We start from the raw sequence: 56,577 nt of genomic DNA on the forward strand, positions 1-56,577 counted from the left end.
ACGCAGTCTTGGTTGGAAACGAACGTTTCGGACTTCATCAGAGCTGAAGACTGGCCGTCGTCTAGTCCCGATCTTAATCCGCTGGATTATGATTTATGGTCAGTTTTAGAGAGTATGGCTTGCTCTAAACGCCATGATAATATGGAGTCCCTAAAACAATCCGTACGATTGGCAGCGAAAAATTTTCCCATGGAAAGAGTCCGTGCTTCTATTGATAACTGGCCTCAACGTTTAAAGGACTGTATTGCAGCCAATGGAGACCACTTCGAATAAGCTTTTTATACTTTAAATTGTTTTATATTTATGTATTAAACTAACACACTGTAAAAGTAATAAATGTTATTTGCAATAGATTTTTTATTATTTTTTATTGTAACAGTATTTATGGCCAGACTAAATATATACAACTATATATCTTATATTATATATCAATAAGATCGGGTCTGTTCGAACTCATAACTTTTCGTTGTCGAGTTTTTAATTTGATAAATTTGTCTCCATCCCGAATAGCAGAGTAGGTAGGTAACTATGTATTAAAAACATTAGAAAATTGATGAAAATAATTGATAAAAGAAAAAACATTTTCCCATACAAAATGTCCATGGATTTCGTAACTGTCAAACATTTAATCAACAACAAATCACATAATTAAAAAACATGTAAAAAACAAAAAAAATGTCTAATCAATGTCAAATCATTACATACTAGTCCATCAACCCTGTTAGATTCTACGAATACCTATATGTCGAATAGAATGAGGTTATGGGTGTAAATAAAAGGGAAGACGTGATTTCAATGTATGTAATTTTACATGAAATACAAACCACTAAATCGTGGCTTGGAAGGAAGGTATGCAAATGAATTTTACTAATGAGAAGTAAGTCATAATTATTTCACAACTTTTAATTATGAACTCACAAGAATTACCTAGTTAAACATTTTTAAATGCAAACCGACATAGATTGTACTCACAATGTTTCCTTTCCGAGAGCTGGAGCAAAAGTGCCGGTGTGATTTTTTTTTTTTCCTACCTAAGCTGATAGCCCTAGCGGCTATGTCAGCGTAACCCTAACTTTAGTAGGTGAGCTCACGGGGCTCAAACCTGACGATGTTGCTAACACGAACCCTAGCAAGAGCCGTGCTTCGCGGAATCTACCACCGGATCGGAAACGCGACCCACTGAGAAGATCCGGCGAGAAACTCAGTGGGCTGTGTCTGAGAGTTAATTTACTCGTCGAGCCCTTCGTCGCAAGCGACGGGTTCGACGAGAACGGTGACCGGTGCTTGAAGTACCTAAAAGCACCGTTAGTGGATCAGGAGGATCCGAGATGACGTGTTTTGGGCGACGTCGACTGCTTTCCATTCTGTCCGCAGGATCGGGAATGTAGTTACCGGCGGCCACGATGAGAGGGTTCTCGTGTCGTGCCGCTTTATCGAAGTGGAGTGCCGGTGTGACGCAGGTCACTCCCTTTTTATACCATTTGTTCAACACCATAACATTTAGAGTTACCCACAATATTTTTACAAAATAATTATTAAGGTAATCGATGCAGTTTTACTTTGTTAAATTGATTTGATTTTATTACAATTGATTTTAAAATATTAGCACTAAAATAATCTATCAGCGAAAGTAATTCATGTCTTAGAATTGACCAATGACAATAAATGTGACTACCACCATTTTAACAAAAATGGAAGTAGTTAAAGGAATTCGGCCTCGTAGTAAAACAACGCCTAATTATTAACGACATTGACATTGCGACATTGTTCACAAATCAACAAATAGTCATTAAATAATTTAAACAATAATTTTATAATGAATAAACTTGAATAAACTTAAAATAGAGTTTCTAAAAATCGTTGCGGCGACATATATATTATACCATTTAAAAATAAATTGCTGTTCGTTTGTCTCGCTAAAACTCAAGAATGACTGAACCGATTTGCCTAATTTTGATCTTGAAATATTTATGGATATTCAGGGAAAGTTTAATCGTTGAGAAACATAAATAATAATTAAAGGAAAATACTAAAAACGGCAATTTAATTCGATAATCCAATGCAAAGTGTTTCTAGCTGTGAAACATTTGAATTCTTTTGTTAATTGATTGTCAAATATTTATCTATACTTAATATTATAAAGATGAAAGATTTGTTTGTTTGTTTGTATTGAATAGGCTTCGAAACTATTGAACCGATTTGAAAAACTCTTTCACTATTTGCAAACTATCCCCGAGTGACATAGGCTATATACTTTTTTTTTTTTTAATTAGGGATCCTTACTAAAAATCCAATAATGTAACCCAAGGTGTAAAAAAATTACCTAAAATATTATTTACGTCGCGTGCGCTGCGAAAACTATTGATGATAGAATAAAATAATGTACCATGACTTTGTAGAACACATTATTACTTACAAAAAGTGTCGCGACAGCATATATGTCTAACTACTATAGTTACGCCACAGTAAGTGTTGTTTTATTTTTAAAAACGAAACAACATCAAATATCGCTTACCGGGAAGCTCTGACTCAATAAACTCAAAGGCTTTTGTTTTGTATGTAGGTATAACCTTTTTACGAAAATTACAAAAATAATAATATAAAAAAAAAATATGTATCATTTAAATGAAAATAAAAATTCTTTAAAATAATAATAATCAAGCTATCTTTATAATTTTTTTTAGTTACGCAAATAGAAGGGTTGATTTGTGTGTATTATAATTATTTAGTATGAAATGTTGGTTAAGACCCGAGTGAAGCCGGAGCGTGCCGCTAGTAGGTACTATATACAGCAAAAGTGAATCGTCAATTCCAAACTTATATAGGTACCTACATATTTTCCATATTTTATATTTTCTTCAAACTTCAAAACCTTTTTTTTTAAAACAGTATCTGCTGTTTCAGAAATCATAAAAGTGCAAAGGTATCATCAGTTGATTGTCGAAAAAAGAAAATAAAGAAGTAATTTTCTAAATAATAATAATAACAAATCCATCATTAATTTGTCAGTACGCGAAAGCTATATTCACTGGCAAGGAGAAGGCGACCTGCGTTACGTCCGAGTTCCGAGCTTGCTTGCTTACTTGCTCCGGGGCACATGGAAAAACGTTCCTAATTTCATTACTGTCAGCAAAGATCTGACCGCAAAACGAAGGAGCCCTAGCGTTGGCTTCATCAGGCATAGCTGCAACATTGGCAGAACGTGGAGGAACTGCACATTCTTGAATTTACCACTAAAGATCAACGAAGCATCAGTTTGTAACATCGCCAAAATAAATGTACGATGCGAGGTCACTGGAGCCACTGGACAGAACGTTAAAAGTTATTTTTTGGTGGAGCCATGATTCTGTTAACAGGTTCAGGTGATATTCGTCAGATTCTTCCATAATTCCCCGATCAACTGTTGCTGACGAACTATAGGCATTTGTGGCGGCACGTAAATACACTCCAATTAACAACTAATATGCGCGTGTTTCTTCAATAAGATCAAACTGCGACTTTGTTGTCGAAGGAGTTATTAGATATTGGAAATGGTAGGGTCGCAGTTGATATTTGGAACGGATGATTTACACTACCCACAGATTTTTGTCACTTTACCGACTTAAAAAGAGCTTATTCGGCGTGTTTTTACGGACATAGAACAACAATTCAGAAACCATAATTGGCAGTTTTAGTTTCCCGACCTATTCGCTGATAGCTTAAGAGGCTATATTCCAGCTAAATTGGTAGAGTGAACGAACAATATTGGCGGCCAAAAACAAAGACGGCGATGATCTCAATCCGACCTCTTGTGAGTCCGCGCGAGTGGGTACCACCACCACCCTGTCTATTTCTGCCATAAAGCGGTAATGCGTTTCAGTCTGAAGGGTAGGGCAGCCGTTGTAACTATACTGAGATCTTAGAACTTATATCTCAAGGTGGGTGGCGCATTTACGTTGTAGATGTCTATGGGCTCCAGTAACCACTTAACACCAGGTGGGCTGTGAGCTGGTCCATCCATCTACTAAGCAATAATAAATTCCGGTCAAAGAGATTACAACGAAAATGAAACGTTTTGACAATGCTCATTTTATTTTATTATGAGATTATTCGTCCTGGATTATTTACAACATTAATTTCATAACGAACACAAAAAGTAATAATTACCTATAATGATAGCACCTTATTTAAAACAAACCATGTAATATTGCACAAAATAAAACATTGATACATGGATGAGTAGAGCGCCATCTCTCGCAGCGGCGGCGCAGCCCGTGCGGGCGCGTGCGGGCGCGTGGCGGGCGCGTGCCGGTCGCGTCGTGCGGGAGATGGCGCTGCGCGGGCCCTATTTCTTCGAAGATACGGCCGATTTAGGTACGGAACCTTTTTCTTTATAATTTGTATAAGCCATTGATACTATTGTGGAATTTATAAAATCAAGGTGTATTAAATTATAATCCAATTTCATGAAACACAAATTAGTTTGTATCAATTTTAACCAACCGTTCCGATGCAGCGACGGTTCGTGTCGGGTTCTTCTTAAATTGATTCTAATTAAATATTCAACGTCCGAGTCGCCGATAACATCGTAAATTTTCGTAATGTAAAGACCATCTTATCGCAGCGATAAGGCGAAGTTCCAGAGACTAGCGTCGGTGATGCGAATTATTCACGGTTACGTATCGTTAATACAATTTAAATTTCTCACATCAACAACACGCGGGCAATTATATCTTTGGAAGTGAGCATTAGAATTAGTGTCGTTTAGGTATCGAGAGCGGGCGGCGGCGAATGCGCGTGGTAGGGCGGCGGATTGTCCCACGGGTTGTAGCCCAGCACCGACAGCATCGGCGCCAGCTGAGGCATGTCGGCCCGCACGTCGGCCGGCAAGGCGCCCACCCACTTGTCCAGCGCGTCGCGGTTCACTGCGCGCACCACCTGGTCCGACGACCGCTCCACACTGGAACCAAGCGACAACAAGCCTCACACCTCAGCCTCTGATGGACCGTCCAGGCTCGACGTTACCCGTCGCCGTACTCACTTGGATAGCGCAACTCCGTTCGGCTGATTGATGTACTGCTCGTGGTGCAGCACCGCCTCGTCCCAGGGCAGTTCCAGGAAGTCAAGCACCTGTCGCATCGTCTCCCGCGGCCACAACACGAGCGACTCATAGCGCACCATAAGACATTTGTCTGATCCCATCGTCTTGCACTGTTGGTACATCAGTTCCACGGCATGGTTCCACTTTGTGAGACATTGCCGGTAGCTCGTCAGGTCGAATCCAGTAATGGTCACCTGCAAGGCAACACAATACGAGGGTCATCAAAAATTCAATCTAAATGTGAACTGCAATCCTGTTTCTAGGCGTCTAGGGCGTCTCACCTTCCTTGTGATGATGGAGTGCACGGTGGCGCGCCCATCTCGAACCATGAACAGGAACTTCGCGTTCGGGAAGAGCTCCAGCACGTACGTACCCATCTTGAGCACGAGCGGATCTTTGTTGCAGAGCCGCGGTGCCGGGTCGCCGTGCCGCACGATCACCTCGAGACAGAAGGCCGCGATGGCGTTATTGAGCACGGCGCGGGAGACTCCGGCCTGCTCGAGACGCACGCTTTCTTTCTGAGAGCGGGCCCAGTGCTCGCGCATCTGCAGGATGCGAGGCACCACGCGCGTCTCCTGGCCGCAGCGCACGTCCGGATGTGCGTCCAGCATGGCCCGCATCAGCGTGGTGCCGGAGCGCGGTACGCCGCCGATGAAGATGAGCGGCAAGTCGCGTCCGGCGACTGGCGCCTGTCGGTCGCTCGAGCGTGGCGGGGCGGCGCCCCAGGCCCACAGCAGCAGCGCGGCGAGCCCCAGCGCCGCCGCGACCCGAGCCCGCGCGCCGCGCCACATCGCCCGCACTGCCCGCCTGCACAGACATATATACACCGTGCTTTCGCTCAATCTTCACACCTCACCGAACTAAGGAATTCGCTTAGATAAATTACCCCTATTCTAGTAATATTGTTTAATTAACACTGATGCACTTTAGAAAATTTAAAAGTAATTGAGTTCACTTTATAAATAATAAAATATGTATACTATATTTTTCCATTCATGTTAAACTCACAATAAAAAGAAGTAAACATTATATCTATTTTTTATAGGCAAAGACAAAACTGTAAGTATCATTTTCTCACCCCTTTGTCAACTTTTATCTTTTTTGTCGAGTAGCCACTAACGCGCTTCAATGTTAACAATTAAAATAAAATACAAATATATTGTCATAGTTTGCAAAAAGGAAAATGCAGTGAATATTATTTTCTCCTGTTCCTCCAAGGATTTTTTTATTGAGTAGTTCTAGGGATACTTATATAAATATATAAAAAAATGTGAGCCGTCACGGGACGCCTGGCAGATGTGAAACATCGACTTTATTTTGTAAAAGTAATATACAAAAAGAACAGACTGTGATAGGAACTAAATATGTCATAATGATAAAATAAAATATTACGAAAAAATAATTTGTTTTCAAGTAAAACACAGGTTATGTGTACTGTAGTAAACAACACTGTATACACTACGGAGTATACACTATAGGTATCCGAGCTCAGTGTAGCGAGAGAGATGGCTTAACGCCGGATCGAGTGGGAGAGAATCGCACAGTCGATTGCGCATGGCGACGCGTCGCCACGCCATGTGTCGCCACGCCAGAAATCGGTTTTACGTGCGGCTATAGATGTTTCAAATCAAAATGTTTTTATGTTAATAACAAAACATAATAGCAAATGCAATACATAATATGTATTGAAATCTTATAACGTCACGTGACAATGATCACCTTTAATTCATTCCAGGAACATTGGTTTAATTTAAAAAGAAAATTAATTTAAAAAAACCATACTTGTTAGGAGCGGTGCACCTTTACCCTACTGATATGAACACTACCTAGGATAATTAATGATTAATTGATGACTTATTAACTACTTAATTATTTATGAAAATGCACAAGTGTGGACAATTTTATCAACATCTCTGGACAGTAATGGGCTTTATTACTATGGACTATAGGGACTATAAATTAAACAAAAAAATAGTTTTGCATATTATAAAATTATATGTACCTACATTGAAAAATGGGTTCAAACCAACCCAAATAACTTCAAATAAGACTCAAATCGTAACTAGAACACCATCCTAGAAAAAAAAGTTAAATTATTCACACCTTGTACTTATAACTTCCCCTTTTTTTCAATCACACTTAATGAATTTAAGGGCCTGTTGTAGATGAATACACTGCACCACTTATTACCCTTGTGCAGTGATGTGATGTAGGTGTGTAAACTAGGAATTTATTGGCATGCATTGGCATACTTTTCTTATTTCAATAATCATTAAGAATCATATTAATTCTGTACAGCTATTTAGGCATCGTTTTTTTACCATAACAACTATTGACTATATGACTATTTTGAAACCCAAAAATACAAAGACTAGAAGACTGAAGAAGAAAGAATTATTATTATATGATGCTCTATTGAAATACACCACTGCTTCACAAATTCACACCTATGTTTTATTGGGTGTGGCCCAGAGGTCATCTCCCTCGCACTTCGGCCTACTATCACAGTGTTCAAGTTCAGTCTAGTTACAGTTTGTTTATTATGTATGGCAAATTTTTTTACAAGGTCAAATCTTTTGTTTACTTCCCTGATGAATAATAATCTATGTTTCTATGCATTATTTCATTTATTCACGGTGCTGTCACTATACTACTTGCTTTTCCAATTGTATAGTTTTATTATAAGTTGTATTATTGCACCTCCTTTGTATACTTAACATTATTTTCTTTTGACATATATGCAGTGTTACATTTGGACATATTTTTCTTTTCCTTAGATTTAAAAAACTATAATAGTTTCAAAAACATTTAAATAATGTCTATAGGTTACAGCAACTACTTGACACCAGATGGGCTTTAAGCTCAATCACCTATATACGCAATTTAAAAAACTAAACTTTGATTTCACTCTATTATGCCTTTTTATATTTACTTCTATTGAAGTACATACAGTACCATAATCTAAGATCATTCAACATTGTTTAATGTACAGTTATTCACATAGCTATTCACACAAAAGACTACTTTTCTCACCTATAATAAAGGACTATTACCATCATGTTCAATGCATTGCATCTATTAATGATCACTACCTACTTTCTTCTACTTCACAGTGGTAAGTATATTTTCTTAAAACCAAAGAATAATGAAAACAGAATGATAGACTTTCTTGGGATAAGAAAATATTTACATTTACTATATTGCATGGAAAACTTCTCATTTAGATTGTTTGTGTTTGTGTTACAGTTTGTGAGCCCACACTGCAAACACAGACAACTGACCAACCACTGTCAATTGAAATTGAACCTGTCCACTTTTAGATGTTACAGCATATGATGATACAGCATAAAAAACATTGGAAAATGTAATCATAATATAATATAATTAATTATATAAATAGTCTGTTGAGCATCTGGATTCCGGAGGGACCAATTGTCATTTGAATTGTTTTAATTATTCAACAGGTGAAAGGGTATAGAAAATATAATATAATTAATTATATATCGCAAACATTCAAAGACATTTCTCAGAAACTATTTTCAAGTACACACTTCTTATAATAAAAACCGTATTGTCAGAAATTCAAAGCGAAGAGTAAGTGAATAAGAATTTGACCCATTTAACTTACGATTACTAGTAGAAAAGCAGTCCTGTTATGTAAAAACCGTATCTGTAACAATTGGCAACCAACAACAACTGAGCAATGAGCTACAGACTACAAATTTCATGGAAAATTTGGTTTTTCAATTAAGTACACTTTAAGTCTATTAGTAACTTATTTGTATTCATCGGGCAAAGCGGCGATCTCAAGAAAGATCATACATTGTGATAAGTGAATTAAAACAAATCACCAATGAGATCAAGCAATAAGTAGTGGGAACATTTTACAAATTTTAAAAAACGTCAATTAACTCACCTACATTTACTGGAAATGCTTAAATATATATTGGTAGTTTTGTTGGTGCGAATTCTATTCGTAGAAAATGTTAGGTTTTTCTTTAATTCTTATACGTATGTATGTACGGCAAATGTTATCAGTAAACAATAAATTTCGAAAAACAATGATAAGCAATTTTTTTTTTAATTGTTAATTTGATGCCGAAAATCTATACTTATTCTAATTTAGCTTTCAAAGTTTGATTCCTTTAGGTAAATCACGACAAACAACACTATTACCATTACTTTTGTTTTTGTGAATAAAGTTGATGTTGTGTTGAGTGTTGAGTGATTGTGTGTCAACCACAGACTACTCAGAGGCGTGTTTCTTTTATCTTTTTGAAAATTTAATAGCTTGGTAGTAAAACTTTTAAGCCAGGAGTTATATTTTTTTTCTTTTATTTAGGATGAAAAATGATACGAAGCATAATGAGATTATGTTGATTAATAGGCTTATTACACTTGGCTGATTTCAGACGACTGAAATCAGTCGCTACTGAATTCAGTTAAGTGTAACAGCATTCAGTAAGTTAGTCTACTGAATTCAGTAGCAAGGATGGTTTCTGACTGACTGAATCATTTAGAAGCGTAATTAGAAACGCATTTAGGAAGGTGTAATCGCATTTAGTTACTGAATGGTTTCATTCAGTCGTCCCATAGCTCTCCGTGCGTAAGGACGTTTTCGTTTGTTTTTTACTTCCGAATAAAAAGTATTAATTTCGGTCGCCTTGATTTAATGTGCCAGACATTTATAAATAGGCCGACATGTTTCAGGGATAGTTTTTGTCATCAGGGGTTGGGATATTGAAGAATAAAATTTTATATCTTGATACGAATTTCCTGTTGCAAGAAATCATAATGTTACAACCAATTTTTCTTTTGGACTTATACTATCGTAGGATTAGATATGTAATATGTAGTTATATAATAGATATATAATAGACTATCGTAGGATAGTATCCTGCTTTTGAATAAACGGTGCCACAAGATTTAATATTAGGTCAAAGGAGATCGAATCCATTTATAGATAATTTTTGAAGTCAGCTGGTTCTAAATCACTCATAATGTTCATATTTGCTAACATTCCACACAACAATAAATATTTCTTCACCGATATTCTTGTTTTTATTTTTTTTATTCTGAGAAATTGAAACAAAAAACAAGAACAAAATAAAACAAAAAAGAACAAAAAATTTGTTGTTGTCTAGACAATACTGGGGCCATCCTCTTACGCACACGACACGTCTTACTTCGTCGCGTTTAAACTAACAATTGATTCAGTAACTGAATTTAGAACAATGTAATCAGAAGCTTCTAAAGTTGCTTCTGAATTCAGTCGACTAAATTCAGCCAAATGTAATAAGCTTTTAATTTGAGATTTTAATCAATCGGGTTGAAATTATATGAAACGAGGGGAGATGCGAAGAAAGAAGTAGCAGTCAAATAGTAGTTTTTTATTGAGACTTTTTCAATGGATTTTTTTGGAAGAACCCGGGAAGCTTTATTTCCAACGGCTTTATTTCATTTTTCCACATTTTTGTAGGTACTTTCACAAATGTTAAATAGTTAATAAAACACTAATATTCTGATTACCAATCACATTTAAAGCTGAAGGAAGACTAAATTCAAAAAGAAAATAAAGCAATTTACTTAGACCTGTAGCAAGCAAGCCGTAACTATGTATTCGGTATCGAATAACGGGCAGTCCATCTAATACCGAACACCAAAACATCACTCGGGAATAGATTTCGTTACTCGCATTTTATTTTACAGTAAATTCATGGGAAATTCAGTAGTTTTGCGTCAAATGGATATTAAATTACAGTTTATAGCAACCCAAGCGCCTACCGCGCCGGCAGGAGCCCTGATCGCACGCTGAGACTATTCAATCTGCGAATCAGGGGCTCTCGTTGTCGGGTCCCAGCGTGACTCAAACGACTGCCTTTTCGGACGCCGCAGTTCACCCGCACCCACCGAAGCGTACACACGACGTACGCGCGCGCCTCGTTCGATACTCGCTGCCATTCCTTTTCGAACTGGTTTGTGGGAACCTCTGCAGTATTCAATACCCGGTGCTTCAACTGGACAACATAAAAAGTTATAGTTTTAAGTAATTGACCTATTACATCCAACTAAATATAGATTAATATTTACACAAGCCTGGTTCAGAATGCTCAAAAATGCACGTTTGGTAGGTGGCCTGGCGCGCTGCTTACATTCTAGTGCGCCACGGCACGACTACGGTCCCGCGGACCTGTGGCTCTACGGTATCGTGGTCCGTCCGTGGGACTGCCGTGATGATTTGACATGCTGCCATAGCGTGCCAGCTGGTATCAAATCGTCGACTGTTGTCTGGACGACCCGTTGGCTGAGCATCCTCAGGAGGATGTAGTGCTAACTGTGGGATCCCTTCCTACTTACCTTACCTTGACCCGAGTTTCATCTCAGGCGGAGATGGAACGTCGGGAGAGATATAACGATAGATAGTGTTTAGTCTTGATCCCCATGTGCCAGGTATGTAAATTGGATCCCCCAACGAAAAAACAACCAGGTGTTTATCTTTTTTTTCCCTACCTAATCGTTGGTAGCCGAAGGGGCTACTCCAACTTCGCACGGACTGTTAGGTGAGCTCACGGGCTCAACATGAAAGAATTGCTAACACTAGCCCTACCAAATCCACTACCGGATCGAAATCGCGACCCACTGAGAAGATCCGGTGAGAAACTCAGTGGGTTGTGTCTATGGGTTAGTTCGCACGTCGAACTCTTCGTCTCGGAGTCGACGAGTTGACGAGGACGGTGACCGGTGCTTAAAGAGCCTAAGAGCACCGAGAGTGGATTCAGGGGATCCCACAGGACATGTTTTGGGCGAAGGTGACTTTGCTTTTCCCACTGCCTAGGTCGGATATGTAGTTCGCAGTGGCCACGATAAGAGGATTATCGAGCCGCGCTGCTTTTCCAAAGTAGTGTTCTGACGCTTCTCTAATAAACTTACGTAGGTATCAGTTCTAAATTTAAGTTATCGTGAAGATCTACACTCCTCGCATACCACGGCGCTCCAACGGCTATCCTGCAAAAACGGGATTGGATAACCTAGAGAGAATTAATGTGTGTACGGGCCACGTGAGCGTGTGTATCGTATACTTAAGTTTTCCACACAGTTCCAAGGACGCGACGTCAATGCCATACCGTACGCAATACGCTAAACGTCTTAATGCGTTGTTTTATGTGAGTCGATATAAAAAGTAACGAGTAATGGAACGATAAAATCGTAACGAATACTGAATGGTAGAGTAAATAAAGAAGTCTATGTCACGATACGCAGTTTATTATTATCTATGGTTTACACCTCTACATTCAACAGCTTCGCTCCTCGCGTTCCCGCCAAATATTCCCAAGCTTGTGTCGACTTTTCGTTATTACAGATTACGGGTAAAACGGGGTGATTAGAGACAAATCCCAACTTCATGAACAAAATTTTAAGGTAGTTTTTGATGTATATAATGCTATATCAGGATCAAAATGATTGAGTCTTGGGGGTGGGTATATTTGTTATCCAATTTAAAATTATGCAATAAACATTCCCGTTTAAGCAAAAACAGAAAAAATAAGTGGTACCCCTATTCGCCTGGAAATTGGGGTTAGGGGAAACGAAATTAATGCCAATAGAGAAATTTGCTAGGGCTAGCACACTTGGTTTTAATTTATTTATTTAGTTGCACCAACAAAGTGATCGACACACCAAATTAACCTTAACATATATGAGTCGACTAGTATCAAAGCCGGCAATGTGACTTTTGGACAATTATTGGTAAATCAGAAAAACGAATTATTGACTTTGTATTCCATTGGCAGCCACAAAACTCTTCTGAACGACATCTTAGATAAATAACAGGTTAAGTATTAACCTTTATTTAATGCAGGTTTTGAACCGTATTCTTTGAAGGAGACGATTATATTCAAATCAATCTGTATTGACATACCAATAACATTTTTTTTTCCAAATGCACAGATTGCCACCTTTGATAATAGACCACTCATATGTCGGCGCAAATATGACTATTTACCTACCTGTCGCCGCAAATATGACTATTTACCTACCTATTATAAAAATAATAATGATTTAATGTGATAATCGGATAATCTGGTCATCAACTAATTACTCTGGGTTTGTTAAACAGTCCCTTTTATTGTAATTCCAATACTTGTAAAAACTTGTAAACACGCTGACGTGTGCCAAGCCCTATAAATACGGCCGTACTATCTAGCGCTCATTCATTCAGCTCAAGCAGCTCACAAAGTTCTCGTGAAGTTTTGTTTCGGAAGCCCAAACATGAGTCATCGTCAACAAAGCAATAACCGTGACGTCAGCAATGCTGACGTCATACTTTTTAAAAACGTTCCTTTTGTATCTCCCCCGACATATATAATATATATATATGTATGTCGTGGATAACGACTTTTAGTTGTCGTGGATAACGACTTTTAGTTGTCGTGGATAACGACTTTTAGTTGTCGTGGATAACGACTTTTAGTAATATTAAGACGGTGGTTTTGATTATTATTTTAAATGATGAAATGTTGTTTTGATAAATATCACAAAATGAAGGGTAGACTCCGTAACGCCACAGTATAAAATGGCGGTACGTGGACAGAGTCGTGGCATTCCGTGTCAGACAGTAATTCCGTCCGTCTCAGTCAGTGAGTCTCTGTCAGTCAGTCAGTCGGTCAGTCGATCTGTCAGTATGTGCAACGAAACTGTCGGTTTATCCTGTCATTGTGAAAGTTGTGTGTGTTGAGTTTCAATAATTATTATTCAAAAGGTTTTATTGACTTTTTATAAACTGAGTTCAACCAAATACGAGTGATGACTGAAACTACCGTTCAGCCATCCCTGACGTGTGCCAACATATATATATAAAGATTTATGTTACGCTAAATTTACACTCTTGGGAAATGTACACTTTTACCTGTAAATGTGCACATTTGCCAGAAAGTTAAGGTATATATATAAGGTAAGTAAAAGGTATATGTGTACTGAATATAATGTATATGTACATTTCCCGGCAAATATGTACTCTTGCCTTCACGTTTTGGTAAATATATACTCTTACCTTCATGTTTTAAGAAAAGTTGGAATACAAATAAATTAATAATGTTGTTGCAGTAAAAAAATATTTATTTAAATAAACATAACACGAAAGGCTTTAATGGGGTCTTTTCGTCGCCCATACCACAATGTCTGAAGACAAAGGTCTATAATCAGTGCGTCCTATCTGTGCTTACCTACGGAGCCGAAACGTGGACACTGACTGTGCGACTAGTCCACCAACTAAAAGTTACTCAGCGAGCTATGGAGCGAGCTATGCTTGGTTTGTCATTGCGAGACCGAATACGCAATGAGGTCATTCGGGCAAAAACCAAAGTGATTGATATAGCTCGCAGAGTTAGTAAGCTGAAGTGGCAGAGGGCTGGTCACATATGTCGCACCGATAACCGTTGGGGTAGACGTGTTCTGGAGTGGAGACCGCAAACCGGCAAACGTAGTGTAGGACGCCCTCCTGCTAGATGGAGCAACGACCTGCGCAAGGCAGCTGGCAGTAACTGGATGCGTATACCCGGAGATTGGGTTCAGTGGCAAGCTTTGAGGGAGGCCTGGTCCAGCAGTTGACTGCCGCAGGCTGATGATGAAAAGACTTTAATAACGAAAATTATTTTAATTAAAAAATGTAGACAAACAAAACATACTTTTCTTTGCATATTATATAATATTTCGTAGGTTAGGTTTGGTTGTAGTGGTTACATTACTAGGTTACATTATTAGCACTTGCCATTTCTTATTTTGTATGCCATGCTCACATTTACCAAAACGACATGGTCATTGTGAATTCAATGTACATTTTCCTTCTTTGAAATTGTAAATGTTAGTTGAATGGACATTACCCAAACGAGGAGGCAAATGTGCACATTTACCGGAAAATGTGTACATTTGCCGCAATATCTACTTTTACCGTAACATATATATTTTTTATCTGGGCTGAGAGATTAGGCCGGAGGCGGGAATACGCCTGTACGTCCCGGACCCTGTAGGTAGCGGCCTCCCCCCGGTGAAGGTCAAGGGGCGACCTGAGGGGGTGAGGCCGCGCGGCGCGCTACCAGCACTCTAGCGCGCTGCCGTGGAGTGAATAGAGCGACCGGTCGACGGTGTATCGCGTCCCGACCCGGCAGGCTGGTTCTGGTCCAGCGGGGTATTCCGGGACACCAGCGGCACCGTCTGGGCGGCCCGACGGGCTGCCGTACCGAGACGGCCGACGTTTCAGAGCCTTCGATTCGCCTCGAAGGCTCCGTCGGCTGGGCGTCCTTGGGGTGAGCCGCGCCGTCTGGTTGTAGTGTTGACCGCGGTAGCCCCCCTACCTCATCCGGGTTCTGACCTCTGAGGGGATCGGACGTCGGGTGTAAGAGTGCAGGGGAGTCGTTTAGTGGGTGGGCCCTAAAATCCTTGGGCCCGCGGTCTGCTCACAACACCATGCAGATGCAGATCGTTGAGTCTCACATACCCCGCGCGCCCCTCTTGCGCGAGGACCTCATAGGAGGTTCGGCCCTCTACCCGAAAAAAAAAGGTGTGTCGGTTATTCCATGGATTAAATTGAACAGAAATATACTAACCATTAGTTTCCTCCGATTAAAAAGAGAGTCAAGATTAAAGTGGCGAATTATGTCTCCATAGCTGGGTAACTTTCTAACCAGTTTGCAGTTGTAAGACAAGTTCCTTAAAAATCGTTTCTCGACACTTTTCAGTTGTTTCTTGTATATCTCATAATAAGGATTCCACACAATGCAGCAATACTCTAAGATACTACGTACGAGAGCATTATATATATATATACATATTATTATTATTCTACATAAATTTTAACTGATAATAATATAAACACTGCATTAATAATTAAATAAAAGTTCTCTACAAAAACATCATGAATAAACTAGATTCTTACCAACACGTAACAACCCTACCAACATGTACCTATAAATATTTTTTATTTTCACAGCCCACCTGGTGTTAAGTGGTTCATAGACATCTACAATGTAAATGCGCCACCCACCTTGAGATATAAGTTTTAAGGTCTCAGTATAGTTACAACGACTGCCCCACCCTTCAAACCGAAACGCATTACTGCTTCACGGCAGAAATAGGCAGGGTGGTGGTACCTACCCGCGTGGACTCACAATAGGGCCTACCTACCTACAGTAATTACGCAAATTATAATTTTGTGGGTTTCATTTTTATTACACGATGTTATTCTTTCACCGTGGAAGTCAATCGTGAACGTTTGTTGAGTACGTATTTCCTTAGAGATATATATAAAAAGATTATAATAATAATAATATATTTTTTTTAAAAATTGTATTTTTAATATATATTTTTTAAAATATTATGTAACTAATAAGATTTTAAATAAATATAAATAAATAATAATAATTATTATTATTATTTATTTATTTCTCTCTTAAAGGTATAGTACAAATACAAATGGAAATTATCCTTATAATTTATTTTGTAAGCCTTTGAAAGAGCTGATATATAATAATATATAAATATATATATTGTAATACTTAAGTCATTCCCATTCAACTTATTCTCATCCCAATTGACCCTTTTTTCGTTGTTATTTATACCTGAACCGTCCCTATTAAACCCGAAGACAACTGATAACAACTGAGACTTATCCTTAATATATATAATGGCCCAAACACTAAATAACGTTTATAAATCACAGTCGTCTTCTATTATTATCAAATAAATAAAAGCTAGTAAAGTTTCTAGCACTAAAATAATTAGCACCACAAAAGTTAATTTGAAATGCGATTTTTTAAAAGCCAGCAGCTATTGTCATGCATATTCAGTTCAGTTCAGTTGCTTTGTGAACGTTCAACATTACATTACAAAAAATGGAAGATTTTGCAACGAATATGAAACTAATATTGAGCGTCGAAAGATTATCCTGGTTTTTTCCCCCATTCACCTCTCAATCCCTAATCAGCCCGTTTTAGGGTACTTCCTAATTTTTTTTGTATGATAATCGGCTTCTTTTTGCTTGCTGTACTATACTCTGGAAATTAGTAATAATGCAGTAATAATTCACTAGTAGACTTTTTGACGGCTACACGATAAGCGAAATGGAATAAATTGTTTTATTTTGGAAATTTTATGCTTTTTCTTTTTATTAAATATGCATTAGTAGTGACTCATCCATAATAGCCGGCTAGCATCTATGAAAGTGCACAAGTGAGATAAAATAAAAATAAAACACAAGTGTTAGTAAATTGTCATCATTTATCCGGCACTTAATTTTATCTCATCTGATTTCATCTCGTTTTATACCATAATTTTTTTACGAATTAAAACAATTCAATCTAAGTAATTGTCACTTCCGATCGAATTATTTTATAAACATATGTGTTTGTAATTATTGTGTTGATTGCAGATTTTATGAACCCGACACTAACAACAATATGTACGTAAGAAGTAAAATTTGAAACAAAAAAAAGATGACCTATTTTGTGATAAAACTTAAAACCGAGTGCTATAATAAAATGCATGTTAAATGCAAATGCGATAAATTCACTGAAAAAAATAGCTACTGAATTTGTAATAAAACTGAGATAGACTAAAAAGTCCATTATTAATTTATTTTGGTTACTGGACTTTTTATTAAAATGCAAATATTAGATTCAATTTGAGTAAGTTGGATGTAGTGATATCAATTTACTCTTTACATTACCTATACCAAAGACCGAAGTAATATTAACGATCTATGGACTCTCAATTCTCAAATATTATCTATGGAATAATCTATGGTCTCTATGGTTGAGGTTGAGTGACACCAAAATATATTAATTAATGTCGATCCATAATACATACTTTTTACTAAATAAAACATAAATCTAGTAAACCTATCAACCTGATCACAATTAATATTAATATTTGTGTGTGATATAGATTCAGTGAAGTGATACGAAAGGATTAGGTTTACGCCTGAGAAATGACGCGGATGTGTAAAATATATTCTCAATATGGCCGCCAAATTGTGTTCTTAATTCCCGGTTGTTTACAGCGGCTCAAAGAACAATTACTTTTTAAGTAAATTTATGATATTGAACGAAATTAAGTGATGAACAGGTGTTTTTCATTTATACCTGAAGTGTGAATTAAGAATTTTGTGACTAGATAATAAAAAATCAACAGTTTTGAAACAAAAAAATTTATATTTGTAAGATTAATAAATTTTGAATCGCGATGTCACAATATGAACGCCCACGATGATTTTACTGCGGCTCCGAACTTCGGTGCAGCCCCACAACTCATGGTATGTTCTCCTCTTAACATATTATATTTTATGAGTTAACTCTAGTATCGCAGATCGTAAGACTGCTACAACTTAACACACAATGTCTTTGTAAGTACAAGCTTCTTGAAGATAAACTAACAATACTGATGCTCTTATTTTATTTGTGTGTGGTTTATCTTGGAAGTAACAAAATCCAAATACAAATCAAAACTTATTGTTCGATTGAATTATTCACTGTATTTTTTACGAAAAATAAACTTAACAATTAATTACATGCCTTGAAGGATATTATTATTAACATGAAAATTACTTTTTAAGTACTATACACAAAAAAAGGTTTCTAACCTAAAAACTAGTAAAATAAAAACAGTGATTCGATAAAATATTTTGTTACTGTGGATTATAACAATAGGTGATTTGTAGCTAGAATATCACTGTCAATCTTTTAAAGTGACTAAAATGCTGGTTGATGTCAATGTTAGTAGTGAATTAGGGGACTTTGGAAATTATTTTTAATGTAATATTTTGAAAGCTTTGAGATTTCTAAGGTTGAGTGGTTGGTACTTCGCTTAAATTCTATCCCATATTTTATGTGCAGAGGGGTTTTAGAATAGTTTTATATAAATTGGCAGCTTATTATCCCATGATAGTTTTGATTTCTTACTCAGGACCCTACTTTGCTACTCTTGCAAAATTGTTTGTTTCATTTTAGTTTTGAGTGGTGTTTCCAAGTGAAGCAGCATTCTAAATGTATCCCAAGATACCTACTACACAAACTGGGATTGAAGAAGAGCCTCTCTAATATAACATGCAATAATTTGGAAGCATTTGCTTTTATTGTTTAAGTTTACATCCAGCAACCAGTTTGTTTTGAAGGCATATCGATACAGTGACTGAATCATTGGTGCAAAATTTATCATCAGAGTAGGATGTAATAGTAGTTTTGTTTGATTGAAGGAAATTAGATGTGAGTAATGAGTAGAACAGAACTAGCCCAAGAGGGCTAGTTCTGTTCTACTGTAATTATGACCAGAGTACCTTCTTAGGTACTAAGAACCTAAGAAGTACCTAAGAAGGTACTCTGGTCATAATTAACTGCAGATCAAAAACTGCTTGTCATACTTAAAATATTTGCTTGGAAAAATAGTTTTAAAATTGAAAAGTATTTTGTATGCATACAGATTTTATGTTGGAGAAAACTTCTTTACATTTTTTTTTCCTACTTAAGCTGGTAGCCTTGATAGGCTATTCCAGCGTAACCTTAACTAGTAGGTGAGCTCACGGGGCTCAAACCTGACGACGTTGCTAACACGAACCCTAGCAAGAGCCGTGCTTCGCAGAATCTACCACCGGACCGGAAACGCGACCCACTGAGAAGATCCGGCGAGAAACTCAGTGGGCTGTGTCTGAGGGTTAATTTACTCGTCGAGCCCTTCGTCGCAAGCGACGGGTTCGACGAGAACGGTGACCGGTGCTTGAAGTACCTAAAAGCACCGTTAGTGGATCGGGAGGATCCGAAATGACGTGTTTTGGGCGACGTCGACTGCTTTCCATTCTTTCCGCAGGATCGGGAATGTAGTTTCCGGCGGCCACGATGAGAGGGTTCTCGTGTCGTGCCGCTTTATCGAAGTGGCGCATCGACGCCGACTGCATATACTTACTGGTGGACTCTAAGTCCAGGTCGTCATGGAGGTCGACGTTCCTGACGAACCACGGGGCTCCGACGGCTATCCTGCAAAAACGGGATTGAATGATATGGAATGATTTTAAGTGAGTGCGGGCCGCGTGAGCGAACACTACACTTGCATAGGTCATGACGGGGCGTATGCAAGTTTTGTAGAGTGTCACCTTATTTCTAAGGGACATTTTACTTCGCCTGCATATCATCGGGTAGAGACGTCCTAGTTTGAAGGCGACACGGTCGCGTACCGTCTTTATATGGGGGCGGAATGTAATCCTTCTGTCAAGGGTGACGCCTAAATATTTGACCTTCGGGGCCCACGGTATGGGCTGGTCGTACATCGTGATTGGGCGAATGGTGGAGGCGGAGGTGTCGACGCGCCTAGACGGGACAGGGATGCTCAACGTGGTGTTCGGAGGGCGACCCCTTTTGAAGAGCACCGCTGTGCTTTTCGTGGGGTTAATGTCGATGCGCCACTTCCGGAACCACTGTCCCATGATGGTAGCTGCGGTCTGAAGTCGCCGATGAAGCAACGCCTTCTTCCTACACGAGTAGTAGATGGCCGTGTCATCGGCGAAGAGGGCCAGATGGGTCTCCGGAGATCGGGGTGTATCATTGATATACGAACTGAACAGTAACGGGGAGAGGGCGGAGCCTTGCGGGACTCCGGCTGTGACGTGCTTCTTTATATAAAAAGTAGGCAAATGGTTATTGAGTGTCCAGAAATTCAGCAGAGCAGTTTCCTTTGTTTTGTAGTGATTCTTTGATCTTATGGCAGTAGCTATTTCTTTGTTCCATTGTAAAAGCTGAGTTAAATTATTATAAAAAGTACAACAATAGTATGAACTATGTTGTACTTTAAAATTGAGACTTAGAACTCAGGTCTAGAGGTGGATGGTTCTACTTATGTTGTTGATATCTATAGACTACAGTAACCACTTAACACCAGTTTGGCTCAGGACTTGACAATAAAAAAATACTATTTTCACTGTGTATGCATTTTGTATGTACTTAAGGAAGACATAAATAATTTTTTTTATTTACTAGGTGGTGAAATCAGCATAAAATTAAGCTAAGCATGTTCAAATTAATGTTCCCTGGATCTAAAGTTTGTAATTAAAATACTTGTACAGTCTACAGTATTATGTTGTGTTTTCTATTATAACTATATTATTACTTTCATTGTTTAGAATAGTTTATGTGGTCACAAACAACTAAAATGCTATTTATCAATATTTCAATATTGTCAAAAAATAGACTTTTACGTTTCATTTCACACTTAATAAACTATCAGTATCCAGATACTGCAAAAGGATTTTTACTTAATGATTTCTATGACTCGTGAAAACTAGAAAATCTTAAATAGTTTATAATGGTCAGTGTGCTTTGTGGATATTTCACCAGGGTCTGGAACCTGTCAACCAAATGGAACATTTGTTATGATATCATTGCTAAGTGAATTATTTGCATAATCCAAAATGTTAGAAAAAGTAATAAAGCTTTACATCACATTTATTAGTAAGGGATTAACCTGATCTGAAGAGTGTTAAAATCTTTAATACTTCAGGAAAGACTTCTACATTCTACTTAATACCTACTTACCTTTGCCCGTGTTATAAATTAAGCTCTTAACGCTTAGCTAAACTATAACTCTTAAAGCTTATGTAAATAGTATTGTCCCGTAATCATTTCATAGTTAGTAAAGGAACAAAATATATATATATATATATATATGTATTTCAATAAAAAGTTCAATTTCAATAAAAAAATCAACAATATACAGGTTAATGAATAATTTCATAGATTTTGAGTTCTAATGATTTAAAACTAAATAGAAATACATCAATGGTAGTTTATTATTAATGTAATTTATGAAATAACAGAAACAAATTTAAAGTTGATGTATTTATATTGATTTGGCATGTTTATATATTATTACATTTGTAGTGCTAAATGTGTGAAATATTACAGGGTGTGGAGCGCGTCGGCAGCTGCATGCGCGCTATTAATGGCGGCGTGGGAGCGGGCGCGGCCGAATCCGATCAACATGTCGCAGATGAACCGCCGCGCAAGAGAGCGCGAGTTGCCGCTCCCGCCATCACCAGCCCGCACGACCTGCGCCACGCCCTCCTCGACGCGCAGCTGCTGCGTCTGCGCACTCTCCGCGACGCCTTCACCGAGCAGCTTAGCGAGCTCTACTTTCTGCAGGCAGGCGGTAACATGATGGACTATGCGGCGTGGCGGCGGCAACCGCCTGCCCCCGCTCTGCTCGCCTTTCTGGAGTCGCGCCGACCCGCACCACCTCCTTCGGATTTACCACCTGCACCCATTGCCGCGCCTCCTATCACGCCTGCCGACGAAGTAGTAGAAAAGGCTAAACAAGAGGCGTACGTGGCGCGACGCGTGGCCGAGCTCGCTCGCGCCGGCCTCTGGTCCGAGCGGCGACTTCCGCGCGTGCTGGAACCGCCTCGTCCCAAGACTCACTGGGACTATCTACTCGAAGAAATGGCGTGGCTTGCCCAAGACTTCGCTCAAGAAAGAAAATGGAAGAAACAGGCCGCTAGAAAGGTTGAACACTGTTTGTCCATCTTTAATAAATAGCGAGTTAAGTTACGACAAAATCTTTAGTACTAGTGCAAGCGGCGACAGTCATTGTATAAAACGGTTTCAGTGCGCTCGAGCTGTCCAAAAATATTTTCAAGATAAAGCTCTGGCGGCGCAAAAAGCAGAGAAGGCTCAAGAAATGCAATTGAAAAAAATTGCTGCATTTGCTGCTAAAGAAATAAGAACTTTCTGGTCCAATGTTGAAAAGGTATGTAAAATAAAAAAATATGTAATTAACAAAGTTTCGTGTCTTACAATGTGACCAATGATAATCAAAATGAATATATAATTTGACTATTTTATTAGTTGGTAGAGTGGAAGCGAGTGCGACGAGTGGAGCGAGCACGAAAAGAAGCTTTGGACGAGCAGCTGAGCTACATCGTCGACCGCACCGAGCGGTACTCGCGCCAGCTCGCGGCCAACCTCGCCTCCGCGCCCGCCTCCGAGCCCGCCTCCGCGCCGCCCTCCGACCCGCCCTCCGACGACGAGTTCACGCCGCGCGGCGCCTCCGACGACGACGAGGAGACCATCGCCGCCGCAGAGCGGGAGGCCGGAGACGACGACGCCGCGCATCGCGCCGAGCTCGAGGCGCTGCAGCGGGAATCCAACCTCGAGCTCGACGCCCTGCTCCCCCCGGGATACCTCCCCGAGCGCTCGCCCCCGCCCTCCGACTACGCGCCCGACGACGACTCTGCCGACGACGAGACCACCATCGCGGAACAAGAACGCAAAGAGCGAGCTCTGGACGCCGCCGACGAATTGGACGAGTTGAAAGCCGACGCCGATCTCGACCTCGACGAATTGCGTCGTAGGTACTCTCGTCCACCGGAAAACGAAATCGATCTTTCCGATTCCGCCCCGGGAGAGCTGTCCGACGATGAAAACACCACACAGACAGACACCGAATCGGAGGCGGATTCGATGTCGAGTTCCGAGCCCCTCGAGAGTCTCGTTCGCGCAGAACAAACTGCCGGAGATTCGGAGCGGCGCGTGGAGGAGGCGGCTTCCCTGGCGGCCACGCTGCAGCCCACCGGCACCACGCTGTCCGAGACGGCGGTGGGCACGGCCGTCCCGCGGCTGCTGCGCCACGCCCTGCGCGAGTACCAGCACGTGGGCCTGCACTGGCTCGCCACCATGCACGCGCGGGGCCTCAACGGCATCCTCGCCGACGAGATGGGGCTCGGCAAGACCGTGCAGACCATAGCCTTGCTGGCGCACCTCGCGCTCGACCGCCACGACTGGGGCCCGCACCTCGTGGTCGCGCCCACTTCCGTCGTCCTCAACTGGGAGATGGAGTTCAAGAAATGGTGCCCCGCTTTTAAGATACTCACTTACTATGGTACTATAAAAGAACGTAAACAAAAACGTGTCGGCTGGACGAAAGCTAATTCTTTCCATGTCTGCATAACTTCCTACAAACTCGTTGTGCAAGATCATCAAAGTTTCCGCCGGAAGAAGTGGAAATATTTAGTGTTAGATGAAGCTCAAAATATTAAGAACTTTAAATCTCAAAGGTGGCAGTTACTACTCAATTTTCAAACCGAAAGGTAAGTTTCTTTATTTCCTATTTAATCATGTAGAAGTGTTTTATCCATAATGCATGATCTCCCTCCATTGTGATTGTCGCTAATTCTATCAAAAACCTCAATTGCTTGAGAGTTTATGTACTATTCTGATGTGTCAAAATTCATCCAGTAGTGCTTGCATGAGAGTTGCAAGCATTCCCATTTTTATATTATTAAGGTTGCTGTAGGCCACAATGCGCATTTAGGTAATGATTGATGATATAAATTTATAATTAACTAGCGACCCGCCCTCTCTACGCTTCGGGATTATTATTGATTTTATTGAATTTTCTCTCTCCATCTTTCATAATATCGCACACTCAGTTTACAGTCATAACTATTCAATATCAAATGATATAGTGTAAAAGACAAAGTTTATCTACTTAAAATCGCATCAGATGTGATGAAAGTATTTATTTTCATATGAGGATAAATTTTTTGACTAGCAAATGTGCATTAGAAATAGATAATCTTTTATTGCCTTTATGGTTCACCATTTGGCGATAATGGCTTAACCATAAAAGAAAAATATATTTAAGCTGTCGCGAGCTTTTTTTGTAGGACTTTTTATTTTATTTTATTAGAGGTGTGGAAGAGCTCACAGCCCACCTGATGTTAAGTGGTTACTGGAGCCCATAGACATCTACAACGTAAATGCGCCACACACCTTGAGATATAGTTCTAAAGTCTCAGTATAGTCACAACGGCTGCCCCACCCTTCAAACCGAAACGCATTACTGCTTCACGGCAGAAATAGGCGGGGCGGTGGTATCTACTTGTGCGGACTCGCAAGAGGTCCTATCACCAGTAATAAAGAACTATTTAAGATAAACATTTCCATAATATATTATAGACATCTAACTCTTAACGGTTTGGAGCGCACGTCAGAATAGCTCGTAGATGAAAATTTTTTTCCTACCTACCTACTGTGTTAGGACCTCATGTGAGTCCGCACAAGTAGGTACCACCACCCCGCCTATTTCTGCCGTGAAGCAGTAATGCGTTTCGGTTTGAAGGGTGGGGCAGTCATTGTAACTATATTGAGACCTTAGAACTTATATCTCAAGGTGGATAGCGCATTTACGTTGTAGATGTCTATGGGCTCCAGTAACCACTTAACATCAGGTGGGTTGTGAGCTTGTACGTCCACTCATTTAAGCATTAAAAAAAAACAAAAAAAACTTATCGTTATATTTATAGCCTATAATAAGTTATTCTGATGTATAAGCTATATTACTGTATGTGAATTAATATATAAAAACTAGCTGACCCGCCAAACGTTGTTTTGCCATTTAAAAGATTTCTAAGGAATGTATAGTGTAGAAAAAAACGATCTTATTGTAAGTGTGTAAGGATGTGGTAAATGAGTGAAAGAGGCATGTAGCGCTGTGAACTATGAAGGAATATAATAATAATAACAAAACCTCATTCAACCACATAATGCCTCATTATAACAAAAAAAAGATGTGTGGTGTCGTGTGACACCGGATAGGAACGAAGTTCGTTATTATAAAAATATTAATTTTAAGTTCTATTCGAGGTATAAAGAAAATAAAACTGGAGGTTTCGCAACAATCCACGATCATTCTGCAACGTGCGAACTTATTGTGGTACACTTCATTCATTTGCATAAGAGTTAGTGTATTACGCAAACGAACGCTCTGAGATCGTGGTCAATGAATGATAAAAAAATATGTTATTTTTTGTACGTTGTTATAAAGTTAAGTCGTACACTGTGTGCATTACTAATAAAAATCTTACGTTACGGACGTTTTTTCCCGGTTAGGGTACCCCTCCGCATCGTCCCATAAGGAACGTCATTCCAAAAAAATAATTAAGGTTAGGGGTGGACAGCCCTTATCACTTAGGGGTATGAAAAATAGATAGTAGCCGATTCTCCGATCTACTGAACATGCATATAAAATTTCATAAAAATCGGTCGAACCGTTTCAGAGGAGTATGGTAACTTTTTATATATTAGATTTAATTAACAAATAAAAAATAAGGGATGATCGTAGAGGGGTAAAAATTTAGGGTTGTATGTATTTTTGTATGCTGTATCATAAAAAAATAAAAACAAAAAATGTTGTCTAAAAAATAAATAAATAAATTTAGGGGTGGACCAACCTTAACATTTAGGGGGATGAAAAATAGATGTTGTCCGATTCTCTACCCTGGCCGATCTGCACGCTAAGATTCACAAAAATCGGTCGAGCCGTTTCGGAGGAGTTCAATCACGCACACCGTGACACGACAATTATGAATGTTATAAATATTATAAATATTAGTAGGATATGTTATTACATTTTTATAATATGCAGCAAGAGAGAGAGAGAGAGAGAAAGCAATATTATAAGATATTATTATATTGTTCTCACAAGTTGTGAAGTGTATTCTCACTTTAGATAAAAAAAATTAAAGTTATTACAAAAATCTGCTTTTAGTACCAAAATCGACACTTTCAATATAATTAATTAGGTAGATCTAAATACTTTTACACGCTTCTCGACTAAGATAAAATATACCCTCTCAATAAAAGCCATTACACATTTTTTTGAAAGTAACTGTTTTTGTCATTGGACTTTTATTGTCATTTTTCACGTGGCACCTAGAACTGCTCCACCTCTGCCACTCCTGCGACCTTCGCTTATCTCGTATCTGCGTTGTTCTGCTATACGCTCCTTCAAACTCTTGTGTGTTCTGTCATGACGATGAGTGAATCGTTGACAAGACACTTTCAACAGTCACAATGTCAAAAAGTTTAAATGAGAATAAAAGTTTGTTGATCAAACAGGCGGCTGCTGTTGACGGGGACGCCGCTGCAGAACAGTCTACTGGAGCTGTGGTCACTGATGCACTTCCTGATGCCGGACGTCTTCGCCTCGCACTCGGAGTTCCGCGAGTGGTTCGCCGAAGTGGGAGCCATGGCCGAGGGCGCGCGCTACGACGAGGCGCTGGTCCGCAGACTGCACGCCGTGCTGCGCCCCTTCCTGCTGCGCCGCCTCAAGCGCGACGTGGAGCGCCAGATGCCGCGCAAATACGAGCACGTGCTGCTCTGTCGCCTGGCCAAGCGCCAGCGCTTCCTCTATGACGACTTCATGTCGCGCGCCAAGTCAGTACCCGCCGCCCCTCTCGCCACTGCCCGTGACGCTCCTTGTACGATAACCGTGCGTGTTGTTCCCGCAGGACGAAAGAAAGTCTCGCTTCGGGAAACTTGCTGAGCGTCATCAACGTCTTAATGCAACTGCGGAAAGTGTGCAATCATCCGGACTTGTTCGAGCCGCGACCCGTGACCTCTCCGCTGCACGTGGGCGCGCTGCGCTACCGGGTGCCCGCCCTGGTGCTGGTGTCCGCCGTGCGCCGCCGGACGCTGTTCTCCGCCGCCCTGGCCGGCGACCTCGCCGCCCTCGAGTTGTCCGGCGCCGGCGCTTTCACCGCCCACCGCGCACGTCATCTGGCGCCGCCGAGACGAGCTTTCGACGAAGCGACGGACGCTCGGCGTCGACCGCCCCCGCGCCCACCGCCTGCATCGTTACGTTTACACTTGCGACTGGTGCCGCGAGTGAGTCCCGCGAACGCGCCCCCCCCGCCCCCTGTGGCGATGGCGACCGCGCGCCCGCCCCCCGCGCCCCGCTCGATCGCGACCGAGGCGGCGGCGCCCGGGAGCGCGGCGGCGGCGCGGCTGGCGGCGCGGCGGCGGGCCTGCGTGCGGCGCCTGGCGGCGACCAACGAGCGGCGCTGCTGGCGGCTGCCGCTGTACGGCGCGGACCTGCGCGCGGCGGCCGACGTGGGCGGGCCGCCCGTGCCGCCCAGAGACCTCACCGACATTCTGACCGAGCTCCACGATGTCATAGATAAGTACGTATGCTGTTCTTAAAATATTACGTACTGTTGTACAATATTAGATTGTGTTTGCTGATGGAGTATCCTGTTTATATTTACATTATATAATCGAAGCTAATGCGCGGGAAATTTAAATGTAATTAATGAAGGGGCAAGAGAGCTTCATTTACATGTATAATATTCATTTGTTATTTTAGTCATCATAACCAGAATGCTGATTTGATATTGTTAGCTAGTATCTAGTGCTCGCCCCCGGAGCACTCGGCTGAATGTGGAGCCTCGTTACAGGTTTAGCATATGTTGGATGTCGGCGCGAGCGGACGCGCTGCAGCTGGAGGCGGGGGCGGGCGCCGGCTCCTGGAGACGGCTCGCCGCCCTCATGCACGCCGCCCTCGCCCCTACAGCCCGCGCCGCCCTGGCCGCCCTACACGAGCCTGCTTCGCGGCAAGCCGTCGCCTTCCCGCATCCGTCTCTACTGCAGTATGACTGCGGCAAGCTGCAGACCCTGGCCGCCCTGCTGCGCCGTCTCAAGTCGGGCGGTCACCGGGTCCTCATCTTCACGCAGATGACTCGAGTGCTGGACGTACTCGAGGCGTTCCTGTCCATGCACGGACACACCTACCTGCGGCTGGACGGCGCCACGCGGGTGGACCGCCGGCAGCCGCTCGTGGACCGGTTCAACGCGGACGCCCGCATCTTCGCCTTCATACTGTCCACGCGCAGCGGCGGCGTCGGCCTCAACCTAACGGGCGCAGACTCCGTCGTCTTCTACGACTCTGACTGGAACCCGACCATGGACGCGCAGGCGCAGGACCGCTGCCACCGCATCGGCCAGACGCGCGACGTGCACGTGTACCGGCTCGTCACCGCCGCCACCGTCGAGGAGAACATTCTGCGGAAGGCAGAACAGAAGAGGACGCTCGGACATCTAGCGATCGAAGACGGAAACTTCACCACGTCCTATTTGCGCGGGGTGAGGCCGCTAGCTACTATAATAAAATTATTTTGTCTGTTCAGTTTGGGTCATAAAAAATCGGAGCGGTGAAGCGAATATTTCGCTCTCTCTTCCACTCACGAGCTTTATGGACGAGCTTAGTGATGCGCAGTATTGTTTGCGATAAGCGTTATCGATAGTGTATTTAGATTTGTCATTTTGTGCGCTAGTAATAAAAATGAAAGTAAAAATCACTAATCGAACACTTACACCTCATATCGCCGCAGCAAGTTAACGAGAACGGCAGAAATTAACACTTTGTAACTTTTCGGGATCTATTTTCATTTCAGTTCAAAAATTTTACACATTATTGATAACAACATATGCAAATATTATTTTGAATAAATCCTGCCGGTTTGGTACAAAACAAAGGAGTAGCCATTGTGTCACTAAAGAAATACAGAGAGCGAATGCATAAAAACACATTTCTCTTCGACATATTATGTACTGTAATTTGCAGGTAAGCTCAACAAATGACTCATAAAATAACAATGTCTCACCACCCTTCGTATACCACCCGCCGCCGTGTACCTGCCTTCGATGACTCATTTGTTTTTGTCGATAATGACGTTCCGCCCGCGCAACATGCTCACCGCCCTAGTCGGGCTGTTTTATGACCCAAACTGCACCGACAAAATAATTCTACTATCGCTTGATTCAATATTAAAATGTCAGGTTACAGTTTTATCGTCGCGCTGAATAACAATAGCGATCTAGAAATTATACATTTTACTCGAAATAATAATTTTAAATGATGCATCAGGCGAACATCAAAGAGCTATTTGGCTCGGAGACGAACGTGGTGACGGAGGAAGAAGGCAGCGGCGCAGCGGCGGGCGGCGCGGCGGCGGGCGGCGCGGCGGCGGGCGGCGAGCTGGAGTGCGCCCTGGCGGCCGCCGAGGACGAGGCCGACGTGGTGGCCGCGCGCGCCGCCCGCGCTGAGGCGCAGCACGACCTCGCAGAGTTCGACGAGTCGCTCCCGCTCGACGACGAGCCGCACGCCGCCGCCCGCGACCCGCACGTGGCGCAGCTCGCCGCGCTCATGATGCAGGTCAGTGTGTGTGTCCTCTCCGTGCTCCCCGGCGCCGACACGTCTACTCACTGCGCGCTCTGTTCTGTGCACGTCACCAGCTCACGCCGATCGAGAAGTACGCGATGCGCGTGGTGGAGAGCGGCGAGGCGGCCAGCGAGGCGGAGCGCGCGGCGCTGGGCGAGGCGCGGCGCCAGCAGCGCGAGTGGGAGAGCGCGCGCCGCCGCCTGCGCGAGGAGGCGGCCCCGCCCTCGCCGGCGCTGTGCTACGCGCGCGCGGACGCCGAGGCGCAGGTGCGCGGGGCTCATACGCGGTCGCGGGGCGCGCTGCCGCTGGACCTGTGGGCGCTGGACGCCGCCCGACCCTAACAATAAACGATTTTATATACCGCGACCTGCGTTTTGTTTCTGACGTTCGGCCGTGCGGCGCCGCGCTCCCCGCCCCGGACGAACGTCAGACCCCGCGGGCGGCGAGCCGGCGCCCACTGTCTCCTCCCCGCATCCCTCACCCCCCACCACCACCGCACTCTCGGGAGCGAGATCTGTAACTTATCACTACTTGTCAACATAACCAACAGTGTCCTTAAACTTGACAATCTTTAAAATATATTAAGTTACATGATCGCTTGCAAACTAATTTTCAAATCATCATAAAAAAAAAAACAAATAGCTCTTTGCCGAACTTAGAAGGCTTAAAAACATTTCATTTAGCTAGTAGCTAGCAGGACAGTTTAAAGAGATATTCACGATTTAAAAAAATTAAAAAATACAAAACCTTACAACTGAGCCGGCACACAGAGTGACCGAGACAGACGCCGTACCTGAGGTCGTATCTAAGATATTTATTTTTATGATATTTATTATTGTATGGCTTGGAGAGTCGCACAAATACTGACGTGACGGGTCGTGACGAGCGCACGGGGGACTCTTCACTTTCTTAATTGAAAGCACTTGTGCACTCTCATAAGACGCCCCCCGCACACTGTTGTAATTATCGATTTACGTTCGTTCGGCTGATATTTTTATTGAAGGCAAGTAAAAAACATCAACATTCTCATCTTGTATGCACTCCACTTCAGCAAGATTCTTTGTAGGTTCATGTCTTTCTTAGGCAGCCAAAATTAGCACAATGAAATCTTATCGCTTCAATGACGCTTCATGTCGTTCCTCCACAGATATGGATAAGCGGAGCAGAAGAACGCATGCCGGTAAGTGACGCCACGGCAGTCGGCGCCGCCCTCTGCGCCCTCGAGCTCATCCGTCCGCTCTCTTCGCAGATGTGGTGTCCGCCCACTCCGCCTTCCGGCGACGGTGACGTTTACTGTGAAAGCTGGGCGCGCGCACTCTACCGCCCCGGCGCCGCGCCCGACACCGTCCTGCCGCCCGCCCCCCGCCGCGAGCCCCGCGCGCTGCGCGACCAGCGCCGCCTCCGCCTGCAACCGAGACCCGCCGCCGCGCCGCCCTCGCTGTTCGAGCGATCCGGCCCGCGGCCTCGGCCCCGGCCTCGCGCTCCGACGCACGCCCCGCCCCCGCCGCACGCTCAGCCTGATTGGTCTGCCGCCGAAGACGCCGCCTTGCGTCGCGCACTTCGCTTGCAGCGCTTACCCGCCGAACCTCCACCCGCTCTTGCGCCCAATTGGGACTGGGTCGCAGAACTCGTTAACGAGGCAGCTCGCGCCTTCCGCTCGGCGCGGGCGTGCCGCGACCGACACGACACCCTCGCCGACCCCGAGCGGGCCCGCCGCCGACACCGCCGCCCGCCCGCCGCGCGCCGCCGCCCGGACGACGAGCGACCCCGCCCTCCGCTGCACCGCCTGGACGCCGTCCGCGACGCCATCGAGAGGAGACGGTCGACACCCAAGCGGCGCCTCGACGACGCTCCGCACCGCAATCCCAAGCACGCCCAGCTGCTCGCCGACCACGGAGTTGCTTACGATACTCCGCCGACTCCGATGGAGGTGGCGGCTCGACGCGCCGACCGCATAGCGAGAGAGAAGCTGAAGGTGGGAGTGGCCACACCCGCCGCGGCCGCCGCCACCGCTCCCGCCCCCTCTCCTTCCCCGTCAGCGTCGGCAGTGGGTGCCGGGGTAGGGATGACTCAGCGCGTAGTGGTGGCGGCACCGGTGAAAGCGGACATGCGGCGCGCCCGCCCGACTGCCGTCGGGGAATCACCGCGACCCGCAGCCGTCTCTTCCGCCGTTACCGCCGCGCCTGCCGCACAGCTACTCTATCGTCAACAAGCCTTCCCCGCCAGACATCTCAAGATCCTCCATCAAGCCGTGCCACCTTCAATCCAGGTAATGCCCGCGAGTCGCGAACTGTGATAACTAACTAACTAACTAAGATTGCGCCAGAACTGAACGCGTGGGTTTGGTCGGCAGGGCGCACCGAGCGGCGGCGAGGGCGCGGCGCTGCGCAAGCTGCAGCTGCAACAGGTCCGGCGCGCGGCCTCGCCCCGCCCGCCGACCCCCGGCCCCGCCCCCCCGGCGCCCCCCGCCCCCGCACACGTGGTGGTAGCGCATCTCGGGCCCTCGGCCGCGCGCCCTCCCCCCCCGCCCTCCGAAAGTAGACAATAAATATTAATGTTACACTTACCATCTTTGGCAGTTTTATTTCTAACCTTTTTCAAATTATGAGTGCTCTTTGAAATATTACTAAACTGAATCTAATGGAAGACAGAAGAAAACAGCACCAGGGACGAGAACGAAGCCGGTCTCCTGTTTTTCTCACAAGATAACCTGTCTCGCTCCCTAACAGTTTTCGGGCCTTATACATTATAAACAATAGTTTGTGCATCGATCGTAGCAGTGACGCTTATTCATCTTGTCGGCGCAACGTCACTATTTAGTTAACTAAAAATAGTTAACTTTAACTTTTTAATTAATGTTACGCATGTCAACAACTTTTAAACAGAATTCAAGAGAATTCATGAATATAGTATAACAACCCCAACTTTCTGCTATAAATAGGAGTGACAATGGTCTCACAAAACATTCCGACTCGATCAGCCGACCGAGCGGAGCTCTCTGTTGTAGTCGCTGTAAATTTGAAATGTAAAAATGGAAGGCAATTGATAATGTTGAGGTGAATGGAATTATTATAAAAACCATGGAACCAGTCTGATCCGTCGTAATTTTATCGTTTTATTTTCTCAGAGCAACTCTTATGTTGGTATAACCCCTCGAGGTTACCAGCATAGGTAGGTAAAAAAATAATAGTTAATAAACTTGTTTTCGTGACAACGGGGCATTTTTATTCAATACGAAACTAAAATTTCACTCTTCTTATAAAACAATGTTAGAATATCTATTTATTAAAAACTAAACTAAAGTGTGCGAGTGCGAGTGTGAGTGTGAAGAACACGCACAGGGCGCGACGTGCACGAGCCTCAGGGCCTGGAACAGTCTCGCGGGTGCCTCGGCCGCGTCTCGCAGCGCCAGTGCGAGCGGACGCAGCGTGGCGCGCGCCTCCCGCAGCAGCACCCGTGCGGCGCGCAGCGCGGGCACCGCACACCCGCCCGCGCACTCCGCCAGCGCCGGCCGCACCGCGCCCTCCGCCACCTCGCGCACGCACCCTCCCACCAGAGACCACCATGCCTCTAACGTGCATCTGACAAGAGTATGAGAATAAACTCATTAACCGTTAAGAATTAATTGCCCACAAGCGTTGTTAGTAAAGCTAAATTAATGTTGGTAAACAAAAATATTGGTACCCGCCTGCGGGGTCCGAACACCGGTGCATCGTCTAGATACGAATGCACTGGACGTCTTATCCTCGACGACCTGGGCCTCGAATCGATCCGAAAACACATGAAGTCAGCGTCAGAACGTTACTGTGATAAGCCTATGCGTCATGATAATCGCCTTATCGTTGCCGCCGCTGACTACTCCCCGAATCCAGATCACGCAGGAGCCAGTCAGCGTCGACGCCAATAACTCTTACATTAGAGGCCTTTAGCTCTAACACTAGGAGCAGGCTCAGGGACTCCAGTAACTGTATTTTTTGCAGAGTTCGATGTGCAACCTAACCCATGCATCAGCCCGCTGAGTTTCTCGCCAGATCTCAGCGGGTCGCGATCCCGATCCGGTAGTAGATTCATTCGCGAAGCAACTGCTCTCGAGTTGTCAGGTCTCCTTCGGCGGCGCTCGAGCAGCTGTTAGCAAATCCCACCTGCCCTTATGAAACTGGAAAGGCCTCCGGGTCACCAGTAATCGTACAATCTTTAAAAAAATCTTATCCTTTGGGCCAAGACGACTTACCGGGAGTCTGCCCGTCTGGCGTGCGCAGGCGTGGCACACGTCGTCACTAGGATCCGACGGTTGGGGCTCGAGGTGGCGCTCGACAAAACCCAGGCCCTGTTATTTCACGGGCCGGGACGAGCGCCGCCTCTGGGTGCCCACCTCGTGATCGGAGGCGTCCGCGTCGGGGTCGGGGTGACTGGTCTTCGGTACCTCGGCCTCGAACTGGACGGTCGGTGGAACTTCCGCGCTCACTTTGCGAAGTTGGGCCCTCGATTGATGGCGACGGCCGGCTCTTTGAGCCGGCTGCTTCCAAACGTCGGGGGTCCCGATCAGGTGGCGCGCCGCCTCTACATGGGGGTGGTGCGGTCGATGGCACTATACGGCGCGCCCGTATGGTGCCACGCCCTGACCCGCCAGAACGTCGCCGCGCTGCGACGTCCGCAGCGCGCGATCGCGGTCAGGGCGATCCGAGGATACCGCACCGTCTCCTTCGAGGCGGCGTGCTTGCTCGCCGGGGCGCCACCCTGGGACCTGGAGGCGGAGGCGCTCGCTGCCGATTACCGGTGGCGTAGCGACCTCCGCTCTAGGGGGGAAGGGCGCCCCAGCGAAGGTGTAGTTCGAGCGCGGAGGCTCCACTCTCGGCGGTCCGTGCTGGAGGCGTGGTCTCGCCGCTTGGCGGACCCGTCGGCCGGCCTCCGAACCGTCGAGGCGGTCCGCCCGGTTCTTGCGGACTGGGTGGGCCGCGACCGCGGATGCCTCACCTTCCGGCTGACGCAGATGTTGACCGGCCATGGGTGTTTTGGCCGGTACCTATTTAAGATAGCCGGAAGGGAACCGACGGCGCAGTGCCACCACTGCGCGGACCGCGACGAGGAAGACACAGCGGAACACACATTGGCGCGTTGCTCTGGATTTGACGAGCAACGCGCCGCCCTCGTCGCGGTCATAGGAGAGGACCTCTCGCTGCCGCGCGTCGTGGCTACGATGCTCGGCAGCGACGCGTCCTGGAAGGCGATGCTCGACTTCTGCGAGTCCACCATCTCGCAGAAGGAGGCGGCGGAGCGAGAGAGGGAGAGCTCTTCCCTTTCCGCACCGATCCGTCGCCGTCGAGCCGGGGGCCGGAGGCGGGAATACGCCCGTACGTCCCGGCCCCTGTAGGTGGCGGCCTCCCCCCGGTGAAGGTCAAGGGGCGACCTGAGGGGGTGAGGCCGCGCGGCGCGCTACCAGCACTCTAGCGCGCTGCCGTGGAGTGAATAGAGCGACCGGTCGACGGTGTATCGCGTCCCGACCCGGCAGGCTGGTTCTGGTCCAGCGGGGTATTCCGGGACACCAGCGGCACCGTCTGGGCGGCCCGACGGGCTGCCGTACCGAGACGGCCGACGTTTCAGAGCCTTCGATTCGCCTCGAAGGCTCCGTCGGCTGGGCGTCCTTGGGGTGAGCCGCGCCGTCTGGTTGTAGTGTTGACCGCGGTAGCCCCCCTACCTCATCCGGGTTCTGACCTCGGAGGGGATCGGACGTCGGGTGTAAGAGTGCAGAGGAGTCGTTTAGTGGGTGGGCTCTAAAATCCTTGGGCCCGCGGTCTGCTCACAACACCATGCAGATCGTTGAGTCTCACATACCCCGCGCGCCCCTTTTGCGCGGGGACCTCGTAGGAGGTTCGGCCCTCTACCCGAAAAAAAAAAAAAAAAAAAAAAAAAATGGGCCAAGACGACTTCATATCTATATCTTAGTATCAATGTATTTGTATGTTTATTACTCAATCACGCAAAAACGGCGGAACAAATTGGATGAATTTTCGCCCAAGTATAGTTTGTAACACATGTGATATATTAATCATGGTAAATGACATAATCCTCACACCGACTGGTATATCGTAGTAAATACGGCAATTTATGCTCTGGTTCATGATAGTAGGCAGGCAGCAGTAGTAGGCAGTCGATGAAGCAGAGCTTGACAGAAGTAACTCTTTCTGATTTACAAATTTTACTCTAAGTGGTAGGGTATATTATAAACACAGTAAGCCTATGCGGGTAGGTACCACTATCCTGCCCATTTTAGACACGAAGCAGTCTTCGGCTTGAGACAACCGCTATACAATATAATTGACACTCCGACGTATAAAGGTGTATGAATCTGCGCTGCGATGTCCTTGGACTTCGATCGACATTCGACCATTTGGACGTTTACCAGTCCATACAGCCTACGTTCGTGGAATACCGGGTACCAATGGCGCACAACGGACGCGTAAAACCCTTTTCATTGAAGTTAGCATTCTACAGAGCGAACGGCCTCGCGCGCCAGCGAGATCAAATTTATGAATTCCTCCGCGATAATCTCATTGACATTTTATTGGTGCAGGAGACCTGCCTTAAGCCCTCGCGTCGTGACCGCGAATTACGTCATGGTTAGGAATGACAGACTTACCGCCCCCAAGAGCGGGATTGTCATTTACTATAGGCGGGCCCTGCACTGCGTCTCTCTCGATACTCCCTCGCTCTTACATATCGAGGCGTCAGTGTGCCGTATCTCGCTGACGGGACACCGGCCGATTGTCATCGCATCATTATACCTCCTCCCCGATAAGCCCCTCCTGAGCAGTGTCATCGAGACACTGCTCGGTATGGGTGACGCAGTTATTCTGGCAGGCGATCTTAATTTCCACGACACTAGGTGGAACTTGCATCGGACGAATGTGAACGATAGGCGTCTTGACGCGTTCATAGACGACCCCAACATGCTATCCGCACAGCACCGCGCTTCGTCCGAGCACAATAGATCTGGCACTGCTTAGGAACGTAACTCTGCGCTTGCGCTCCATCAAGGCACTGTCAGAACTCGACTCAGACCACCGACCTGTCGTCATGCAGCTCGGTCGCCCGCTCAACCCTGACTCAGTCACGAGGACCATGGTGGATTGGAAGAAGCTGGGCACGTGCTTAGCTGATGCCGCTCCACCAATCCTCCCCTGCTGTCCGGATTCACGTTCATCCCCCGAGGACACCGTCGAATCCATAAGCATCTTGACCGAACACGTCTTTTCCGCGATCATAAGATCTGCAAAACAAGTCGATGTGGAGGATTGCTTCCACTGCATCAGACTCTCTCCCGAGCTTAGGGATCTCTTAAGAGTCAGGAACGTGGCAATCCGGGCCTACGATCGATATCCCACGGAATTAAACCGGAATCGGATGCGTCGTCTACAGCGGAATTCAAATCCCGCCTAAACGACGCCCGAAATGAGAAATGCAATAGTTACTTAGAAGAACTCGCGCCCACTCACCAAGCATACTGGGGACTAGCTAGGACCCTCAAGCCTGAAACTATCGTCACTTTGCCTCCCCTCGTACGCCCCTCAGGCCAACCACCGGCTTACGATGACGATGACAAGGCAGAGCTGCTGGCTGATGCACTGCAACAGCAGTGCACCACCAGCACTCAATACGCGGACCCCGAACACACCGAGTTAGTCGACGGGGAGGTCGAGCGCAGAGCTTCCCTGCCGCCCTCGGACGCGTTACCCCCCATTACCGCGTCCGAGGTCAAGGAGGCGATCGAGAACCTACGGCCACGGGATGCTCCCGGCTCGGACGGTATCCGCAATCGCGCTTTAAAAATGTTACCACCACAACTAATAGCAATGTTGGCCACCATTTAAAATGCTGCTATGACGAACTGTCTCTTTCCCGCGGCGTGGAAAGAAGCAGACGTTATCGGTATACATAAGCCGGGAAAACTGATGAACGAAACCGCGAGTTACCGCCCCATCAGTCTCCTCCCAGCGATAGGCAAACTATACGAACGACCCCGTCGGAAATGCCTCTATAATTTCGTCGCGTCCAATAAAATACTGATCGACGAGCAATTTGGGTTCCGCGCCAAGCACTCGTGCGTCCATCAAGTGCACCGCACGGAGCACATCTCAATAGGGTTGAATAGGCAATCTGGCGAGATATTGCTATTGGACTAAACTAGTGGCTGGAAGTGAACGGTGACCGGTGAAGTCGCAACAGGATGCCGACGGGCAGCGCGAGCAGCACGCGCGGTGCCGCCAGCAGCTCCGCCAGCGCCGGCTCCAGTGATCGCCGCGCCCGCCGCGCCGCCCGCTCCACTGCCGACACCCGCGCGCCCTCCCGCGCCGCCGCGCACTCGCCTCCGCACACGCGGTACACACACACGCGCGCCGGACCTGCGCGCACATTACTGCCCTCGTCACCATATCCACCACTATTACTCAAGACGGAATGGGTTCCGGGTCACCAGGAATGTATCCATACATTATAAAAATAATTAGTAAAGAGCAACTCACTTTGACTTACCGTCATCTATGACATTATTATCTATATCATCCTCAATTTCTTCCAGTATAGAGCCCTTGCTTTTTTTCTGAAAAGCGGATAATTTTATGAAGCAGACATTTAAAAGTACGTTTTTCTTTAATTTTAAAACTAATGTTTATTTTTACCTACTTAACCATTTATAGTCTAATGGGCTATTCCAATTACACCCGATCTGGTAGGCGAGTTCACGGGCTTAACCTGACCGAAATGCTAACACTAGCAAGAGCAGTTTTTCGTTAAATCTACCACCTGATCGCAATCGCCACCTATTGAGGAGCTCCGGTGCGGAACTCCGTACATTGTATCTATGGGCTATTTCGCATGTCGAACTCATTCATGAGTCCGACGAGGACAGTGAGGGTTAAATTGTCACGTCGCTTTTTCAAAGTAGCGTTCTAACGCTTCCTTAAGGTAGGGTATCGGTTCTAAAATTAGATCGTTGTGAAGGTCGACATTACTCACGGTGCTCTGACAACTGTGTTGCCGGGGCATGTTTGTGGGGCTCACAAATATAATCTTGCATGTTTGTGAATTCCAATATTTCCATTGAATCCATTGAAATGAACAAATTTAAATGGTCCATGGACATCAGTAGGTATCTTATTTATGCACCTTCGAGATATTCCACACAAACCAAGTAAGGTACCGTATACACATGTCTCTGTATTATTGAACGAAGTGTCAACTACAGCTAATGAAGCAGCTATGAACCTCTGTGTCGTAGCGCCGCGGCGGCTGCGGAGAGGCGTCGCCCGCCGCGCCCTCGCCGCAACTGTAACGTCACTCACGTTCGACGCAGGGCCCACTACACTGAGTGTAGCGCGGCTCGCTGCTTGTACCCCAACAGATTTCTGATGCCCCTACCTATCAGCCGAGTCATACGCGTGTTTTCTGAGGCCGCAAAAACTTAAAAATAATAACATTTACTGTAACTGCTTCAAACAATAGTTTTTTTTGAGGTGAAACTTATTTAGGCGCGTTGAGAGTAATATTTAACTCGCGACAGATTCATTACGGCGAGAGAAATACGCTAGATACGCTCAGCCTGTGACGTCAGCCCGCTCAGTGCAAACCCGCCAGCGAGAATGCCGGATCTTCTACATTAAGATTACGACCCGGAGATACATTCGCGAAGCAACCACGGGCCACTAACAACTCATCCTCACTGCAACTTACAACAGCGCTCTAAGTGGAGAGCTTTATACCTGTGGCTTTCCTGCATTCAGCTTTTAGACGTTTGCGTATTACTCCGATTCGCAAGCGTGAAAATAAAGAAGTATATGCGTAATGACATAACGCTAACAGATAAGGAGTAGAGTCATAACTCACGTGCAGGGCCGTACCGTCCGAGGGGAGTTCCGCTCCCCTCCCTAATGAACAAAACACTCCATTAAATACTACAGTCGAGTAGTCGAGTTCGACCTCGTGTACTTCGATGTATGTGAGGGTCGCGGTACGTGGCAGGCGCGGCGCGGGCTGGAGGCGGCCGGGCGGCGCGGCGTCTGCGTGCCCACCGACGCCGTCGCGCGCTGCCGACGCCGCTTCTCCACCACCACCTGTCCGATAACAGCGCCGCACTGTACACGGGGCGAGCCCACAGCGTGCGCCCCCCACCCCCACCCCCCGCACGTGTGCATACCTGCAGGTACGAGGCTGTGTCCTCCGGGGGCGCCGCGCTTGAACTCGATTCTTCTGTGGAACGCTATCATCATTAGGGATAACAGTACATTATATTCAAGTTTTCTGTATTTACGAAGCAGACGAGCACAAAACCCACCTGATGATGAGTGGTAAGCGTTTCTCATGGACAGCAGCAACGTCATAAGGATATATGTTTGTTACTCCCTGCTGAAGACTCTTCACCAACTGCGTCACTGCGCCCCTTCAAGCTACTTGTAACGGTTGTTCTCTCTCTATCCGCATTACTAGGATACTAGTTATTATTCAAACAGGATGAATATGTATTTAAATATATACGTGCACGAATGATCTTAAAATAAAAATCGAGATTAACCTAAAGTTGCATTTCCTGTCTGTACCTCGTTGATCTCTGCGTCTCGGTGTGAACTGGAAACGGTGACTTGAGACATTTTAATGTGTTTCTAAATGTAATGGTATATAAAGTTAAACTTCAATTAGGTTTATGTAAATAGCAACGTCGTGGCTAGTCAAGCTCACTGAAGTAACTATATAGGTCTATGGTCAACTCGACTCGTGATGCCACAATTTTGACAACTGACAGAGTCATAATAGGTTGGGGAAAAAGTTTCTTCGCATTTTTTTTTAAGAAAATTAACATTTTTTTTAATATAGTTTATTTACATTTAACTAAAGTATGTAGGTACAGCTCATAATGAATAATACCCTTCCATTCCCACCACACACAGCATCACCTTGTTGCGAGCTAACCCGGGTTTCGCCACAGTCTGTGAAGCCTGACCGGCCTTTGACCACGACCTTTTTCGTACGATCTTGTCGTACGTTATCCACTTTTCATCACCAGTTATCAGCTTGTTCAAAAATGGTTCGGTACTCTCACAGACACTGTACTAGGTCCATAAGCATCGAAATTTTTTTTCGGCGCTTGCTTTGTTTTTTGACCTTTTTTGTTGTAAAATTTTGAAATGTATCGAATTTCTTCATTAGATTCACATATCTTAACAGTACGAAAAATAAATGAAAATCACATATTTTCCTAAATTGAATTTGGAATTATCTTCTTTAAAGGACAATGCCCATTTTCTTAGGGCGTTTGAGCCCCTAAAAAAAAAAAAAAAGTTGGGTCATGATGGTTTTAACTTAATTTTCAATTTTCGTTTCATATTCAGAAAACGATTTTTATATTTTCACCCAGGTTTAAGGGAAATCTGTTTTTTTCTGCAGCTAAAATTAAGTTGTGAATCGTTTTCGTCGAAATCAATAATCGCTATCATAATTAGTTACAGTATTAAATAAGTTAATTGTGGCTAATTTTGCTAAAAATAAGACCTTATGTGCATTTTTTTTTTTTTTTAATTATTATATCCTCATAATGAAAGTGGTTTCTGAGAATGAACTTCATTGACCCTTCTTTCGGAAATGAAAATCCGGAAGCCGGCAACGATATTGTTGTTGCTGTTTTTAAATTCGCCAATCGGCAGGTAAAGAGCGTAGCCTATACAGCCTAGTCTGTATATATCTTTTTATTGCATTTTTTTTTTTGACTTAGCATGAGATTCCGACTTTTCATCTTGAAAAAAAAAAAACAGTCCCTGCTTCTTAGCCACAGTTTTATTCCAAAGCCTCAATAATCGTGAACAACGATTATTGACCTTAAATACCCAAAACAACACTCAATTTACATATAATCACATGTCAAGAAACCATTAAAAATACATTAAAATAAAACTTCAAGTGACGCTTCACTCGGGTTGCTGCCAAAACACTCTGACCATAGATAATAAGAATAAGTAATGGTGGACCATTGAAATTTTTACTAATAAGTCATTAATGTCTAAAAATATTAAATAACTAGCGCCCCGCCCTCGCTTCGCTTCGGAAACATTAAAACACACATGAAACCAAAAAAAAAATTAAAAAAAAAAAAAAAATGTAGCCTTTGTTCATCAGGGACAATGTCGGCTTCTAATGGAAAAAGAATTTTTATAATCGGTCCAGTAGTTTCGGAGCCTATTCGAAACAAACAAATCTTTCCTCTTTATAATATTAGTATAGACATGGTTTTAAATAATAATTATTATTACAATATAAATATTGTAATATAATTTTTATAAAAAATTAATATTGAATTGAACACGAATAAACTAAAAAAAGTCTGTTATAATTCACATAACACACACCATTAGCCGTTTAGGTTTGGGTTAGGTTTGGGTTAGGTTTGGGTTAGGTTTGGGTTAGGTTTGGGTTAGGTTTGGGTTAGGTTTGGGTTAGGTTTGGGTTAGGTTTGGGTTAGGTTAGGTTAGGTTAGGTTAGGTTAGGTTAGGTTAGGTTAGGTTAGGTTAGGTTAGGTTAGGTTAGGTTAGGTTAGGTTAGGTTAGGTTAGGTTAGGTTTTTTTTTTTTTTTTTTTTTTTATTTTATTACATACTTGTCCTCTAACGTAGTCAGAGCCCTTACTTTTCCTTTGTATATATTTTTGCTTTATTTATTGTTTTATTTATGAAATGTTTCCAAATAATCAAATTCATGTGAATATATATTTATCAAATGTTATAAAAAGTGTCTATTTCCAAAAAATTTACTGTCCTTAAGGGGGTTCTGGGGTGTTACAAATATATACTAATTATATATTGACATCCCAGTTTTCTCAGGTCTTATTTTTATTTATTACTTTTTGAGCTATTTTAATCATGTATTGTACAAATTTCTTTTTTAACTCTTTTTCTGTCATCAGTTCTGGCAAGATATCCCTGTTGAGTTCGACACCTAGCTCCTGTTCCAGGTCATAGCGCTCCCGGGCAAAAATAGGGCACTCCAGCAGTACGTGCGGAACCGTTTCCTCCGCGTCTGGATCGCAGGTGCACGATGAGCTCTCCTTACACCCGAATCTTTTCAGGTATGCAGAGAACCCACCGTGCCCTGTTAGTATCTGGGTAGTAATGCTGGAGTGCTCCATCCCCCTCACGACCGCATATGCCCTCAACGCACTTGGGAAAAACAATTTAGTTCCTGATGCGGTCTCCCCCGACCTGTATCTCCGATCCCACTCGTCAAGCGTCTCCAATCGAATTTGTCGCTTGACGAACGATATCGGACACAGGTCGTAGTCCGGTTTTCGTTTTGACCGCAGAGCAGCTTCCTTGGCCAGTTGGTCGGCTCTTTCGTTCCCCTCCAATCCTACGTGGGCCTTTATCCAGAACAAGGAGACACTCTTGTTCTGGAGCATGCAGCGTCTGATGGTGTCTCTTGTTTCCACTGCTAAGGGATGGGGGGAACTGACGTTGGTGATAGTCTGAAGAGCCGACATCGAGTCACTAAAGATGCCGAACGCAGTCCCAGAGTGATTCAGCGCCTCCCTCACTGCTCTTTGTAGAGCAAGGAGTTCTGCCTGATAGACGGTGCAGAAAGGCGGAAGCGTGAGCTTAAGGGCTTTGGTTTCGGATACCCTATCCCATAAGGATAGCGCTGCCCCCACCTTACCCTCGAGCTTGCTTCCGTCCGTGAAGATTCGAACCTCAAAGTTGTTATGGTGTTCATATTGTTCCTCGTCTATCAGGCTTTTGAATTCCAGGTTTACTTGCTCTGCAGGGTGTGGCGCTTTTATCATCGGGGCCATGCGTTCCACCTCCCTGTCTCCCAATACTGGCTGTGGCACACCTCGCTTGGCTTTGTAGAGTGTGGCCACTTCCCGGATGCGGAGGTCGAGCGGTAGGATCCCAGCCAGCACCAGTGCAGAGTTTAGGGAAACTGTGCGGTAGGCCCTACACAATTTTTGGGCAAAGCCCCTCTGGACCACGTTCAACTGCTTCCGGACTCCAAGCTTAGTCGCGGCTGGTGCCCATGCGCTCGCCGCGTACATTATGATGGGTTCGACGGCTGCGGTGTATATAATTCTAATCACCTCCGGGTGCAGCCCCCAACTCACACGTGCTGCCCTGGCAAGATGTTTATATATCGTAATTGCCTTATTGCATACCTCAGTCACGTGTGTGTTGAAGGTGAGTTTGGCATCCACCGTAAGCCCGAGGATCTTAATTTCTTGGGACAGTTCAATTCCGATCCCACCCATGCTCAGGCGCGGGTTGTCGTATTTCAATTTTCGCGTCAGCACCATCGCACAAGTTTTGTGCGGCGCAAATTTTAAGCGATTTCTGACTCCCCACGCCAGAACATGTCCGAGTGCGGCATTGATCCGTCCCTCGATTTCTAGAGCTGTTTCCCCATCGAATACCATCACAACATCGTCGGCGAACGCCTGGATGTATTCACCGCGACTTTCCTGCTCTTTAAGGAGCGGGTCCAGCAACAAGTTCCATAGTATCGGACCCCCTATCGATCCCTGGACGCATCCCTTGTTAGTGGCTCTTCTGCACTCCTCCCCTCCGTATCTCACCCTGACCACCCTATCACTCAGGTAGCTGCCCATTACCCGCCTCAAATCCACAGGACACTTTTCCTCAGCCAATCGTACCTTGATAGCCGGCCACCATGCACTGTCAAAAGCTCCCTCGATATCCAGCGACACCAGTACGACTATCTTTTTTTAAAAAGAGCTTTGCACGGATGTGCTGTATTAGATTGTAGAGGGAGTCTTCTGTGCTTTTTTTGGGGCATAAAGCCGTATTGGCGAGTACTTATCCTGGGTAATAGGTAGAATTTGAGGCGAGCAACCAGCATCTTTTCGTACATCTTCCCCAGGACAGGCAATAGCCCAATCGGCCTGTAAGACTTAGGGACGGTGTACGAGTCCTTGCCGGGCTTCCTGAGCACCACTACTGTCGCCTCTTTCCAGGTCCTCGGAAAATAGTGGTGTGCCAGGCATTTGTTTAAGAGTGCCAGGAAGAAAAAGGGGTCACAGTTCACTGCGTGGGTGCATATGTCTGCCGTGAGGCCGTCGGCTCCCGGGGCCTTTTTCGGGTTGAACGACTTTATGGACCGATCAAGTTCACTTTGGGTAAACGGTGGTTCATGCCGCTCACCATGACTCCACTCGTTTACCATTTTTGCCAGTTCTCTGATATGGCGGTGGTCCACATTGTCTTCCTCCTCTCGGTCCTCAGGGTAAAAGGTATCGGCCAACAGCTTCACAGAGCCCTCGGCGTCCAGAGTAATACCCTCATTTTGAAGAGGCAGGTCCTCCTCTCGTTTGGCAGTTCTCCCCAACACCCGATATATCCCTTCCCAGACACCTTCCCTATCCTGTTTTCCGCAAAACTCTTTCCAGCTAGTGGTTTGCGCTTCTTTTACTGCTAGTTCATATTTTTCTTTTTCTTCCAGGTATAGGCCAACAACCATCGCTCTCCGAGTCGGCGCCGCGTTCCTGATTCTACGCTTCCTGGTGGCGACCAGCCTCTTCATCCTTGCAAGCTCCTCGGACCACCACGGCACGGTAAGTGTTTTCGTATTCTTTTTAAAAGGTATTGTATGTGTGCATGTATCAGTGATAGCTTGTGTGTATGATTTAATTATTTTGTCTATTTGTTCTGTGTTTTGAGCTTTTAATAATTCTTCTGTGGTGAGTTGTGTTTCTTGCATAATTTGAGACAGTTTCTCATGAAATTGCCTCCAATTAGCTTTTTTTGTGTTGTAAATTCTGGTGGTTCTGTGTATGTGTATACCTTTTGATTTTATTAAATTTATTCCAAATGTAATGCCGTTGTGGTCCGAACCAGTGAGGCCCTCCTCGACGCGCCAGCCGTCCACCAGGTCGAGAATGTCCGCCGAACACGCCGTCACATCTACATGGCTGCTGTACCTTTTACCTCCTCTTATGGTGTCGAAGGTAGGGATATCTCCGGTGTTGAGGACCTGCAGGCCTAGCTCCTCCAGAAAGCCGCACATCTGCTCTCCTCTTTGGTCCTCGTTAGGACTGCCCCACCAAGCGCTTTTAGCGTTGCAGTCGCCCCCAATGATTAACCTGCTTTGCCCCGTCTCAAGCTCAATGCGTTTTAAGTGCTCCAAGTATGGCCCCATGTTTTGGTCCGGTTCGAAGTAATAGGAGACCAGTGTAATATTCCAGGCTCTGGTTCGGACTCCCACCACGACGATGTTGTTCGTAGTGAGTTGCGGGTACTGTATGATGTCTAACTCCGGTTGGTAAATTACTATTGCCGCTTTTACAGTCCCTTCTCCTACTGCAGAGTTCTGGAAGATCCTGGTCCCCCGATAGCTCTTCATCTTCTTCACCGATCCCACATAGGGTTCCTGGAGCAGTGTTCCGAGGACCTTCCGCTTTTGAGCCTCCAGCATTAGTTCGTCGGTAGCAAGTTTAGAGCGCTGCAGGTTGACCTGGATGATTTCGAGCTTGGAAGTTACAGGCACAACTTTAGCAATACGCTATGGATGCTCGGGCTAGTGCATCCCACTTCCTGCGCACTGGGCATTCGGTACTGAATGCATTATGCTCTGCATTACTGTTTTTTGTCTCCCGACAGTTTCGGCAGTGTGGTGCCGTGCCAGCCAGCGACAAAGGACAGTCGGCGCGAAGGTGTGGGTCGCCGCAGTGACTGCACAAGGGGACAGTATCATTGCAGTGTTTTCTGCCATGTCCATACCCCAGGCAGATAGAGCACTGGACCAGCGGCGATTGGTCGAATACCCGTATCCGCTGCAGATCGACGTGCACCCGACCCGCCGCCGTCAGCCTCTGCCACACCCCAGGGGACACTTGCAGTATGACATGTCCAATGTGAGGATTTCTAGTCCTGCGGCGATATTTTACTGCCAGCCTGATCTGGTCCGCAGCCAAGTCCCCCAGCAGGTGAGAGTTTTGGTTCTTTAGGGCCTGAGTGACCTCTTCGTCTGTGTGGCAGGACAGGACATCTTTAAGGATTATCAGGGGGTCCTTGTTAGTTATATCCTCAACGGTAAGTGCCTCCCCTGACTTTCGGATCCTGTCCTTCACCTTTGTCACCTCTTCCCTGCTGCTGAACCCCACGATCACCTTTTGGTCCCTCGCTTTCCGCAGTCTTTGCACCCTTGTGCCCTCGTTTTTTGCATCGACTGCCACTCTTAGCTTTTGAATGACCTCCTCACTGGTATGCTTCTCGTCAGCGGACGACACACTTACCGAGTGGAGAGGCCTTTGGACGGTGGTTTGTTGTCTTGGAGTGGCAACGATCTCGGCGAAGGATGGTCTCTGTCCCGCGACGTAGCGAGGGGCCTGCTCCAGCTGCTCCGACAGAGCTCGAGTATGCACTTTGCATTCTTCCAACGCGGCGCGATGCTCCTTAAGGTCGCCTATTAGGTGTTTTATAAGCTCTGTCGGCGCTTCTGGGCTAGATGATTTGTCACCCCCATCACTGGTCTGGGTGGCCATGCTGCAGATTTCTGCCGGCCTCCTGTTTGTAGCCTGGGCTACCTTTCCTCCTTCGGCTTCCTTCACTAGCTGGTAGAGCCGTTCGATTGCCCTAAAAACCTCTTCTTTTATTTCCCGTTTTAGGTTTTTTGAAATCTCGAGCTGCGCCTTACTTTTCATAAGGCAGGCTTTAGCCTCGGCGGTTTTGCTCGGGAATCTCGATGGGACTATGTTCGGCGGGCTGTCGCTGACTCTGGTTGCCTGTCTGCCTAGGTCGGCTTTCGCTTCCTGGGCGATCGAAGCTTTGGTCTTAGGCCTAGGAGGGAGCGGCTGAGGCACAGCTTTTGGTGGAGATGGTATTTTTGGCCTTTGCTGTTCTTGCTGCTCTTTTTCGGCTGTAGGGGGCCAATCACCAATGCTGCGCCTCACAGACAGACATGGCAGTTCCTTGAGTTCAGATTTCTCCTCACTGCCGTTTGATTTTTTAACGGGTGTCCTGATGCCGAACATTTTACGGCGCAGGCAAGAGTGTCGTAGGGAATTTGAGGACAAGTTGTATTTGGAGATCCCTGTATAGGGGGGATCAGTCACTTATAGTATGTTAAATTAAAAATAATCACTCCAGTAATAATTACCGATAGGTCTAAAGTTAAAAGATAAAAATCAAATAAGCAGTATTATCACTGTAGAAAACAAACACTGCACTATTCTGAGACTCTGGATGGAGTCTTGTCAAAAAGTTAAAATGTTTGTTAGGCTACTCCCTTTCCTATAGAGTTTAAATTTTTACTATCGTCCCAAAAGAGCGGGTGGGCGGGCAATTTTTTGACGTTTCGCGCCAGCTAGAGGGTCGTGCGATACCTCAAAAGAAGCGTCTCGCCGAGCTCTAGCCAGTGGTATAGAATTTAAAGATTATTTAGAAGAAAAATCTTTTACTTTTCAGGAAAGCAAAAAATTTTTGACGTTTTTTGCAGGAAAATACAAAATTTTGATTTCCGGAAGCGCGGAACGCACTCCAGAAAGTAGGGCGGATCGGTAAGTATTTAAATAGGTAAGTTGGATTTGCAAAAGCAACAAAGTAACTTTGGAAAATAATAAATTTTTAAATATTTTCAGGTCGAAAAGGTGGGGGTGTCAAAAAATGACGTCACACCACTGCGATTCCTAGTTTGAAGGGTCGGTGCGTGCTTACAAGCCAGTTGCACTTTAAAATCACAAAAAACCGCTTCAAAATAAGCCTTTTGTAAGAAAAGTTATGGAGGGTTAGGTTAGGTTAGGTTAGGTTAGGTTAGGTTAGGTTAGGTTAGGTTAGGTTAGGTTAGGTTAGGTTAGGTTAGGTTAGGTTAGGTTAGGTTAGGTTAGGTTAGGTTAGGTTAGGTTAGGTTAGGTTAGGTTAGGTTAGGTTAGGTTAGGTTAGGTTAGGTTAGGTTAGGTTAGGTTAGGTTAGGTTAGGTTAGGTTAGGTTAGGTTAGGTTAGGTTAGGTTAGGTTAGGTTAGGTTAGGTTAGGTTAGGTTAGGTTAGGTTAGGTTAGGTTAGGTTAGGTTAGGTTAGGTTAGGTTAGGTTAGGTTAGGTTAGGTTAGGTTAGGTTAGGTTAGGTTAGGTTAGGTTAGGTTAGGTTAGGTTAGGTTAGGTTAGGTTAGGTTAGGTTAGGTTAGGTTAGGTTAGGTTAGGTTAGGTTAGGTTAGGTTAGGTTAGGTTAGGTTAGGTTAGGTTAGGTTAGGTTAGGTTAGGTTAGGTTAGGTTAGGTTAGGTTAGGTTAGGTTAGGTTAGGTTAGGTTAGGTTAGGTTAGGTTAGGTTAGGTTAGGTTAGGTTAGGTTAGGTTAGGTTAGGTTAGGTTAGGTTAGGTTAGGTTAGGTTAGGTTAGGTTAGGTTAGGTTAGGTTAGGTTAGGTTAGGTTAGGTTAGGTTAGGTTAGGTTAGGTTAGGTTAGGTTAGGTTAGGTTAGGTTAGGTTAGGTTAGGTTAGGTTAGGTTAGGTTAGGTTAGGTTAGGTTAGGTTAGGTTAGGTTAGGTTAGGTTAGGTTAGGTTAGGTTAGGTTAGGTTAGGTTAGGTTAGGTTAGGTTAGGTTAGGTTAGGTTAGGTTAGGTTAGGTTAGGTTAGGTTAGGTTAGGTTAGGTTAGGTTAGGTTAGGTTAGGTTAGGTTAGGTTAGGTTAGGTTAGGTTAGGTTAGGTTAGGTTAGGTTAGGTTAGGTTAGGTTAGGTTAGGTTAGGTTAGGTTAGGTTAGGTTAGGTTAGGTTAGGTTAGGTTAGGTTAGGTTAGGTTAGGTTAGGTTAGGTTAGGTTAGGTTAGGTTAGGTTAGGTTAGGTTAGGTTAGGTTAGGTTAGGTTAGGTTAGGTTAGGTTAGGTTAGGTTAGGTTAGGTTAGGTTAGGTTAGGTTAGGTTAGGTTAGGTTAGGTTAGGTTAGGTTAGGTTAGGTTAGGTTAGGTTAGGTTAGGTTAGGTTAGGTTAGGTTAGGTTAGGTTAGGTTAGGTTAGGTTAGGTTAGGTTAGGTTAGGTTAGGTTAGGTTAGGTTAGGTTAGGTTAGGTTAGGTTAGGTTAGGTTAGGTTAGGTTAGGTTAGGTTAGGTTAGGTTAGGTTAGGTTAGGTTAGGTTAGGTTAGGTTAGGTTAGGTTAGGTTAGGTTAGGTTAGGTTAGGTTAGGTTAGGTTAGGTTAGGTTAGGTTAGGTTAGGTTAGGTTAGGTTAGGTTAGGTTAGGTTAGGTTAGGTTAGGTTAGGTTAGGTTAGGTTAGGTTAGGTTAGGTTAGGTTAGGTTAGGTTAGGTTAGGTTAGGTTAGGTTAGGTTAGGTTAGGTTAGGTTAGGTTAGGTTAGGTTAGGTTAGGTTAGGTTAGGTTAGGTTAGGTTAGGTTAGGTTAGGTTAGGTTAGGTTAGGTTAGGTTAGGTTAGGTTAGGTTAGGTTAGGTTAGGTTAGGTTAGGTTAGGTTAGGTTAGGTTAGGTTAGGTTAGGTTAGGTTAGGTTAGGTTAGGTTAGGTTAGGTTAGGTTAGGTTAGGTTAGGTTAGGTTAGGTTAGGTTAGGTTAGGTTAGGTTAGGTTAGGTTAGGTTAGGTTAGGTTAGGTTAGGTTAGGTTAGGTTAGGTTAGGTTAGGTTAGGTTAGGTTAGGTTAGGTTAGGTTAGGTTAGGTTAGGTTAGGTTAGGTTAGGTTAGGTTAGGTTAGGTTAGGTTAGGTTAGGTTAGGTTAGGTTAGGTTAGGTTAGGTTAGGTTAGGTTAGGTTAGGTTAGGTTAGGTTAGGTTAGGTTAGGTTAGGTTAGGTTAGGTTAGGTTAGGTTAGGTTAGGTTAGGTTAGGTTAGGTTAGGTTAGGTTAGGTTAGGTTAGGTTAGGTTAGGTTAGGTTAGGTTAGGTTAGGTTAGGTTAGGTTAGGTTAGGTTAGGTTAGGTTAGGTTAGGTTAGGTTAGGTTAGGTTAGGTTAGGTTAGGTTAGGTTAGGTTAGGTTAGGTTAGGTTAGGTTAGGTTAGGTTAGGTTAGGTTAGGTTAGGTTAGGTTAGGTTAGGTTAGGTTAGGTTAGGTTAGGTTAGGTTAGGTTAGGTTAGGTTAGGTTAGGTTAGGTTAGGTTAGGTTAGGTTAGGTTAGGTTAGGTTAGGTTAGGTTAGGTTAGGTTAGGTTAGGTTAGGTTAGGTTAGGTTAGGTTAGGTTAGGTTAGGTTAGGTTAGGTTAGGTTAGGTTAGGTTAGGTTAGGTTAGGTTAGGTTAGGTTAGGTTAGGTTAGGTTAGGTTAGGTTAGGTTAGGTTAGGTTAGGTTAGGTTAGGTTAGGTTAGGTTAGGTTAGGTTAGGTTAGGTTAGGTTAGGTTAGGTTAGGTTAGGTTAGGTTAGGTTAGGTTAGGTTAGGTTAGGTTAGGTTAGGTTAGGTTAGGTTAGGTTAGGTTAGGTTAGGTTAGGTTAGGTTAGGTTAGGTTAGGTTAGGTTAGGTTAGGTTAGGTTAGGTTAGGTTAGGTTAGGTTAGGTTAGGTTAGGTTAGGTTAGGTTAGGTTAGGTTAGGTTAGGTTAGGTTAGGTTAGGTTAGGTTAGGTTAGGTTAGGTTAGGTTAGGTTAGGTTAGGTTAGGTTAGGTTAGGTTAGGTTAGGTTAGGTTAGGTTAGGTTAGGTTAGGTTAGGTTAGGTTAGGTTAGGTTAGGTTAGGTTAGGTTAGGTTAGGTTAGGTTAGGTTAGGTTAGGTTAGGTTAGGTTAGGTTAGGTTAGGTTAGGTTAGGTTAGGTTAGGTTAGGTTAGGTTAGGTTAGGTTAGGTTAGGTTAGGTTAGGTTAGGTTAGGTTAGGTTAGGTTAGGTTAGGTTAGGTTAGGTTAGGTTAGGTTAGGTTAGGTTAGGTTAGGTTAGGTTAGGTTAGGTTAGGTTAGGTTAGGTTAGGTTAGGTTAGGTTAGGTTAGGTTAGGTTAGGTTAGGTTAGGTTAGGTTAGGTTAGGTTAGGTTAGGTTAGGTTAGGTTAGGTTAGGTTAGGTTAGGTTAGGTTAGGTTAGGTTAGGTTAGGTTAGGTTAGGTTAGGTTAGGTTAGGTTAGGTTAGGTTAGGTTAGGTTAGGTTAGGTTAGGTTAGGTTAGGTTAGGTTAGGTTAGGTTAGGTTAGGTTAGGTTAGGTTAGGTTAGGTTAGGTTAGGTTAGGTTAGGTTAGGTTAGGTTAGGTTAGGTTAGGTTAGGTTAGGTTAGGTTAGGTTAGGTTAGGTTAGGTTAGGTTAGGTTAGGTTAGGTTAGGTTAGGTTAGGTTAGGTTAGGTTAGGTTAGGTTAGGTTAGGTTAGGTTAGGTTAGGTTAGGTTAGGTTAGGTTAGGTTAGGTTAGGTTAGGTTAGGTTAGGTTAGGTTAGGTTAGGTTAGGTTAGGTTAGGTTAGGTTAGGTTAGGTTAGGTTAGGTTAGGTTAGGTTAGGTTAGGTTAGGTTAGGTTAGGTTAGGTTAGGTTAGGTTAGGTTAGGTTAGGTTAGGTTAGGTTAGGTTAGGTTAGGTTAGGTTAGGTTAGGTTAGGTTAGGTTAGGTTAGGTTAGGTTAGGTTAGGTTAGGTTAGGTTAGGTTAGGTTAGGTTAGGTTAGGTTAGGTTAGGTTAGGTTAGGTTAGGTTAGGTTAGGTTAGGTTAGGTTAGGTTAGGTTAGGTTAGGTTAGGTTAGGTTAGGTTAGGTTAGGTTAGGTTAGGTTAGGTTAGGTTAGGTTAGGTTAGGTTAGGTTAGGTTAGGTTAGGTTAGGTTAGGTTAGGTTAGGTTAGGTTAGGTTAGGTTAGGTTAGGTTAGGTTAGGTTAGGTTAGGTTAGGTTAGGTTAGGTTAGGTTAGGTTAGGTTAGGTTAGGTTAGGTTAGGTTAGGTTAGGTTAGGTTAGGTTAGGTTAGGTTAGGTTAGGTTAGGTTAGGTTAGGTTAGGTTAGGTTAGGTTAGGTTAGGTTAGGTTAGGTTAGGTTAGGTTAGGTTAGGTTAGGTTAGGTTAGGTTAGGTTAGGTTAGGTTAGGTTAGGTTAGGTTAGGTTAGGTTAGGTTAGGTTAGGTTAGGTTAGGTTAGGTTAGGTTAGGTTAGGTTAGGTTAGGTTAGGTTAGGTTAGGTTAGGTTAGGTTAGGTTAGGTTAGGTTAGGTTAGGTTAGGTTAGGTTAGGTTAGGTTAGGTTAGGTTAGGTTAGGTTAGGTTAGGTTAGGTTAGGTTAGGTTAGGTTAGGTTAGGTTAGGTTAGGTTAGGTTAGGTTAGGTTAGGTTAGGTTAGGTTAGGTTAGGTTAGGTTAGGTTAGGTTAGGTTAGGTTAGGTTAGGTTAGGTTAGGTTAGGTTAGGTTAGGTTAGGTTAGGTTAGGTTAGGTTAGGTTAGGTTAGGTTAGGTTAGGTTAGGTTAGGTTAGGTTAGGTTAGGTTAGGTTAGGTTAGGTTAGGTTAGGTTAGGTTAGGTTAGGTTAGGTTAGGTTAGGTTAGGTTAGGTTAGGTTAGGTTAGGTTAGGTTAGGTTAGGTTAGGTTAGGTTAGGTTAGGTTAGGTTAGGTTAGGTTAGGTTAGGTTAGGTTAGGTTAGGTTAGGTTAGGTTAGGTTAGGTTAGGTTAGGTTAGGTTAGGTTAGGTTAGGTTAGGTTAGGTTAGGTTAGGTTAGGTTAGGTTAGGTTAGGTTAGGTTAGGTTAGGTTAGGTTAGGTTAGGTTAGGTTAGGTTAGGTTAGGTTAGGTTAGGTTAGGTTAGGTTAGGTTAGGTTAGGTTAGGTTAGGTTAGGTTAGGTTAGGTTAGGTTAGGTTAGGTTAGGTTAGGTTAGGTTAGGTTAGGTTAGGTTAGGTTAGGTTAGGTTAGGTTAGGTTAGGTTAGGTTAGGTTAGGTTAGGTTAGGTTAGGTTAGGTTAGGTTAGGTTAGGTTAGGTTAGGTTAGGTTAGGTTAGGTTAGGTTAGGTTAGGTTAGGTTAGGTTAGGTTAGGTTAGGTTAGGTTAGGTTAGGTTAGGTTAGGTTAGGTTAGGTTAGGTTAGGTTAGGTTAGGTTAGGTTAGGTTAGGTTAGGTTAGGTTAGGTTAGGTTAGGTTAGGTTAGGTTAGGTTAGGTTAGGTTAGGTTAGGTTAGGTTAGGTTAGGTTAGGTTAGGTTAGGTTAGGTTAGGTTAGGTTAGGTTAGGTTAGGTTAGGTTAGGTTAGGTTAGGTTAGGTTAGGTTAGGTTAGGTTAGGTTAGGTTAGGTTAGGTTAGGTTAGGTTAGGTTAGGTTAGGTTAGGTTAGGTTAGGTTAGGTTAGGTTAGGTTAGGTTAGGTTAGGTTAGGTTAGGTTAGGTTAGGTTAGGTTAGGTTAGGTTAGGTTAGGTTAGGTTAGGTTAGGTTAGGTTAGGTTAGGTTAGGTTAGGTTAGGTTAGGTTAGGTTAGGTTAGGTTAGGTTAGGTTAGGTTAGGTTAGGTTAGGTTAGGTTAGGTTAGGTTAGGTTAGGTTAGGTTAGGTTAGGTTAGGTTAGGTTAGGTTAGGTTAGGTTAGGTTAGGTTAGGTTAGGTTAGGTTAGGTTAGGTTAGGTTAGGTTAGGTTAGGTTAGGTTAGGTTAGGTTAGGTTAGGTTAGGTTAGGTTAGGTTAGGTTAGGTTAGGTTAGGTTAGGTTAGGTTAGGTTAGGTTAGGTTAGGTTAGGTTAGGTTAGGTTAGGTTAGGTTAGGTTAGGTTAGGTTAGGTTAGGTTAGGTTAGGTTAGGTTAGGTTAGGTTAGGTTAGGTTAGGTTAGGTTAGGTTAGGTTAGGTTAGGTTAGGTTAGGTTAGGTTAGGTTAGGTTAGGTTAGGTTAGGTTAGGTTAGGTTAGGTTAGGTTAGGTTAGGTTAGGTTAGGTTAGGTTAGGTTAGGTTAGGTTAGGTTAGGTTAGGTTAGGTTAGGTTAGGTTAGGTTAGGTTAGGTTAGGTTAGGTTAGGTTAGGTTAGGTTAGGTTAGGTTAGGTTAGGTTAGGTTAGGTTAGGTTAGGTTAGGTTAGGTTAGGTTAGGTTAGGTTAGGTTAGGTTAGGTTAGGTTAGGTTAGGTTAGGTTAGGTTAGGTTAGGTTAGGTTAGGTTAGGTTAGGTTAGGTTAGGTTAGGTTAGGTTAGGTTAGGTTAGGTTAGGTTAGGTTAGGTTAGGTTAGGTTAGGTTAGGTTAGGTTAGGTTAGGTTAGGTTAGGTTAGGTTAGGTTAGGTTAGGTTAGGTTAGGTTAGGTTAGGTTAGGTTAGGTTAGGTTAGGTTAGGTTAGGTTAGGTTAGGTTAGGTTAGGTTAGGTTAGGTTAGGTTAGGTTAGGTTAGGTTAGGTTAGGTTAGGTTAGGTTAGGTTAGGTTAGGTTAGGTTAGGTTAGGTTAGGTTAGGTTAGGTTAGGTTAGGTTAGGTTAGGTTAGGTTAGGTTAGGTTAGGTTAGGTTAGGTTAGGTTAGGTTAGGTTAGGTTAGGTTAGGTTAGGTTAGGTTAGGTTAGGTTAGGTTAGGTTAGGTTAGGTTAGGTTAGGTTAGGTTAGGTTAGGTTAGGTTAGGTTAGGTTAGGTTAGGTTAGGTTAGGTTAGGTTAGGTTAGGTTAGGTTAGGTTAGGTTAGGTTAGGTTAGGTTAGGTTAGGTTAGGTTAGGTTAGGTTAGGTTAGGTTAGGTTAGGTTAGGTTAGGTTAGGTTAGGTTAGGTTAGGTTAGGTTAGGTTAGGTTAGGTTAGGTTAGGTTAGGTTAGGTTAGGTTAGGTTAGGTTAGGTTAGGTTAGGTTAGGTTAGGTTAGGTTAGGTTAGGTTAGGTTAGGTTAGGTTAGGTTAGGTTAGGTTAGGTTAGGTTAGGTTAGGTTAGGTTAGGTTAGGTTAGGTTAGGTTAGGTTAGGTTAGGTTAGGTTAGGTTAGGTTAGGTTAGGTTAGGTTAGGTTAGGTTAGGTTAGGTTAGGTTAGGTTAGGTTAGGTTAGGTTAGGTTAGGTTAGGTTAGGTTAGGTTAGGTTAGGTTAGGTTAGGTTAGGTTAGGTTAGGTTAGGTTAGGTTAGGTTAGGTTAGGTTAGGTTAGGTTAGGTTAGGTTAGGTTAGGTTAGGTTAGGTTAGGTTAGGTTAGGTTAGGTTAGGTTAGGTTAGGTTAGGTTAGGTTAGGTTAGGTTAGGTTAGGTTAGGTTAGGTTAGGTTAGGTTAGGTTAGGTTAGGTTAGGTTAGGTTAGGTTAGGTTAGGTTAGGTTAGGTTAGGTTAGGTTAGGTTAGGTTAGGTTAGGTTAGGTTAGGTTAGGTTAGGTTAGGTTAGGTTAGGTTAGGTTAGGTTAGGTTAGGTTAGGTTAGGTTAGGTTAGGTTAGGTTAGGTTAGGTTAGGTTAGGTTAGGTTAGGTTAGGTTAGGTTAGGTTAGGTTAGGTTAGGTTAGGTTAGGTTAGGTTAGGTTAGGTTAGGTTAGGTTAGGTTAGGTTAGGTTAGGTTAGGTTAGGTTAGGTTAGGTTAGGTTAGGTTAGGTTAGGTTAGGTTAGGTTAGGTTAGGTTAGGTTAGGTTAGGTTAGGTTAGGTTAGGTTAGGTTAGGTTAGGTTAGGTTAGGTTAGGTTAGGTTAGGTTAGGTTAGGTTAGGTTAGGTTAGGTTAGGTTAGGTTAGGTTAGGTTAGGTTAGGTTAGGTTAGGTTAGGT

General features: G+C 44.2%; 3 protein-coding genes and 1 long non-coding RNA gene across 19 annotated transcripts; 2 read left to right on the top strand and 2 right to left on the bottom strand.

Annotated features, from left to right (window-relative positions):
• The first annotated feature begins 434 nt into the window (after positions 1 to 434).
• On the top strand, positions 435 to 3,661 carry LOC119629015 (uncharacterized). 2 transcript variants are annotated; one of them, XR_005245114.2, is made up of 4 exons: positions 435 to 877; positions 1,375 to 1,540; positions 2,685 to 2,825; positions 2,905 to 3,661. It is a non-coding gene; the product is annotated as an uncharacterized LOC119629015 (long non-coding RNA). The 2 variants fall into 2 exon arrangements; XR_009974127.1 differs by having other exon boundaries at positions 435 to 849.
• A 391-nt stretch (positions 3,662 to 4,052) lies between these two features.
• Positions 4,053 to 9,348, bottom strand: LOC101739802 (protein-tyrosine sulfotransferase). 3 transcript variants are annotated; one of them, XM_038013375.2, is made up of 5 exons: positions 8,997 to 9,331; positions 8,709 to 8,750; positions 5,362 to 5,887; positions 5,021 to 5,274; positions 4,053 to 4,939 (listed from the first exon to the last, which is right to left on the bottom strand). In XM_038013375.2, exons 3-5 carry the CDS (start codon positions 5,869 to 5,871, stop codon positions 4,744 to 4,746), a joined length of 960 nt encoding a protein of 319 aa, XP_037869303.1. In that variant the 5' UTR covers positions 5,872 to 5,887; positions 8,709 to 8,750; positions 8,997 to 9,331; the 3' UTR covers positions 4,053 to 4,743. The 3 variants fall into 3 exon arrangements, with proteins under 3 accessions (XP_037869303.1, XP_037869304.1, XP_012552268.1); XM_038013376.2 differs by lacking the exon at positions 8,709 to 8,750 and having other exon boundaries at positions 9,263 to 9,348; XM_012696814.3 differs by lacking the exon at positions 8,709 to 8,750.
• Positions 9,349 to 17,860: 8,512 nt separating this feature from the next.
• Positions 17,861 to 32,678, top strand: LOC101739938 (helicase domino). 3 transcript variants are annotated; one of them, XM_038013214.2, is made up of 12 exons: positions 17,861 to 18,383; positions 22,018 to 22,614; positions 22,718 to 22,858; positions 22,957 to 24,197; positions 27,010 to 27,327; positions 27,402 to 28,073; positions 28,347 to 29,031; positions 29,816 to 30,103; positions 30,184 to 30,375; positions 31,257 to 31,289; positions 31,359 to 32,378; positions 32,463 to 32,678. In XM_038013214.2, exons 1-12 carry the CDS (start codon positions 18,324 to 18,326, stop codon positions 32,655 to 32,657), a joined length of 5,442 nt encoding a protein of 1,813 aa, XP_037869142.1. In that variant the 5' UTR covers positions 17,861 to 18,323; the 3' UTR covers positions 32,658 to 32,678. The 3 variants fall into 3 exon arrangements, with proteins under 3 accessions (XP_037869142.1, XP_062526760.1, XP_062526761.1); XM_062670776.1 differs by having other exon boundaries at positions 31,257 to 32,378; XM_062670777.1 differs by lacking the exons at positions 30,184 to 30,375; positions 31,257 to 31,289 and having other exon boundaries at positions 29,816 to 29,873; positions 31,845 to 32,378.
• Positions 32,679 to 33,308: 630 nt separating this feature from the next.
• LOC105842720 (glycine-rich protein 1) lies at positions 33,309 to 40,940 on the bottom strand. Of its 11 annotated transcripts, none has more exons than XM_062670778.1 (8): positions 40,674 to 40,922; positions 40,299 to 40,351; positions 40,117 to 40,215; positions 39,989 to 40,029; positions 39,371 to 39,431; positions 38,629 to 38,705; positions 38,292 to 38,508; positions 33,309 to 33,690 (listed from the first exon to the last, which is right to left on the bottom strand). In XM_062670778.1, the coding sequence occupies exons 1-8, from the start codon at positions 40,747 to 40,749 to the stop codon at positions 33,388 to 33,390; spliced, it is 927 nt and encodes a 308-aa protein (XP_062526762.1). In that variant the 5' UTR covers positions 40,750 to 40,922; the 3' UTR covers positions 33,309 to 33,387. The 11 variants fall into 11 exon arrangements, with proteins under 11 accessions (XP_062526762.1, XP_062526765.1, XP_037869143.1 ...); XM_062670781.1 differs by having other exon boundaries at positions 38,316 to 38,508; positions 40,674 to 40,921; XM_038013215.2 differs by having other exon boundaries at positions 38,316 to 38,508; positions 38,639 to 38,705; positions 40,674 to 40,916.
• Positions 40,941 to 56,577: the final 15,637 nt, after the last annotated feature.

This window comes from Bombyx mori, chromosome 10, assembly GCF_030269925.1.
Source record: "Bombyx mori chromosome 10, ASM3026992v2".
In the NCBI taxonomy this organism is placed as follows: Eukaryota; Metazoa; Arthropoda; class Insecta; order Lepidoptera; family Bombycidae; genus Bombyx; species Bombyx mori.

Excerpts from the sequence above, each read along its gene's own strand:
- LOC101739802 (XM_038013376.2), bottom strand. The coding sequence starts at position 5,871 with ATGTGGCGCGGCGCGCGGGCTCGGGTCGCGGCGGCGCTGGGGCTCGCC. Across the intron at positions 5,275-5,361 it reads ACTCCATCATCACAAGGAAG|GTGACCATTACTGGATTCGA; the intron begins GTGAGACGCCCT and ends GTTGCCTTGCAG. Across the intron at positions 4,940-5,020 it reads AACGGAGTTGCGCTATCCAA|TGTGGAGCGGTCGTCGGACC; the intron begins GTGAGTACGGCG and ends GCTTGGTTCCAG.
- LOC101739938 (XM_062670776.1), top strand. The coding sequence starts at position 18,324 with ATGAACGCCCACGATGATTTTACTGCGGCTCCGAACTTCGGTGCAGCC. Across the intron at positions 18,384-22,017 it reads GTGCAGCCCCACAACTCATG|GGTGTGGAGCGCGTCGGCAG; the intron begins GTATGTTCTCCT and ends GAAATATTACAG. Across the intron at positions 28,074-28,346 it reads CTCCACGATGTCATAGATAA|GTTTAGCATATGTTGGATGT; the intron begins GTACGTATGCTG and ends GCCTCGTTACAG.
- LOC105842720 (XM_062670778.1), bottom strand. The coding sequence starts at position 40,749 with ATGTCTCAAGTCACCGTTTCCAGTTCACACCGAGACGCAGAGATCAAC. Across the intron at positions 40,216-40,298 it reads ACACAGCCTCGTACCTGCAG|GTGGTGGTGGAGAAGCGGCG; the intron begins GTATGCACACGT and ends GTTATCGGACAG. Across the intron at positions 38,706-39,370 it reads CGCGGCGCTACGACACAGAG|AAAAAAAGCAAGGGCTCTAT; the intron begins GTTCATAGCTGC and ends TCCGCTTTTCAG.